Raw genomic sequence first — 72,089 nt, forward strand, 5'->3', positions numbered from 1 at the left:
TTAAGTGAATTTCATACTTTTGTTAGTGATTTTGTTTATGGGTCAGACACATGTTAAAGATGGGTTATATTGCATGTTGATTAAAGTTGGTTTCATAATTGTTTGAAGTTGGAGATCTTGATCTTATTCTTGTGTGTGTTGAAGCTAGGTTGAGTATGTTGATTGAAGTTGGTTTCATAATTGTTTGAAGTTGGAGATCTTGATCTGATTCTCGTGTGTGCTAAAGTTGGGTTGAGAATTTTTGTTAAAGTACTATTTTTTTAAGTTAATTGGAGTCTTTGAAGTGTGGAGGAACCTTAGAACTCATAAGTTAGTGTTTGCGACCTATTTGGAGGAAATATAACCAAGTTCTTGATTTGGAAGTGGGTGTCATTTTGTTCAAGCCAACCCAGTTCAGATCCAGAAAATTGGACTGATTGAAAAAATCATATCTCCCAAGATCCGTGGAGTTCGGGTATGAAACTTTTACTAAAGTTTCTCTTGCATATTAGTTTGATATCCTCTAAATTTCATATTTTTTTGATATATGTAGAAATGCAAAATCCCAGTTTGGGATTTGATTTATAAAATGGGGTTATAGAACCCAAATCAATATGGGTTCGTAGCAAGAAATCCAGAATTAACATTCACACCTACCACAAAAAAAAATCACGATTTTGACAAAAAATCCTACATGAAATATTCGTTGGACTGAACGCTTGAATAAGATACTATAACTAATAAGCAAGTGTCAATGAAACTAAGTAAAACTATAAAACTAATTAAACCAACTACGTAAAACATGTGATTTATATAAGAATCATGCTTAAATAAATAAAAATAAATAAATAAAAAAGGAGGTACAAGGTTTATTTGATGTTAGTCATTAGAAAGAAGGACCCGATCCATCTACCTGATGGGTCCCCTCCCTTAGACATCATTAACCATGAGGAATCGATGCTTGTAAACCCATGAAATAAGTTTTCCAACTTTGTGAATCTAGTTTTGAACTGGATTCATACTAGATTCAAGGATAAAACAAAGAGTTTTACCTTGGAATTCACATACGTTGGTTGCTGCCAATGGAGAGTTGGAAATGAAGAGGCGATTTGGAGAAAGAGGAGTTATTATCCTTGTTAATGGTGATTGCAGCTGCAATGGAGGGGATGAAGGTGGTGTTGAAGGAGGTGTTGAAGTTGTTTCCAAGTGGTTGCCGGCTGGAAGGAGCTGAAGATGGCTGGGCTAGGCGTCCAAGGAGGTGGCGGCTGCCTAGGCCTGAGTTGCTGTGAAGATCGGTTGTAGGTGATGGAGTTGGATTCTAGAGGCTGCAAGGGAGGCGTTGGAGTAGATGGTGGTGCGCCGGCTGGAAGTGGTAGGGCTAGAAGACCTCTTATGTGGTAGTTGCAGCTGCTACAAAGGGAGTAGTTGGAGGTGGCTGCTGCAGGCTGTAGGAGGGCAGCAATGAGAGGCTAGAATAGCTTAATGGAGAGAGAGAGAGAGAGAGACGTGAAGAAGAATGGGGGCAGACGTCCCTTTTTGTTTTTATAATAACTTAGGTTTTGATAAATTCAAAACCTAAGTTGCTAATAATAATTCATGAATGGCTATACGTGAATGGCTGCAGCCATATGACTTTGGAAGAGATGGAAAGGGGTAAGGAAAAAAGGGGAAAGAAGGAAGGGAAGGAAAAGGAAAGAAGAGGGGAAGAAAGGAGAGGGAAAGAAGAAGGAAGGGGCTAGAAGGGTTGTACGTGAGTGGAGGGAGAGGAAATAAAGGAGGAAGGAAAGAAGAAGAAAGGAAGAAAGAAAGAAAAGAAAAAGGAAGAAAAAAAAAGGAAAAAAAGAAAAAAAAGAAGGAAAAAAAGAAGAAAAAGGAAAATGGAAGAAGAAAGAAAGGAAATGGAGAGGAAGAGCGGGGCTAGGGTGGTCGACCCCCTTGTGGGTCCCACCTTAGGAAAAACAAAAAAAATAAAATAAAGAAAAAGGTATTTTTTTCTTTTTTTTATATATAAATTAAAATGGAAAATGCAAATGGATGGACCATCTCAGAGCGGGTCCAGATTCCACTTTTGAAAATCATTTTGATGATTAGAGGGGTAAAATAGTCTTTTCAAAAAATTTTCAAACGAAACGAGTTATTTTTGGCAGTTTTTGAAATGAGCTCGGATTTTGAAGTTCAATACCCCATTTTTATAAAACTGGAGTTCTGGACTTCGAAAGTGAAATGAAATGTTATGAAATGCTGAGAAATGATATGAAATGTTGAGAAATGGCAAGAGAAATACAGACCCTGAATGAAGAATTTTGGATGTTAGACCCCGATTGGCAGCTGTATCAGTTTAAAAAGCATTAAAACTGATAAAAATTTGCAAAATGGTTGAAGAAATGGTTTTCGGGCCCTACCGAGCTAGAGTGACACTGGAAAATAGAGTCTGAGCTGAATTGAGCTGGGTTTTAGAGTTTCAGAACTCAAATAAACTGACCAGACACTAACTCAACTCACCTTTTCGACTAAATTTTCAAGAAAAGTTGTCATTTTTAGATAAATGGTACGGAATGGTCACTGGAGTGAAGTGAATTACGAATATGAGCTGGGTTTGAGCTGGGTTAAAGGTCAGTAATACTGACATGAACTAAAATTGAAGTTCGAACACTAGCTCAATCGACTGGACTCAGCTCAATTTCAGCTGAAAGAGCTAAAATGGGCTAAAATGGGCTCTTAGACACTTGAAAATGGTTTTGAACTAAAACTGGAGCACTTGAACTCCTGGTAAGCTCAAGCTAGACTCTGGGGAATATGACTGACTGTGAATGACTGACTCAGAGACAATTAGCTTGAGTTTGAGTGAAAAATGAGCTCATTTCTGAAGAAATGATCCCATTTTGGCAAGAATGGTCAAAAATGAAAATGTCCTTCTCACTGTGAGTTCAAATGAGCTTAAAATTACTGATCTTCTAACTGTTATGAACTGACCAATGAGCCTGGTTGACTACGACTGACTGGGGTTTGGGATGTCCTAGAAACAAAATGGTAATTTTCTTAATAAAAATGGGTAAAGTGGTGATTTTTTGAAACTGGCTTGGGGTTTGACTCCTACACTGACCTAACACGGTTGGCACTGCACGAGGAGGGTGTTTGAAAATAGATGAGGAAAATTTGGGGTGTTTACAGAAAGCGATCTGGATTCGTTTTAAAATCAAATTTTAATTTATCTCAATTCTCATATAAGACCCATCTAGGTGGTGTCACTTCTGGATCCCTTCTTTCATCCAAACTTCTCAAATTTCAGAGTTTTAGTTGATTTAGGTTTTTATCTTTTTACCTTTTTAAACCTCTTTCAAAATTTCATTTTGGTTTTAAATCAGAGGTAGTCTTACCCCTCGTCCATTTCTTTTATTTTGGCCAAAATCTTAGAGTTTCAGTTGGACTAGAACTCTATCACAGAGTTTCAGTCGGATTAAGACTCTATCTCTCATTGCTATTTTTACCTATTTTTAAGAAAATTCTTTACAATATTTCAAAAAAAACAAAAACCCCAAAGTTTCAGTCGAACTAGGACTCCATCACAGAGTTTCAGTCGGACTAGGACTCTATCTTTCACTTTTATTTTTACTCATTTTCAAGAAAATCTTTCAAAATCTTTTGAAAGAAGTCAAAATTTTAGAGTTTCAGTCAGACTAGGACTCTGTTCCAAAGTTTCAGTTGGAGTAGGACTCTAATCCTGACTTCATTTCTGAGAGAATCTTTCAAAAACCTCTTCATATATCTTTCAAAAAACCAAATTTCAAAATTTCAAGACTTTATTTTAGAGTTTCAAAATTTTAGGACTCTGCCCCAGAGTTTTAGTCGGTTCAGAACTCTAATCTGATTTTATTTTTTTACTTTTATTTTACTTATTTTTCGAAAGCAGACCCAATTCTCGGAGTTCTGGTTGATTTAGGACTCTATTCTAGAGTTTCAGTTGATCAGGACTCTAACCCTGGTTTCGTTTTTTTTGTTTATTTCCACTAATCTCTAAGAAAATCTTTCAAAACCTCTTCATTTGTCTTTCAAAAACCCAAAATTTTAGAGTTTCAAAATTTTAGGACTCTAGTCAAGAGTTTTAGTTGGTTCAGAACTCTAATTTTCCTGAATTTATTCTTTGCTTTTATTTTCATCTGTTTTAAAAACTCTTGTTAACCTTTATTCTAACCTTTTCAAAAACTCAGACGTGGGGCCCACACAATTGGTGCCACATCTGGAAGAGTTTCAACTCATTTAGGACTCTAGTTGATATAAAACTTTTAATTTCAAACCCATCTGTCATTTTTTAACTTTTGTTAAAAAACCTTTATTTTCAAAATCATTTTCTGAAAAACAAGTGAGGCCCACACTAGGTGGCGCCACATTTGAAAGTGTTTAGGCTAGTTTAGATTTAGTCAGTGTTTTGCTCAGGTTAGAATTTTGAAAGAGTCATAATTGAGTTTTAAAAGTATATTTTCACCTTAGTATTTTAAGCCTTTTTTTTAACTTGTAATTAAAGCTTTAAAAACCAAATGTGGACCCGCATAGGTGGTGCCACATTCGAGATTTTTTTTAAACCATTAGAAGTCTTAGTTAGGCTTAATTAAGGTTAATTAGGTAAAGTCTTTTAGGGTTAGAATTCTACCAAAAATCCCCCCCCCCCCCTCCCCATTAGATCTATCGTGATTAATTAAGAAGTATTTTAAAGGAATCCAACTCTTTAATTAAGAGTTGAAAATTTCTATAAAGGGGCCATAGGGGATCGACCCCCTCATGGTTTCCTCTCCTCATTCTTGCTCCCTGTCTCTCCTCCAACAATCTCTCTCCCTCTTAACAACACCTCCATTGAAGCAGCCCTCAAGGTAAAATTTCTTCCATTATTTTATTAATTTTTATTAGTTCATTTGATATTTTAGCCATTGCCGCCCCTCTTGATGTGAGATTTTAGCTTTATTTTCATTTAAGAACCATAAAACGAATTCAAGAACATGATTTAAGGTTGTGTTAAAGTGATTTCTACATTTTTAATCTATTGAAATAGTTTAGATTATCGTTTTCTATGTTTATGCCAAAGAAAAGATGAGATTCGATCCCTCTATGGTTTGAATCCCTCTTTCAAAGGCCAAATCAAACTTCTAACCATATTTTTCCTAATTTTTTTCATTATTTCATCATATCCATGTTGGTTTTACTTATTCAAGCATCAAATCAAAATCCTTTATGTTATTTACAAGTTTTTTTTTATGGTTTTACGTCTAAATTAGGGTTATTCGTGCATTTTATCGGTAATATACGTATCTTGATTCTGGCCACGTGGAAATGACGCTATTTCATGTACATTTTTTTGTCAATAAAATCTGATTTTTTTAGGGTTGAATCATGCGTGTGTCAGTGACTTTCCATAAAGAATTTGGATTATTTTGAGTTCTGTAACCCTGCTAAAAAATCAAAAACCGAACTCTAATTCTTATACCGTGAAAACACTATATGAAATCAAGCATGGCTTATTGAGGTGATATCTCCCTCATCGAAGATTCGATCAACAATCCATAAAAAATAATGTGTTTATCGAGATATTTAATAGATTCTGTAAAATTTTCATATTTTGATACAGTCGTGTGCTATTTTTACTTTATCAAAAATCAGAATCTGTTTCTCAGAGACCGTTATGCATAGTTTAAGCCTTAGGTAAATTTGGGCGGATTGTATCTCCCTAACCGAAGATTGTTTTTCTGATCCGTAAGATGACATGGATTCAAAATCATGTCTAGTTTTACCAGTGTGATTTTGATAATTTTTGAACTCTGTCTGATATTTTTATTTGAACCAAAATCAGAATTGTCTTTTCTAGAGCCATTACGTGTTTGCCAAAATCAAGCGTATATTGTCAGAATGATATCAACCTAACCAAAAGTGATCTTTTAATCCATAAAAAGGACTATTTTTGTTAAAATGTATAGTTTCTCCATGTGAAATTTCACAGTTTTTCAATATTGTTTGGTATCTGATTTGGGTCTGACACTGTGATAGGTACATGCCTCCAGACAAAATTATATATTTTTGTGTTTTTATTTAATTTTCATATCAAAATAATGCCAAAAAATCTATTTTTTTATTTCATTTTAATTTTAAGGTTATTATAAGTGTTCATGTCAATTTTTACAGATTTTGGAATTCATTTGATGCATTATTTACTTATTTCATAAAAACAGGATGCCCTCGAAGTTCTGATTCAAGTAAAACACTGGCAAAACTTGTTTTTCTTATGATATTTCATATTTTTCATGAAGAGTTTTATATTTTTAGGGTTTGATCATGTTAATAATTATATTAGGGTGCCTTGCACCCGATTTTGCATTATTTTAATTTTGTTTGATCCCCAAATTAAGCTTTTTACAAAAATATTTTCTGAGAAACCCTATTTTAAACCCTCTTTTGCAATAAAGGCCAATTTTCAAGGGTATTTTGGACATTTTTCTTAAAATTCTTAATTTCAAAGTTATTTATTTTCATTATTTCTTCAATTCTACATCATCCTTTATTATGTTTATTTCAGAAAAACATGGAAAAGGGCTTATATCCGGATAAATCCCTCAATTTCATATATTGTTGGATAAATCCATAAAAGTCGACATATTTTTACTAACAAGTTTGCTAGTTTTGCAGAGATAATCAAGATTATATTTTGCTTTATTTCCCTTTTTCTTTATTTCAATTTATTATGATGTAAATTATAAATTTAGAATATGAATTTACTTTTCTGCTTAGATTAAAGCTACATTGCATATAGTTTATTTTTTTTAATAATGTCAATGTGTGATGAATGATGATTCATGCATATTCAAATCTATAATGGTCTACACGAATGGTACTTGCACTCGCTTATAAGAAGTTTATAAACTCGATTGAGTTCATATTTGTGACCATTGTCAGAATACGAATAATATCAGATTTATCTTCTTTTAAGTCACAAACAGCCTATACTCTTAGACTATCTTAAAAAATTATTACATTTTCTCAAAAATTTTCTAAGTATTTTCCTCTTTTAAAACCAAATGAGATATATTCAATGTATATTTGTGGCCATAGTCAGGGATATGTGTTGAGTTTATTTCATCTAAATTCTATAAGGCACAAAAATTCTTTTATCAATGGTTTCTCAAAAATTCTTTAAAAAATATTTTCTCAAATTGCATTCATACATCATCTAGGTTTAGACTGCATCATGAAAAGTTTTTCATAGGGTGACACGCCCATCCTTTTGATCAATTCAATAGTTCAAAACTCAGAATTTGATTTTCTCAAAAAGATCTCTTTTTCTTCAGAAATCGATTTTCCTTTTCTTCTCAGACATGGTTCACGATTTTCAAAGTGTCTTCTTTTTCAAGTATTTTCCAAATCCTCGAAGCACACATCATGTTTTCCAATCTGCATTTTTTAAAAATTCATAGCACATGCCTGATTTTTCGTGCATTTAGGAATAGAACATCGGTTTAGACAAGTTGAGTAAAGCAAAGCACATGATTGATCCTTGGTTCAATTACCCCTGGTTATGGCGCCAGGAATGGTTGAACCTTGTACCGACAGGCGAGTCTCATTCCTCAAAAAAATTTCGTATTTTAAAACGGAGGCGAGTTATTTTTAAAATCTTTTTCAAAGGTCAGTTTGACTTGCAAAAGTAAAATTTTGCAATGATAACACCAGTCACTAGACAATTTAGCATAGTTGTACATCTGTGAGATAGTTCGATTGCATGGTATTCCCATATCGATCATATCTAACCGAGACCCTCATTTCATTTTTCATTTTTGAAGACAATTACAGAAGGCTCTAGGTACAAAGCTAAAGTTCAATATAATTTTTCATCCCTAGACAAAAGGAAAGTGAAAGCATACGATACAAACCCTCGAGGATATATTTAGAACTTGCACTCTCGATTGGAAGGGTGATTGGGACACACATCTAGCACTAGCTGAGTTTGCATATAACAATATTTACCATGCTAGTATTGAGATGGCTCCATACGAGGCTCTTTATGGGTGACCCTATCGTTCCCCAGTCTACTGGAATGAGATTGGTGAGTATGCAGTGGAGTCACTCATCATATCGCAGCATTACACCCTGCAGGTTCAGATGATTCACGACAGACTGCGTGCGGCCTAGAGTCGTCAGAAGAGATATGTGAATAAGCAACATAGGGAGTTCACTTTTGCGATGGGAGATGTCATTTTCATCAGGGTGTCTCCATCCAAAAGTGTGTTATGGTTTAGTAAAAAAGAAAAGTTGAGTCCTTAATATGTCAAGCCATTTGAGATTCTAGAGCGAATAGGCGACGCTGCATACCGAGTAGCACTACCTCCTCAGTACTAGCAGATACATGATGTCCTTTATGTGTCTATATTGAGAAAGTATATTTTGAATCCCTCACATGTGATCTAATACGAGAATATCAACATCAGGAAAGATTTGACCATTGAAGAGAGTCCAGTAGTGATCATGGATCAAAAAGAGCACGTTTTGAGGACGATGACCATTCATCTAGTTAAAATATGGTGGCAACATTATGGTATCGAGGACTGAAATTGGGAGCCTAAAGCTAGTATGTGGGAGAAATATCCTCATTTATTTTGAGCCATGCTTATATTAAATTTCGGGGATGAAATTCTTTTTAAGAGAGGTAGGATGTAAAACCCGAGATTTTTTCTTTGACAATTGAATTAAATAAATGATAAATTTTATGTGTATCTATGACTTGAGTGCAAATTCTTGATTTTATTGAAATTCCTGATTTCCTTGATTTTGACTAATTATAAAATCCAATCTCAAGTTATAAAGAACATTGCAAGAATAATTATAAAATTTTAAAAAAAAATATGTGGACTAAACAAAAAAAGTAAATGATTTTAGATTATGGATATTGGATTTGGATCTAAATCCTAATATTTAGATTCAATATGGATTTGAAGTAATAATTTAGATTGGATCTAATTTAAAATATTAATTGGATCTAATACCAATGGATTAGACTTTCATATGGGATGACTTATGTAGACCCCATTTTGATCCAAGAGTCCTTGTAGTTTAAATCTCATTTGGTTTTGATTGAAAAATTAATTAGGATTTTGTTTGAGAAATTAGATTTTTCTAAATTAATTAAGTTATTAATTAGGAGATCAAAGAGGGTGGGACATCCCAAACCTTTTAGAATAATTAGATAACTTTGGTCATTGTTAGTGGTTAGTATGGTGGAAAACTCAAATAAGAGGAATCCTAATTAACTAAGAGTTTTAAAGAATATAATACACATATAAGGAAAGGAAGTTTAAAAGAGTTAGAAGTTTGTTCTAGCTGGGACTCTTACCCTTCCACATATTTTTGAAGGGGAGAGTTCTAACCTAGTTAGAACACTAGCTAGGTGAGAGAGGGTTATATAAACCCCCTCCCACACACCCCTCTCATCCTCAATTGCTAAAAAAAAAACTCTCTTTTCTTTCTTTTTTCTTTTTTCTCTTTTCTTTTTTCTTGCTTTGTCTTCTTCCTCCTTTCCTATTCATGCATAGGAGGTCTGAAGTGTGTGGGTTCAGCAACCAATAAACTAGCATATTTCAAGGTGTTGGTGTTGGTGGGACTATCGGATCACTCAATTTCTTTTGGTTTATTGACCTATTGATTCTTTCAGGTAAGATTTATGTAGTTTATGCTTTATATATACACCAAACATGCATATGTGTATAATATATTATCTTAGAGCTTTATTTGCATTATTAGATGAGTCATACATATTTTCTTTTGCAAAGATATTGTTTATTTGGATTTGCAAAACATGAATCATATGTTTTTCATAAAAACATTTTTGAAAGATATATCTAAATATGGTTTAATTGTTAAATCAAATAAGATTTAGCCATAACGTTTTTCTTTTTGGTGATGTTCATAAACTAGTCCTTTTATAATCTAGTTGAAACCAAAATATTGAAGTTTCAAAGATTTTATGGACTCAGAATAGTTTTTAGCAAAAATGTTTTCTAAGAAACTCTTGTTTGACATTATTGTTATATTTTTCTGACCAATTTTAGAAATGTTTTTTATCTCTTCAAATTTTAGTTCAAGAAATTTAAATATGAATACTGAGATAATCTACACATCCAGAGATTAATGTTAGCATCATGTTTTGCCTAGTTTAGATCAATTTTGAGGAAGAAACATTCATCCAAATAGAGTTCCAATTTAGGTTATGGTTACAGAACTGTTTTGACTTATCTTTTTGAAAGGCATAGAAGCCTAAACAAAACCACTCTGAATAAATTATGAAAGATTTCAGTGAAGTTTAATATATAATACAAGACTGTGTAAAAAAGATATTATCAAAAACATTTTTTATAAATCTCAACAAAAAAATTAATCTGAAAAAATTTATGCAATTTACAGAATCTAGTTTATAATTCTGTCAGAATAGGATTCAGTAGCAGAATTCTTATTGTTTTTATAATCATGATTTTAAAGATCGGCGTTTGGGTTGTGTTTCTTACAGTTAAAGGCAACCTCACTAAAAATATGAGGGTTATATATGCGATTTATAATTTTTGGTAGATTTTGTAAAAAATAGGTAATTAGGGATCCAAATTTCCCTGATGACTTATACATGTGATTAGGAAGTAACATGCATGGATTTTATTGTTTTACTATTTTTCTATCATGTCCCGTATATTATCATCATTGTTAATACATCTTACTAAATCATGAATATAGACCCAAACATTAGAGAAGATCTGAATCTGAATTTATGCAGGTTATGTTTGGAAAATACTGTAAAAGTTTGGTTGTTACACAACTTAACTATTTTGGATGATTCCAAAGAATTTAATTTTCATATATATGATTATGCTCATCATGTGTGGCTTGTTAAATAGCTAAAATCATGCTTGATTGGATGAAAATCGAATGGTTTGTATTGAGAGAATTAAAACCCAAATTTTTCATAAATCGATTTAGGGTTTGGGGCTCTTTTCTTGGAATTGGATTCCTATATGTTGTTGGGGTTTGATCTTTTTAGGTCATTTGCAGCATAAACTAAATTAAATTATGTGGATTTACCTTGGGTAATTTTGCTTACAATTGTACATAATTAAAAACATGGGAGTCTTTCGATTGGGGCTTATGGGAGCCTTGACCGAAAAACCAGCTTGTGTGTTTTTTGTTATGGGTTAGTTGTAATAAACTTATTGATTCAACTTGTCGTCATTAATGTTTTAATTAGGTCTGATATAATTTGATGGATTGAAAATTAATACATTACTTGGAGTCATGTAGATTTATTCGATAAGGATTTATGGGAACTCTTATCGAGAAAGTTGTGTTGTGACTCTAATTATGCTTTGATATTTTCTTCAAAGTTTTCATAAATTCAATTTTGAATTATATCATATCTAATGTAAATATTTATGATTAAGATAAAAATGTATTAAATCATGATTGGTAAGTTATGGTTTTGGTGCATGGATGTCATGTTTAGGAGAAATAGGCTCCTACACAGATTGTGATTGAAGTTAATGATTAAATCCACTTATGACAGCTTGGCTGAATTCATTTTCATGATAAATTTTGTATGATTATATTCTTAATTGCAATGAATGTGAATATGAATCTGGGCATGTTTGAATGCAATATGGTTGGTAAAGCACGATTCGGTTGTTGCAATTTTGGGTTACTCTAGCCACGAAACCTAAACAACTTAAAAGTGATTTAAATTGCAATTCATAGAATGATATATATTTATGATGATAAGGCATGCTGATTTCTATTCATTGAAATTATATGATACTACATAAATAATTGTTAAATAGCATGTTTACATGATTCATTTGTTATGTGAACGTATGTTATGCTATGTGATGTAGTATTTGTGAAATGCATGTAGGGTGACAGAAATCCCACAAGGTTATATGGACATATGGGTGCTTAATAAAATATTGAATTAAGGTTCCAGAATGAGTACCATGTGATGACAATACACTAACCTAAATGGTAATTGCATTTACCCATGGCCTACTTAATAAGATAACCCTGAACAGGATTTCGGGTATGCCTTTTCTAAGGTTTACTTAACCAGATTGGTCTTTGGTCTAACTTAGAGAGGATAGGCGCTATGAAACTCTCTAATCCCTTATTTCTATGTTTCGAGGGACAATGCCTCGGTAGCCCCCGGACTAGAGAATTTAGGGGGCTAGGACTGCCAAATTTTATCCTAAGTCGATATGTCCTTAGGTCTTCTCCAAAAGTGAGTGATCAATCTGATATTGCTAGAAGCCATACCCTAGACAGTGTCTATCGATATAACACTGCTCCTAAGGAATGACTCAGTCTGCTACTCAAAAAATTAAAATACATACCATAATAAACACTCGGGTAGTCTAATCTGTTTTGTAGAGGGCCCACGCATACCTAATAAGCTTTTTGGTAATCAAGTGAAAATTTAAAATAACTGGTCACTTTAGTTTTTTGCACTTTTATATATGTTCATATGATTATGTGAATGTATGCATTGATTAAATATTTTTAATTTGAAATATTGTGCTGTTATGTATTCTTGAAATGAGATATTATGATTGTGAATATCCTAAAAATATGAATTTCTGAAGTTTACTATTTAGTGATTTAGTTGCATAGTTAATGTTGAATTTTGTATAATGTGGATGATATACATTTATACAAACTCAGTGTATTGTATATTTTCATTATCTGTGTGAATCTTACTAAGACTCTTCAAAGTCTCATATTTTCAAAATAAAATATTTTCAGGTAACAGGTTGTTGTAGGGGTGTTGTATGAGACCGATAATTTCGAGATCCTAAGGATATCTATCAAACTTTAATGAAACATTATTTGATTATTTTAAATATCGATATTTAGACATATGCATAGATTGTTTGATAATTAGATAGATTGTTTAATATTTTAATTAATTTCTTTAATGAATGGTCAAATGTATGTGCTTCAAAATGTAATGGTTCTGAAAGGTTTAACCAAAATTCTTGAATGTTTGACTGATTTCAAATCAATTTTTTCTGTTGTGTTTTTCAACATTAGTAAAGAAAATGGGTTTTTGTTATTTAGATATCTTTTTCTTGAACTTTGCTCTAAGGCGCTATTAAATGCTAGTGCATGAGTAGGCTGACTCTTTAGAGCTTAATTCAGTTAAGGCAATGCCAATGATGAATCATTTAAATTAATGATTATTTTATGTAATGTGTTTAATCAGATTATTAATAGCAGTTCTATATTGAATCTAGCACTAGGAGGCTAAGACACGCTCACGCTTGCAATAAGGCAGGTTGTCTAGTGCTTGGAATGGTTGAAATATATTCGTTGGTGAAACCATTGCATCATTACATATTTAAAAAAAAATATTACCTTTATTTTTAGATAAAAATCTATCAAACCATTACATGAAAGGTTGCTCCTCCCCAGCCACGAAGATAGGAGAATACCTCTATATTAACTACAGGGTAGTTGGTCACGAAACTCATGAGTGAATGTCTGATTTATCAAGATAGAGGTACTAGGAGCTTTCTTTCGACTAGGTCATCCCTTACCTAGGACTGGTGAAAAGTGCTCAGCAGGGCAAAGCCATAAATTGTTTAAATATACCTCCTGAGCTATGGTTTTGATCTAAGTATTGTCTGTGTAGTACCCACAGAGCTAGGAAGTAAGAACCTTAATTGTTTGTGCATTTAGTTAAATATGGAATGTATAACGTAAAAAGAAAACTTAAATAAAGACAACTAAAGTCACTCATGCATAAAAGATCTCTTGTCTTGCAATGATAAGTGCATGCATGTATATCTGCTCATGCATAAGGTTCTAACTTTTTATGAATGATATTCTTGTGATGCACTGTGATGATATGTATATTTAAATAGATAATTGTTTGCATCATTGCGTGAGTTTATTGGAATATGATCATGTATATTAGTTTCGGTTTACCTTTATCGATATTTTCTACTAGGTTTTCACGAGTCTAACCTGTTTTATAGGTTTTCTAGTAAAATATGATGTATAGTTATGGAGCGGATGTGGAATGTTGGGGCACCGTTGAGAGCCAATATTTTTTTTTTCGAAGATAGTTTTAGAAAAAAAATTATTGTTATTTTGGATTGAAAATATTCTTATATGAATTTTAAATTATTGGGACTGAATTAAATTTTAATAGTAAATATTATTTTAATTTAATTATGATGATTGATCATACCAGAATGTTTAACCCAAAAAAAAATATATTGTTTTCATTGTTTTTAAAAGAAAAAGAAAATTTCAAAAAAAATTGAATTCAAATTTTGGGGCGTTAGAGGTTGAACCTAGGTCTGGTAACCACACCCAACTCCATGTACTAATTCGGACCTATAGGTCCGACCTGAATTCTTAATCTCTCTTCCTTCTTTATTACGAAACTTGGATCCTATCTGATCTAGAATTTGGTCAGATTGGGTCATACACCCTCCATTGATGCACCTACTTATGACAGGATATTGTTTAAGCTTTCTCTTAGTAGTTGGAATTGACTTTTCATGCACCTAATCGAGTCTAGGACAAGTTCTGTCTCCCTATAACTTTTCACAGATGTTGATATATATTTTGTGCAGTTACAAGTCATGAACATGAGATTGATATGGGGATTTCTTGCAATAGCCTTAATGCTGATGAATCCATCATTACTAGCTAGCCAGTTGAGTTGTGGGACAATATCTTGCATAAAATGTCAACAATTTGTTAAAAGTTAAGACCTTTTGGTAGGGTTTGACTTAGTGTTTGAAACTTTGAATAGCTGTAAAGTTGATATTTTAACCAAGGGGGATCCTGGTTTGAACCCCAACGTTTGCAATTCAAAAATAGGATTCCAATCCTGTTTCATTAGAATGATGGAATTACTGTAGTTCAACAAAACTACAGCAATTTGATGATGTAATTATTTTCTGAAATCCTTCTCTCGCCCTTGACATGAATATGTGCTTCAAGCCTTGTGAGTTGGATCCAATTTATTGACACATGAAGGCACTTGTGATGTCAATGGTCTTGTCACTGGAAGTGAAGTCACAGGCATTTTGAGCTTCAAACCAGTTGTGCTGGCTAAAAGCAGTCGACTGTAGTGATGCCGTGTGCATACAGGGATGCATATATCCTGAATAAACACCCTGATTTTGAAAAGCAACTGACCTCCGAGTGTTTTAATGATAAGGTTATTGGACTCTGTACTGTCCATGAATTTCATGTAAACTGATCTTCTGAGTGGTCGTAATAACAAGGTTGCTACAAATCTTATATGAAAACCAAGATGTACTGCTAGTCTCATTTCTGGATGTAACAATGCCTATTTATTTTTTCAGAAATCATTCTTCAGGTTCTTCTCTGAACCTTTGGGTGCTGCTGTTATGCCAGTTCTTGGCGTCTTTAGGTCGATCTAGTCTATTGGTTGAAGCCTGTGCACATCTACCTTGGCTATGATTTGACCAGCAGATATGTGCCTATAGTGCCTTCTCTGGATCAATTTCACAAATCTTGCTACCAAGAAAATCTCAAGAAAATAAAAGAAACAATTTAAATAAGAATATAAACTATAAAAAAGTATTTGTAGCAATATTCAAGAATGTATTTTCTTTTGAAAATACTGCAGGCCCATGATGTATCACTACAAGGATGAGGCTCAATAGCGACGACTTTTCTCGCCGCTATTAACCTATTTATCGCCGCTATAGGTCTATAACGGCGACAAAATATGGCCATCAACTTTTGGCCTTTGTTGAGTAATAACGGTGACATTTATAGGTCACCGTTGATGTGACCCAACACCAGTAAAGAAAAGTTGCAACCCACCCTATAATGGCAACATTTACTTCACCATTATAACCTGTAACGGATAGAATTAATTCACCGTTATAGGCGATAATGGCGAGAAGTAAGTCATTGATATAAGCTATGACGGCAATAATTAAGTCACCATTATAGGTTGTAACAACAACATAGGGTTAAGGTCGATAACAGTAGGAATATCATCGTTATAGGTTTTAAACCTACAAAAATAAATTTTTTTATATTAGTTTTAAACCTACAAAATATAAATATCATAGATTTATCACATTGATCAAACTAACTTTCATGAGTGAAAAGTAAATCATTCTTTTTAGAGCAATTTTTCCACAACATTACAATAATTTTAGCAATCAAATTATAGAAATCAACGACAAAAATCAAACTTTGAACATAAAAATGATGATAATAAAGTGATGGAAATTACATTGACAAATAACGGACGTAATATTTACAACAAGAATGAGAGGAGCAATTTTATTTTAAGAATGATTCTATATTACACAACCCAGAAACTAAGAACATAGCAAAAGCAAAATGTTATGAATCCAAGGCAAATATTTATAATAAAATTAACAATCATTGTCACCTACATAGGCAATCATTCACCATCATCATCATCTGCAACAAACATAGCTTCAGCACCAATTATGAGCAGACCTAGCATCCATGAGACAATGATAATGATAATCTGCACCAAAAATAATAATAAAAAAAATATTAACTAAATTTGCTACACTAGAATAGCAAATAATGGTGAGCAAATGCAATAGTAGCACTACACTTTTCATTAAATGTCATTAGTAAAGTCAAGGGCAAAAAGAACTATCAAGAACATCTATAACTTTTTGGTGAAGTATGGCATAAACATTAAAAACAAAAAACTTTTAGTATACTTACAAAGATGGAATTTTTATGGGGCCCCATTTTTGTTTTGCTGTTCAAAACTGTTCTGCTTATGTTGTCAACTTGGGTGTTTGATACAATTTCATTTTATTAAACCTAATTACTTGATCTACCGTCAATTCATGTATGCCTTAAATACACACACAGACATATGTGTTTATATGTATGTATGTACATGCACATATAAATGAGCATTTGTGTGTGTAACAATTAATCTAACAACTTACTGACTCGTGTAGCAACATATTCTTCATTGTGCAAAAGAGTAAGATTTTAAATGAAGCCTGTCATTCCCCAGTCCGCATCTTTAACTGTGACATGGGCAGGTTTAAGGTGTTGGTTGATATAAAATACAGGAATTTGGAGGCATTCAATATTGAGAAATATTCTAATAATATTTGGATACTAGTATCTTTGCCATTTGCTTTTCTGTTTTTTGGACAATTATATGATAGAGCTCTGCCTATTGGCTAAGATCAGGTGTAACTGGTGTTAGATTTGATCTACAAAGTTTTCTAGTTTCTAATCATGTTAAGTGAAATCAGATTTAGATGTGAGTAGTTGTGATTATAATCCCTCCTCGAGAAAGAATGGACGCCAAATTTTTTATTGGCTTAAAGGTTTACTTTATTATTTTAAAAATTAACTTGTTTTATTATCTTATTTGCAAATTATGCTTTATCCCATTCATATCACACTACAACAAACCAGTGGATTAGCGATGACCTAAATCCGTCGCTAATCTACCATTAATCCGTCGCTAACCAGATTAGCGACGGCTTAGTGTCGGAGTAGCGAGCGGGGTGTGACGGGCGGCGGACCGGAGAGTGCATCGGTTGGCGAGGCGACGGGCCGGGCGAAACGAGAGGGGCAACTGAGCGATTGGCTGAAGAGTGTGTCGGGCGGTGGAGGAAGGCGTCAGGTCGGGCGGAACGAGGGGCGACGGGCCGAGGAGTGCGTCGGGTGGCGGAGGAAGGTATCGGGCGGCGGAGGAAGGCGTCGAGCGGCGGAGGGCGGGAGAGAGGAAACAAGAAAAAAGGGAAAAGGGCTTTAGTTAGAGATTTGTGCAAAAATTAGCGATGGCTTTGGCGACGAAATTATTCTGTCGCCAAGCCATCGTAAATTTACAGGAGCTGTTAGCGATGAAATATTTTCATCGCTGACGTTATCGCTAAGTAGCGACAGAAAACCTTTTGTCGCCCAATCCGTCGCTAATTGTCGTGTGTGTTGCGACAAAAACGTGTCGTCGCTAATCTGTTGCTACGTAGCGACGGAAGGTTTTCGGTCGCTACATCCGTCAATATTACAAATCTTAGCGACGGATTAGATTCTCTTGCTAATCCGACGCAAAGTTGCGACGAAAAAAATCCATCGCTAATACCCTTGCTACGTCGTATTTTTCTTGTAGTGTCATGTTGGCCATAGCTAAATCATTGAAACATCTTAAGGAAAAGCATCAAAAAGATTTAATTTCATGTTATATTACCTTTTTTATCATTTTATACAAAATGTTAGATTATTCAACCTAATTTCATGTAGACACCAATTGTTGTAGTTGATGTAAACCAAACAAGCATGATGGGGAGAAGGAGAAGCGGACTCTGCCTGTACCGTATAGGTCTGGAACACGAAGAGGGCAACAAGAATGATGACACAGAAGATCATGACATGCTTTGGCCATTAGGAAAAAACCCAAAAAAGTTAGCATTCTTAAGTGAAAATATATGAAGATAAAAAATGATATTTTTACACAGAGAAATTTTTTTTTATACCAAAACAAATAGAATAAAAGGTCTGAATCTTACGCTATGAAGAAATCTGAAGATGAGATTCTGCAAATAAGGCGAAGAGATTTAGAGGAATCCAGAGTTAGCGTTTCTAGGGGAAAATAGGGTTTATAGAAAAAAAGAGACAATTTAAAAAGGAAATGGGAGAGAGGGTGCATTGGATATGAACGATGGGTTGTGCCATGATACTTCTGTCACCGTTATAGAGAAAGACTATAACGGCAACCAAAATGTCGCCATTATAGAAAAAGGCTATAACAGCGAGATTTTTATCTCGCCATTATATATCAATAGCGGTGAAATTATATGCCGTTTAAATATTGCTGTAAAAGTTTTTTTAATGATAATAATTAGTGGTCATATAATGTTGCCGTTATAAACATACCTATAATGGCAATACGGAGAGTCCCCGTTATAGATATGTTTATAATCGCAACATATTTAACGGCTATATAATGTCGTCGCTATAAACATACCTATAATGGTGACATCTAAAGGCGTCGTTATAGACATGTCTTTAACGGCAACATTTGTGTGGTACCAAGGCATTCACGGGGATATCTAAACTCACCGTTATTACTAAGTCAATAGGGGCAACTTTTTTTGTCGCCGCTATTGACCCTCATCCTTGTAATGTATATTTTGAGAATATGGATGATATTTGTTGCACAGGTCTTGATCCAGTTTCTGACCTGGTTAATAGCCAAGTTATATTGGAATGGGACCTTGATCTACCAGCAAAGGTTTGATTCTTTTCTGGTAAACTTGCACAGTTCATATTGTAGCTTTGCAAGTATAGACTATACACGGTTGATGGAAATTATCTGAATGTTTTTGCCTAATGCCTCTTTTAGACTGAGAAATTACATATGAAATTTCCGCTTCAACCTCTTATGAAGAGATGGTTGGGAATCACATTAACTTGTCCAGTAAATATGATGAAAAATAGAAGAAAAAGCTGACGTAGATTCATGCAAACGAGTGACTCCTACGATGAGTTAGTCCCTTAATCATGCTTTCTTCATTCCTTTCATGTTGGAGGCCCTCCCAAGGATTTTCAAGAATTTCAGTAGTTTGGTACTCTAAGCCATGCTTAGATTTCCTTAGTATGGTCCTTAATCCTTTCAAAACGAACTTCCCGAATAGCTTATTCTCCTGCAAATCGTCGCCATGAGATTTGTCCAATCTTGAAACTTTGAGATTGTTTTCTTGTTGTTTTTCCCGTTCTTTGACTTCTCTCTTTAAACACAGGAGATCTTCTTCCAAGTCTTTGATTCTTAAGCGTGTGGCCTCCATTTCTGCTTTTAATTGCATGGCTTCTCTTAGAGTGGCATCTCTACGTAGAATTTCTCCAAAGGGCAAATCAACAGTATCTGTACAAGGCTTGAACACACGGTTGGTCCTCACTGCATTTGAAATTCTATTGAAGGTATCCCTTGCCTTTAATTGCTGAATAAACATTGCATGGATTGTCAACCTTAGTGGCACTTCTGGATTTCGGACAACTTTGATCAGAGTGTCTAGAGACACCTTGTTGCAGTCGAGGAAGCTATATATTTGGTTCTTCTCTGCTTCTGTTAACTCAGTATGCTCCTGCATTTAAGAATTCCATTAACATGTTAGAACAGTTTAGTTCCTTTTTAGGCCTCCTCATACTGAGGATTTCATGGTGTTCATACTTTTACTAAGGACGGGTCATCATCACTTTATTTAAGGGACTTGGTTGATAACATGGATTTAAGTTGATAAAAAGGCCATTTTGCAAGTTGTACTGTCACATCAATCAACCTTAGCATAATTCTGATTACCTTGATATATAACTTGATGACCTTGTAGAGGATATCATGATTGTGGGTTGAAGCCCTCATGGACTCCATCATCCTAAAGAATACATCAACTGGCAATGAGATGATGTCGTCCTTCCAATCCGAAATGCCATCGCAGTCATCCATCGCTGCTAAAGCTTCAATGCATGTTTTCACTAAATATTCAGAGTGAGGAAGCAAAGAAAGAGATGAATGGAGGATAGCTAATGTGTTCTCTCTACATGGAATTACAGCCTTAGAAAGAAATGCCTCTATCTTTTGGCAGAGGTTGGCCTTTGCACCATCATGCTCCTCCATCATATCCAAAAACTTCGCGGCAGATCCCAAAGTTGCCATGTTAGATGGTGTTATGGTGATTTCTGCCCCATAGCAGAAACTGGCAATCATGTCAAACGTTTCTGGTGTAATCAGCGAGTCTGGCTGCAGACTTATGTGAGTGGTGCCGCTAAGATGCTGCTTCATGTAGTCGCTTCTCCTTACCAGTAGGTTCTGTATGAAAGAAAGTCTCTTAAGAATCACAACTTTTCAATGTAGTCATGAGAATAATTTCAGAAAATATCATGATATATTTAGAAAATGATAAAGTCCTGATAGAAATGTAATATTTTCAAAAGATAAATCTATTTTCAGAATGTCATGATTTTATTGTGATAAGTTTTAGATTCACTGATATTTTCTCAAGAATTTGCTTTTTATTTCGAGCGAGAATTTTTTTCCCAGAAAAATCCAGGACACCAATACTTGTGACATTGTACCTGCACTTAGCAATACTTTTCTAGTGTCCAAGGATTCCATGTCTTTTTCGGAGTCTGTGCAAAAGGAATTGGAAATGGAAAATTTTCAAAAGAATCACAATTCCACTCAACCCAAACATTTTACTGGAGTGTGGTGGACCTGTGACGGAATTTCTCTCTCCAAGAACAAAAACACATCCTTAGAGGCTCACATACAGTTTTGTGCCTTGTATGGCACCTGACCCAGCCGAACCAGGTCTTTGATCCCAGATCTGGTTTCTTTATTTGATATTTACACGGAGAAACCACTTCCAGGATTAGAGACTTAGCCGTGCTGGCTCTGCCTGCCATACTTACTGTCGCTATCTTGGCATCCTAAAACTCGGGGGGCTTACCCCTTGCCTCCAGAGAATTTTCTTCGAATAATAAATCGAAAAAAAAAATAAAGATCTTGAGGCCAGTTCCAGTCATATCATCCCTGCTCGGATCAGTTGACAATTTTCACAAATGTACAAATAGACTGTTGAGGGATAAGCTGGAGGGAGGTGATGATGATGTCAAGTTATTATGCCCCTTATGCCTTGGTTGATGCCTGCTAAAATGGTTGTTCTAGCCAAAAGGTTGTTGCAGTCCTGTGGTCTTGCTGGCTTAGCCCACTTTCCTTGTCTGTACGTGTAAGCAAGGCTTAAATAATCTTTCTAATCATGTTATATATAGAGAGAGTAGTGCATAGGTGCATGATCACTTTCGAACTTGTGCTGCATGCAATGGAAGCTTTGCATCATTATTTCGCCGCTAAAACTCTCATCAGGGACTTTTAGCGGCGACAAAAGTCACCGCTAAAGATGTTATTTGATGCAAACTTGCGTTGAGCGTCCATCGTTCATTCTGGTCATGTTCAAAAGTGATCATGCACCTACCTACACACCTACACACACATTATATATATATATATATATATATATATATATATATATATATAGATAGATAGATAGATAGATAGATAGATAGATATATAGGTAGATAGATAGATAGATATATAGAGAGAGAGTAATGTGTTGGTTATGCCCACTTTCTAGTTCTACCCCCTCAAAATCACATTTTTTTGGTATTTTTTATCACATCTAACACCGTAGATGTGATCTATAGGTTTTGTTTAGTGGGAACCAGTTTTTGGATCACTTAAATCTGACCTGTATATAGGTTTTCTGGTGATCCAAAATCAATAACTATGAAGGTGCCAGTTTTTCCCGGCTCATGAAATTATGTTTTTCGTCAAAAAAACATGATCCACTAAATAGAGCATGCTAAACACATCCAGTGGTTCAGATCTATCATAAAGCACTTCAAAACTATGGAGCAGAATGAGCAATGGGACCTAATATGTCAGTTCTCATATATATATATATATATATATATATATATATATATATATATATATATATATATATATATATATATATATATATATTATGACAAAAATAATGTATTTTCAAAAATGTCCCACAATTTACCAAATTCGTCAAATGGATAATTTCGTATGTTTCTACTTTTTTTTTATGCTTTTACCCCTCGCAGTTGCGAATTTTTAATTTTCACAGGTCATAACATTGAAAGTAGATGGACCCACGAAACTCGTCAACAAAATTGCATATAAGGTTGTGATATTTTAAAAAAGAATGCAAAATTCTAAAACACTTGTGAAAATCATGACGAGCAACACAAGGCACATTGCGAAAATCTTTTAAGTGTTTCGAAAGTTCATAATTTATGAAATTCCAAACGATTTTTGTAGGGGTATTGTGAAATTCTTTTTTCTTGTGAAATTTTGTTCTAAATAAATGATGCTTCGTTTCTCAACTCCATATTTGCATGCAGATACCCTATTTTTGCAACCCTAGGTTTCTTTTGGTCCCCAACCAATTGTCTCCAATCCTTCCTGCGATTTTTCGATGACATTCAAGCTTTGCAAAAATTCTTTATCGGTGGTGGTTCATCAACAGTGGTTCACTAGCAGTGGTAAACCTCAAAAGCATAGACGTCACTTCATCGACTGTAAGTTTTTTCAGTAAAAGCATGGACGACACTTCATTGACGGTGACTTTTTCCAATTAAAGCATCAATGGTGAGAAGATCGGTGACACTTCATGAACAGTGAGTTTTTTCGATAAAAGCATCGACGGTGAAAAGATCAGTGACACTTCATGAACAGTGAGTTTTTTCGATAAAAGCATCGACGGTGAAAAGATCAGTGGCACTTCATCGACACTGAGTTTTTTTGGTAAAAGCATCGACGGTGAGATCTTATGGTATGAGTAGAATAGAAAATAAAAAGTCTGTGAGTTGTTTGTGAGTGATGTATTCTCATCATAAAGAATGTTAAGAATGATTATGCAGTCGGGATCTACTCTAACTAACTGTGATAGACAAAAATATATGTTGGATGATGATGATATAGAGTTGACGTATCTTATAGTCAACATTAGTATGATCACATGGTATGGGTGGAATAGAAAAAATTGAGAAAACAACACATAATGTAGAATCAATAATAGTATATTGTGTTTTCTCCCTATCAAAGATAAAGTGCAATTTGGTATTCTTGAGGCCAAAAAAATGAAGGTACATCTGCACATACTTTGTTTTCTCTCCATCAAAGAGGCAGTCTTATTAATGAATACAATATATGAGCGACTTTATTTTATGAAAGAATGAAATGAATGCAAAATATATGAGCAATTTCATTTTGTAAAAGACTGAAATGAATGCAATGTATAAGTGACTTTATTTTGTGAAAATAAAATAGATGCAAAATGTATGTGTGACTTCATTTTATGAAAGAATGAAATGAATGCAATGTATGAGTGACTTTATTTTGTAAAATAATGGAATAAATGCAAAATGTATGAGCAACTTTATTTTATGAAAGAATGAAATGAATGCAATGTATAAACGACTTTATTTTGTGAAAGAATGCAAAATGTACAAGTGACTTCATTTTTGTAAAAGATTGGAATGAATGCAATGTATGAGCAACTTTATTTTGTGAAAGAATGAAATGAATGCAAAATATATGAGCAACTTCATTTTGTGAAAGAATAGAATGAATGCAATGCATGAGCGACTTCATTTTGTGAAAGAATAGAGTAAATAAAAAATATATGAGAGATTTCTTTTTATGAAAGAATAGAATGAATGAAATATGTGAGCAACTTTATTTTGTGAATTAATGGAATGAATGCAAAATGTATAAGCAACTTCATTTTGTAAATGAATGAAATGAATACAATGTATAAGCAACTTCATTTTGTGAAATAAGAGGTGCCATATATACATGTTGATTTTCTATACAAATTCGCACGCATATATGTGTATTTCTTTCAAAATGTATCAATTTTTTACTTATGTGACATTTTTGCTTTAAATTTCACTGTTACAAAACATAATTGTTTGTATAACAATTTAACAATACATACAAAATATAACTGAAATTTATAACTAAAATTTATCTACAAATATAACAAAACAACTACAAATTTTGTCAACCTTACATGCAAAATTGCAACAGATTTTTTAAATATAATCATGAATGAAATTTACATCAAAATGACATTCAAGTTTTTATTCATTCTTTCAAAGTTACATCCACATAGGGCATTTGGATGCAAATAAGAGGTTGAGGACCATAATAACTCTAGGGTTGCGAAAATTGGGCATTCATATGCAAATAAGGGGTTGAGAAATGAAATAGAACATAATTTTGCAAGAAAAATGAATTTCTCAATACTTGTGCGACACTCATTGCAATTTTACAATACTTGTGCGATACTCATTGCAATTTTACAATTTTGCAACATCGAACTTTCTTAAGTTTCTTGTAATTTCAAAATACCCTTATAAAAATCGTTTGGAATTTTGCAATGTATGGACTTCTGCGACACTTAAAGGATTTTTGTAACATGCCTTGCAATACTTGTCATGAGTTTCGCAAGTGTTTTAGAATTTTGCAATCCTTTTTAAAATATCGCAACCTTATATGTGTTTTGTTGATGAGTTTTGTGGGTCCAATCATGTTTAGCGTCATGACCCATGAAAATCAAAAACTCGTAGCTACGAGGGGTAAAAGCATCCAAAAAATGTGAGAACCTATAGAATTATGCATTTGGCAGATTTGGTAAATTGTGAGGCATTTTTTAAAACACATTATTTTTTTGTACAATGCGGTCATTTTCTGTATATTGTTTATTACACAAGTAAACCAGCATTAGATTGGGAGACTTGTCATGTTGGAAAGACCTGCCAAGTTATAATCGCCACACTGGATGGCATAAACCCCAAGGCTGCCCTCTTTGCCAACATAGAGCCGGTTGCTTTGGTTTAGTGGCAAGGGATGCACACTTCATGTATTAAGCTCTTGACCTTTTTTAGGTTGCATGTCTTAAGTCGACCCAACTAACCAAGTGCGCAGATCCATCCTAGCCATGATCGACTTAATGGTCACCATAAAAAGCAATTGGCCGGTCTTAAAGGACTTTAGGTTATTATAAAATCAGAAAATGACTGTACTATACGACAAAAATGATGCATTTTCCTAAAAACCCCAAACTTTGCTAAAATTTGCCTGATGTCCAACTTTGTAGTTTCTCTACTTTTTTAGGACCTTTTTACCCTTAGCATTCATGGATCTCTCAATTTTTGCGCATTATGTCATAACATTTTCTTGATCTCACTAAATCTCACTAAAAATGAAATTTACATGATAATTCTACAGAAATCATGAATTTCACATAATATATGATGTGAAAAATGGCTACTTTACATCTCAATATATGATGTGAATTTTGTCAAAAATTTCTCGTTAGTAGTTGCAAAAGTCTGCCTTTCGATACAAAATTCATAAAAAGTTTGCAAAATTCATAAACTTTTGTATACAAAATATTGTTTTTGTATGCAAATTTACTTATATATATGGGAAATTAGAGTGCAAACTTTGTCAAGTTTCGCATTGGTGGTTGCAAAAGTTTACTTTTGATGTGAAATTCATGAAAAAGTTTATAAAATTCATAAACTTTCACATGTTGTTGACTTTAAGCGATGGGAGATTCTATTTTAGAGTGTGAATTTACCTATTTATATAGGTGTTTAGAGTATAAATTTTGTCAAGAGTTTTGCATTGATGTTTACGAAATTCCTGAAATGTTTATGGAATTCTTGAAAGGTTTACGAAAATCATGAAGTTCTACATGAGGTATAGATTTTCGTACGCACATAGTATAAAAGCAAAACTAGGGTTTTTGTGGTCTTCAACCAGTGAAAAATTATGGTCTTCTCAGAGCCAACCATCGATGGTGACAAGATCGGTGGCACTTTATCGATGAAAAATCATCAACAGTGAGTTTTTTTGGTAAGCACATCTTATGGTATGGGTGGGATAGAAAACCAAAAGTTTGCAAGTTGTTCGTGAGTGCTGCAGTTGATCATTTAAAAACATGTTCTTATTATAGAGAACATGAATGATGATGATGCAGAATCGATGAGGGGGGCTCCGCTTTAACGAATTGTGATAGATGGATAGATGTGTTAGACAATGATGATGTAGAATTGATGGCATATTGTATTTTTTATCCATCAACACAAAGTTGATGTATCTCACGGTCAATGTTCGATCACATGGTATGTGTGAGATCGAAAAAATCAGAAAAACAACAGAGTGCAGAATCAACGATGGTATACTGTGTTTTCTCTCTATCAAAGATGACCAAGAGATAAAGATACCTCGACACATACTTTGTTTTCTCCCCATCAAAGAAACAGTGAGAAACAACATTTTGTATAAGAATGAAATGAATGCAATGTATGAGCGACTTTATTTTGTGAAAAAATAGAATAAATGCAATATATTACCATTTATTCATTTGTGAAAGAATGTCATGATTGCAATATATGAAAAACTTCATTTTATAAAAGAATGAAATGAATGCAATGTACGAGCAACGTCATTTTGTAAAAAAATAAAATGAATGCAATGTATGAGCATCTTCATTTTGTGAAAAAATAAAATGAATGCAATGTATGAGCGATTTCATTTTGTGAAAGAATAAAATGAATGCAATGTACGAAAAACTTTATTTTGTGAAAGAACGAAATGAATGCAATACATGAGCAACTTTATTTTGTGAAAGAATAGAATGAATGAAATGTATAAACAATTTCATTTTCGTAAAAGAATGAAAAATTTATACGTATAAATGCGATGATGGAAAATGCATGAACACAAACGCCTATATACAAGTAAATTTGCATGCTCAAACAGAATATTGCATCTTTAAAAGTCGAAAATATGCAAAAGTCCATGAATTTCATAAAAATTTTATGAATTTTGCATCGAAAGGTAGACTTTCGCAACCACTAACGCAAAACTCTTGATGAAATTCACACTTTAATCATCAATATATATAGGTAAATTCTCATGCTAAAACGGAATCTCGCATGTGAAACTCTTGACGAAATTCATATAGTATATTGGGATGTAAAGTAGTCATTTTTACATTGTATATTGTGTGAAATTCATGATTTCTGTGAAAATATCATGCAAATTTTTTTTTAGTGAGATTTAGTAAGATCAGGAGAACGTTGTGACCTAACACCCAAAAATTGGGAGATCCACGAATGCTACAAGTAAAAAGGTCTTAAAATTTTTGAGAACCTGCGAAATTGGACATCGGGCGAATATCAAAATTTGTCATACACTACGATCATTCTCTGTTATAAAATCAGCAGTCTTGGACAGTTTGGATAGCCCAAATCTGGGCTAGACCACGAGGACTGAATTCTTATGTTGCCTCCCAATTATTGCCCTTAATGCCAATTGGATTGATGACTTGTTTGTCAATGCAGTAGTTAGAAAACTATTCAAAAGCAAATGGAAAGTGGCTCTTCTGTAATAGTCTCTAATAAATGTTTTGGTGACCAAAACCCGAATTACCCAGAGAAAATGAGCGTCACTGCAGCCTGTGGGGTCAACAAGAGCTCATCGATATTTTAACCAAATGCCAACAATGCCATGTAGGATACTGGTTCTAATCTGATTACGTAGGTCCCATGTTAGTTAATATCATAGCATCCGAATCCGTTGTTAACTATGATAGTTACATCCTGAATTAGTCACTTCAAGAATTCTATGACCTCCTAGGTTTGAGCAAAGAAACATTTTAAGATTGAAACATGTTACTTTCAATTTTTTTAGAAATATAACTTTCAAGTGTTAATAATTTATAATAATTTTGCTTTGGTTTCTCATAATATCACAAGTTTTAAAACCATCACTCACATGCTTTACTAATCATGATATTATCAAATGCTACATTCCATAATAAGTTGCCATGTCAAGCGGTGGTTTTCAGGACAATTTATTTTCCTTTTTTCTATATTTATTTCAGTTTTCTGAAATATTTATTTAAACAGATAAACAGAAAAGGTTCGGGAGATTGTTAACATACCTTATGGAGGTCGAAGGATCGAGTCTCCACTCGAATGACTACGTCTGTTGGAAGTCCAGTTGCTTGATACCTAAAGAAATGAAGCACAACAATTCCATGAGACACAGAATGTGGAGAGAGAGAGAGAGAGAGAGAGAGAGAGAGAGAGAGATGTGACCATGCATGCACACGTCTAATGAGAGAAGGGGAAGGGAAAGAAGGATGGTGGTCATCGACGGCAGAGCCAACAGCTGTGGCCTTTGATCTGGCACTTGCACTAGAGGAGTTGGTAGGAGAGAGAGAGGGAGGAGAGTTGTTGTTGGAAGCCTCCTCATCTTCATAGATGGTCTCCACCACTCCTAGGTTCAGAGGAGCCCTCATCTTGGCAACTCTCTCTCTCTTCTCAAAAGGTTTTGATATATGTCTCTGGTCTTGAAAAAATGGAAGGGCAAGAGGAAGAAGATGAAGAGTAGGGGCATTTATGAGTGCATGTGGGGGGTCATTAATATGGGGGGTCTCTGCATTCCTGCAACACTCCTTTTTAGCTCCTCAATATTCGAAGGCCTGTCCGCTCCCACAATTTATTTAAGACTCTGCAACAGTTATTTAAGGAAATCATCTTTATGGTGGCCTTCTGTTCTTTTCTCTCCAAATTTTAGCTTAAATTCGCCTTAAGTTTGTTCACCCACCTTGAGCTAGGTTGATTTCCTCTTCCATAATTTCAGTAGGGTGTGAGCAAATTCTGAATCTAAAGCATGCCTTACCATTACTTATTTATGCAGGCTATATAGTTAACATAGTTTAAATTATACTTAACATATTGGATATCAAGTTGACAAATATGTTAGGCAGTACTTTCTATGATAATCATTTGCAATAAAACAGCTCTCAAGTTATATATGCTTTTATAGTAATTGCTGACCAGGATGTAAAAGGTTGGCGGGTTCGGGATATCCGACAGAATCCGAGTCTGTTTAGTCCAATTCAGTAGGAAAGACCAGATCCCATAATGGTTGTAGCATTCTCACATCTGAGTCTGAATCCCAACCAAACTTGGACTTAAAAATCCAATGAGATCCAACCCAATTATATGTATATGTGGATCTATTAGGGTCCATACTATAATAGCAGCTGGCTGCGGTTGTTTTTTTTTTAAAGCCCAGCTGATTCCATATGAAATAGATTTTTATCCATTTTTTTAGCCCAGTCCAGTCCTAGCCCAGCCCTGACTGCATCAAATAGTTTGATTTGTCCATATGAAATAGATTTTTATTAATAATTGTAGCCATTTTTTATTTTGTCTCAAAAAAAATTCGGCCCCCGAACCCCCGACTATCACACCAATTTTTATTTTTTTTTGCTACACCCCTGTTTGCCCCCCCCTCCCCCCTCACATGAATCCTAGCTAGCGCCACTGCTGCCAAGTATGGTTAACACACCCTCCCGATGACGCAAAACCCTAAAGCCATCCTCCTTGCCCACTAGACAACCCGCTGCTTTGGCCTTGCGGCAAGCGACCCACACTGTTAGAATAGAACTCTCGACATCATTCAGCATGAATGCCTTTGGCCGACCCGACTAGCCAGGTGTAAAGAGCCATTGTGTGCCTGAAGAACATTTAGTTACGCAACAAGATTATGAGATAAAACAATACATTACCGATTTTTAGTATTACATTGAGGTTTCTTCAGAGCTCTTAATTATGATATAACAACCTCAATGAGCTCTTAATTATGCAACAGGCTACTAGCCTATCACACAAGGTCTCACCTTCCCATTACTATCTATACGTGGGGTGTGTGTTTATGTCGGGCGGGGGATCACAATGAGAGAGAGGTTATTATCTCACAGCCATGACATGAACTGTCTTTTCTCTCTCCATGATTATCACCATCATCATTGAATGCCAACTTAAATCCAATGGACCCGTATGAGTAGTTTATCAAGGTCCAAACAGTATTCTCCAATGACGTTAGTACAACTTGGATGACTCTTTGGTGTGGACGTGCATACTGTTTTAATGAACGCAGTCTCACTTACAGTGCATTTTCAAGTAGATTGGATTGTAAGAATGAGTCCATCATGGCTCATTTAGTGCAAATCGATCAGGTTTTTCATTTAATAATCTATGTCACAGGGATACTCCAATTGACTGTCGTCGTGTCTCCAAATATTACTTCTAGTGGAAAACTACACGAAAATGCTGTGTGAGTGTCCTTTTGAGCATGTCCATGTGACACTTTTTTATTTTTTTTCTTGTTTATGTCACATGGCCATGCCATTTTGGCACTGTGTAGGGAAACAACACTGCATGTAGATGGGACGTGTGAAAACCATGAGAAGTGCAGAAAATATTTTTTTAGTTTTGACTAAAATTTATTGGTTTTTTAATAATATTTTCAGCAATAAATATATTTTTATATATTAAAGTATCAACAATTAGTGAAAAATCGGCATCTTATGTCATATCTTTTCAAAATTTTGTTAACACGTGTCCAGTCACAGTTCATGATGGTTGACACGCGAGACTTAGCGAGAATGCACATTGAATTGAATGAGCATTCAATAACGGATCTTGAATCTAATCGATATTGATATACCGATTATCTGTGGATAAAAATATTATTTCGGTGATCCCCATGATTAGAGTCGAAGCTGTTGGAATATCATGGACGTAGGTTTACATGGTGCAGTTTAAACTTATTTTATGCTTTAATGTTTAAATTTATCTACTAGGCTAAATATGTTTTAAAGTAAATAAACTATGACAAATCCATATGTTGAGCTGCATAGTAGTTACCGAGTTGCTAGAAACTTTTTGCTATATGAGGAAGCTAGCTCCAGAAGCAAAAGACTTTTCACTTCTTAGAAAGGCGGAAAAACTTTGAGAAACCTTTCGAAATATATGAAATTTGATTTCCATTAATGGGAAGCCTACTTCCTTTTGGTTTATCAAATTGATTCTCATTAGTTTTCTTAACGTTTCCCTTTTGATTCTTGTCCCATCTTCCTCACTACTTGTATTTTTATATAAAAAATTATAATTGTTTTATAAAAAAACTTGCATTTTGCTTTTATGTCATTTTAGATTTTTATTCACATCATTTCTTGATTGCTTTCACAGATGATATTGCTTTTCATATGTTTTTTTTTTATGCACTTGCATAATCTCTTCATCATCATATCTAGGGCTGGTAAACGAACTGGTATAAGGGAGTTGGGGCTGTTCAGGCTCGACTCATTAAGGGCATACCCTTGCTTAGACTCAGCTCATGAGCTCAAGCCGAGGCCAAGCTCATTACAGGCCTATCACGAGCTTGCTTGCTTTCTAAAAAAATAATTTTACGTGTTTTTAGAGTTTGATAATATATAAAATATATAATATATATAATACGTGTATAAAACATATATAATATGCATATCTTATATGTATAATCTAAAATATATAATTTATAAATATAATATGTAAAACAAGCCTATATGAGCCAAGCTGAACTTGCCATGTTCATGCTCGACTCAAACGAGCTGGCTCATCGAGCTCAATTCACGAGCAGAGCAGAGCTTCTCATGATCCGATCCGAGCCTAACGGCATGCTGATCGTCTCGCTTCCTGGCCCTAATTGCATTCCCGCTTCATACCATTTTTTAACACTTGCTTCCCCGCTATTTAGTTTCTTGGTAACTATAGGTAGCTGCCTACCACTCACCTCACTAACTGCCAGTGGGCATTCTTGTCATTGAAAAAAACGACCTTCTTGTGTGCAAAAACTGCCGCTAAAGGCCCAAGTTCTTTAGCTATGCTTCTAAGTGGCTGTTCACTGTTCATCGAACAATCACTTTTTTTTTTTACTCGAAAAAACCGCTCCCAATACAGAGACTTAGCCATGCTGGCTCAGCTGGACGTACTTACGGTCTCTGTCCATGTCACCGTAAAACTCCGAGGGCTTACCCCTTGATTCCAAGGAGTCGCCGAGCTTCGCCAATGAGATTTGAACCTAGATTGGCCATCAAACGGTCTAGGCTCCAATCCCACTGAGCCAAACCCCTCTGTTAACTTTTTCGTAGGTATGTGATAGAGACATCTGCACGGGTGACTAACCGATGAACCGTGCTCCGTGTCCTTGTGTCATATTTTTCAAACTCGTATTGAATTATACGGTTCATTTGTGACATAAGCTGAACTTAATTTAAATTATTTTTGAAACTTATTTTAATATTTAAATGTGCTGGTTCAGATATGTTCTAAAATAAACCAAGGTGAATCCACATATTTGGTCAGAGATACCAAATTTGTGATGGACATATCTTTACCGGGGACTTAACCGGTCCAGCCCAAATCCTTTTGCCACGTGGGGGGGCTTTAGTTCTGGTAGGGGTTCGCCTAATCCCAGCCTGCCTTTCAAGAAAACAACTACCAAAGGTGAAAGGACAGACTATGGCTGTAAAAAAGGTCAGATCCCAATCGGACCCAGGTGGGCCCATGTCTGGCCTTGGGGACCTGGCTGGATCCTACTTGTCAAGAGATGAACCCAGATCAGATCCTGCAAGGCTAGGTCCGACTGCTTGGTCTACAATGATTGGGTTTACATGAAAATATACACATACCTATGGATTAGGGGTGGATGGGCTTCGCTGGATCTGGACTTTAGTCTTGGTATACCTGACCAAGACCTGATTGGCTCTGACAGGTAGGTTTAATTCAGCGTGGTTAGGTTCACATGCAATCTACGAACGGCCCTAGCTAGGGATAGGGGTGTCAACGTACGGGTCAGGTTTGGTTCGGATCCAATAGGAATCAGACTTGGACTCAATTTTTGGGTATGGTATCAGGTTCGGGCAAAGGTCTAATCAGTTTTGCTATAAGAAAAACTATACCTGGACCCAATAAGAACTACATGAACCAGAGCCGGACCATACTCGGTAAAACTATTTGCGGGTCTTAATAGGAACTCAGGCTGGGTCCGGTATAACATTTACAAACTATACCCGCATCCATGTATTAATCGGACCTTCGAGTCCAGAACCAGGTCTTAATTGGGTCATCTTATTTATCATCATACCCGAACCCTATAGGTTTTGGTTCGGGTCAGATCCGGGTAAACCGGACACGTTGACACCCCTACCTAGGGCCCCTTGGCCCATGACAAATATCCCATTTTGATAAGTAAAACAAGGATAATCTGCAAGGCATTACTGGTTTGGTTGTACATTGGAACTATAGGATCCTTTGTAGTTAGTAATTGGCATTCTGTCCATTGAGGCAGAGAGGGTAATTCTTTGATGGACAGTTAAATTTAAACATAAATGGCTAACCTTCTGCCCCTAATTCCAAACATGAGGCACACAATTCTGAAATTACAAATACGGGCCAAATTTTATTTTATTTTTTAAACTATCAAAGAAGGGCCTGTATTTCAGAAATGTGTGGCCCATATTTAGAATTAGAGGCAAAAGGTTGGCCCCAAAGTAGAATTTTCCTCATCCAGCACGGCATACGTTGGAGCCTTCCAAGAAGGGCTGCAAACAGAGCTGGAGAATTAAGACCCCCTCACTCCTTTTACATGGGTTTCACAACACCTACAAACTAGTGGGTATCCAACTTGCAACGTCCCATCACATGGGGACATGCACTAACTGCTCTTGCCAAACAAGCAGAGCCGTTGGTTATATCTGCTCCAAGTTTGACATGCTATTTTTGGATTTGGATTGTTCAAAGTAAAATCTGTATGTATCTGTTCAATCCAATTACTTTTGGATTCAGGTCAGATTTTAAGTCAGATTTGGAATTGATCCGAATCAAAATGTGACCCGATTATTTTTTTACATGTATACAACTTGTTTTTGTTCTATTTTTTCTATATCCAGTATTACCATATGTATTTTGGACTCGGATTCAACCTTACCTCATCTAATCTGATTCAGATTCAGATCCACGGTTTACATTTCCAATTCAGATCAAGACCAGCTCGAATCAAACCTGCTTGAACCCATACATCCATGCTGGACTCGAACTTCACCACCCCAAGGGGAAGTTAATAAAGGGAAGGAAACCAGCAGAGTTCATCAAAAGAGGTTAGGGAGGATCAGAATGGTAGCTACTTAGTCTCATCTAAGAGTCTAAATGCTTTGTACTGCAATTTTTTTACTTTGAACAAGAAAATAAAAAAAACAAAGGAGAGAATCAGGCTAGGTTCCCTTCCACTTCTCAACGCGGGTGAACTGTGTTTAGACGCTTCATCAAACTGCACCACGTTCATAAGCGGGGTTGATAGTGGCCTCCCTTTTTAATTAGCAGAATCCCCTTGTTCTCTTGTTGTGCCGTGGACAACCAATGGACGCTTTGTTCCATCTGTTCCAAATAAGCAGGAAGAAGTCATCCTTCCCAAGCCATCATATGCATTAACCGTTTAAAGACTTCTGTCCTATGATGAAAGACACATTTTATATTTTCTCCATCGCAATCCTGTATATTGAGAATAGGCTAAATCTAAGTCCAGCAATGGTTGGTCCAGGCAAATTCGGGTTTGGTCAAGTCTAGCCTAACAATACCTCAGTTTAAGAATAATTAGATTTTAAAACTTAAACCCTTACCTGGACCAACTGGACTCTAGCAAGCTTCAATTGTGATGTGTTATGGTGGGCTTGGGTTAGGTATGCTATGTTAGGTCGGTAAACTGACAGGTTTTAGTAAAAAAAATGGTAGGCTCAAAAGGTGTATAAAAAATATCATAAATTTGGACAGACACCTTAATTAAGGTACAGACCAAGTTTCAGGGTCAGGAGACACTTAAGAACAGGATGAACGAACATGACAACATACAACAGGGATTAGGGTTTTGGACTGGGTCAGGACTGTGTTTAGGCTCAGACAAGTTCAAGTATAAAATCTAGATCTCATAACTCGGTTAGAGTAAAAACAAAGGAGAGGATGGAGCTTAGCTAAAGGGTTTGGACGAATTACTAGGGTCAAGTAGGCAGGGTTGGCCAAGGTTCAATATACAAAGTTGGGTTAAGTCGAGTCTACCAAGAGATTGATGTAGTCCACACAAACCAAGAGTAGATACAAACTCTACTTTGCACTTAGGTAAATTCAGACTTAAGGTCTGAACTACCTTTAGTTGACATGGATGAACCCTTAGAAAGGGTGAATAAGTCAGGGGGTAGGACTCGACGGGTAAAGAGAGTGAGAAACGTCTAAGAGAGAGAAGGAGACGAGTTTGAAAGAGAGAGATCAAATCTCATTTCATTCTTCATATATTCTCTCATATAATATAATGAGCCTCTATATAAGAGAGTCTCGTTAGGCTTCACAAATTACAAAGTAGATAAATTAGAAACACCTAAACCTAGATAAGCTTACTAAGATGAGATCTCCATTAACTCATCAATAGAGAGCCCAATTCACAAGATTCATTTAAGCTTTTAAAGTTAATTAAGGATGAAACCCAAAGGGCTGCACGGTTCCATGGGCAAGGTTTCAAATCAGGTCATTCATAGAATGGCCCTATGAACCATTGATTTAATTCATGGATAACTGCCACATGTTATACTTTTGGGCGTCTCTCTCTCTCTCTTGGAGCCTTCCCCTTCCATCACTCGTCGGATCTCTATCTCTGGTTTGCTCCTAGAGTTGCCCCCTTCACCTCTCTCTCTCTCTCTCTCTCTCTCTCTCTCTCTCTCTCTCTACATGTTGGTCGTGGCATGCGTGTAGCCGCTAGGCTTGCCCGGCCTGCAGGCAGCATAACATGCACAACGTTGGGCGCACAAGGCACCCATGTGTGTTGTGCACAACGTTCGGAGATCTGTTTTATATGAAAAGGTCAGAAATCCAATTTTTTATATTTTGGATGCATTGCAAAAAATCACAGGAAAAAATTTATTAGGGTGTTTTATCTTTTAGGCATGCTTTTGACGAATATTTTGAAATGAAAATGTAAAATTTTTGAGTGGTTTATTTTGATTTCTTTTCGCAGGAAACAAACTTTGGAATTTTTCTTATTTCTGATGTAGACACTGTTTTATTTGAGGCATGTTTGCAACGCCTTGTGACTTTAGATTTTTTCTTGATATCCTTTGATTGTAAATTAAAATAAAAACACTTTCTTAAGGTTAGTAAAACATGAGAAAGTACAAATTGTAATTGTGATTCCCCAATGTAACAATGTCTGACTTAAATCTTGTAAAAGAATCTTATGACCAAAAATTACTATTTGAACTTTCGCCGTCAGCAAAGCAAACCTCTCAAGGTAACATATGAAATGAAAGTAACTAATGTGACATTATTAATCAAAATTGTGTTGAGCTCTCCTTAAGGTCTAGTTGGATCGGTTTAGAGTTTGAACTCGAAGAGAGTTTCAGGCTAGCAATAGACTGATACTTGTTATCATGCAAAATTTTACTTTTGCAAGTCAACTAACCTTTTTGAAAAAAAATTTAAAAACTCGCCTTCGTTCTGAAAATATGAGAAAAACTTGAAAAATGAAATTCGCATGTCGGTACGAGGTTCAACCATTTCTAGCACCTTTATCAGGAATAATCAAATCAAGAATTGAACAATATGTCTTGTTTTGTTTAAATGTATAAGAAACTATTCTAAGTCCTATAATGCAGAAAAAATTGTTGATTGAAAACTTGAAAAACATTTTTGAAGAAATATTTTGAAAGAAAATCAAATAATTGATCAGATGGGTGGGCGTGTGGCTTGGTGGCATCATGCAAGATGCAACCTAGTTCTAAATGATGCATGGATGCAGTTTTGAAAATACCCTTTTGAAAGATTTAAGAAAAAATCAATTATAAATCCACTTGTTTCAGAAAAATCTTTTGATAAAAGAGGTTTTTATGCCTTATAGAATTCAGATAAAATAAATTCGCCATATATCAATGACTATGGCTACAAATATATTTTGAATATACTTCATTTGATTCCTAAAAGAAGGGTTTTGAAAAATACTTGAAAATCTTTGGAAAATATGCAATGATTTTAAAAAATAGCCTAAGAGTGTAGGCCTTTTGTAACTTAAAAAAAAATAATAAATGTGAATTTCATTTGTATTCTGACTATGGCCACAAATATGAATTCCACTAAGTTTATCAACTTCTTAGAAGAAGGTGCACATGTCATTCGTGTTTCACCATTGTGAAATTTGAAAATGAGCATATGCATGACAAACCATAGCAATTAATATTGAAAATAAATTATATGCGTATGCAGCTCTAAGCTATGCAGAAAAGTAAATTTCTACTATTTTTTGTATTTGATTATAATTTATATTGAATAATTAAATAATAAAATAAAAAAGAAATAAAGAAAATAAAATCTTGAGCTTTCTTGTAAAATTAGCAAACACGTTAGTAGAAAAATGTATGCTTTTCGGGATTTATCCAACAATATCTAGAAATTGAGGGATATTTGTCTTGAAAGAAGCTTTTTCCTATGCATTCATAAAATAAAATAAAAGGATGATGCATGATTTAATAAAATATGAAACTAAAGTGATTATAAAATAAGAAATTCGAAATTGATGGCAAAAAGACTAAAATACCCCTGAAGATTGATATTAATTACAAAACAATGTTGAAAATTAGAGTTTTCAGAAAAAACGATTTTGAAATACGCCTAACCTAAGGACCAAACGAATTTAAAACGATGTCAAATCGGTTGGAGAGCACCTTGAAATGATCAAGAAAATAATCAAAATTTAAAAATATGAAAACTATTTATGAAAACAAGAAATAAACAAGAAAAAGATTGATTTTGCATGTATTCCTGCAGAACAGGGCTCCTACGGAAACCGGTTTTTGCAAAACAGTAAGATAAAATATCAAACGACCTTCAAAAATCATGAAAATCAACATGAACAATCCTAACAACCCTAAAAACAACATACAATCAAAAAATAATTTAATGAATATACTGAAAGCAAATATTAAATTAAAAAGTGAAAATAGGCCGTTGAATATGCTATTTTGTACCTGTCACGTTACCAGATTAGAATAAAATATCAAACAGAAATAAAAAATTATAAAATTTTGCAGAGATAAACTAGACATGATAATAAAGATATCCCTTTTTACGGATCGAAAAATTCATCTCTGGTTAGAGAAATATGATTCCGACAAGATGCACTTGATTCTGACCAATGCCTGACGATTCAAAAAAAATAAAGTATGGTTTCGGGTTAAAATAAAATAGCAGACAGTCATAAAAAATAACACGACAAAAACTAAACATGAAAACAAATCGATCACTTTTTATGGATCGGAGAGATCATCTCCGGTTAAGGAAATATCACTCTGGCAAGATGATCCTGGATCTGAACCATGCTTGACGATTCAAGAAAAGTGAGCTTTGATTTCGGGTTAAAATAAAATAGTAAACAACCGTAAAAAAACACCAAATTTATATGAGAAAAACTAGATACGCAGACGAAGATGTTATTTTTCACGGATCTGAAAAACAATCTTCGATTAGGGAGATATAACTCTGGCAAGATGATCTAGGATCTGAGCAATGCCTGATGGTTCAAGAAAACCAGTTTCTGATTTTAGGTTAAAATAAAATACTAAACGACTGTCAAAAATCACCAAAATCCCACAGAATAAACTAGATATGCAGAAGAAGACGTCACTTTTTACGGATCTGAAAAACAATCTCCGGTTAGGGAGATATGACTCTGACAAGTTGACCCAGGATCTGCACAGCGTTTTGACAGTGCAGAAAACAAGTTTTGATTCTTGATTTTAAAAATGTGTCATCAAATCCCCAAAAATTATAAAATTTTGCCAGATTCATGCAAATATATGGATATAACCCTCATAAAAATTTCAGATCGAAACGACAAAAATACGTACATAAAATAATGTTGTTAATGCATGGCCAGAATCAAGATTTATGCATGAATGTTAAAGAAGATGAAAGAACTTAATCTAATGTACATAAAACGATAAAGAAACTACAGATGCAATATTTTTTTATTTTGTATGGATGAAAATAATGTAAATCTAAATCTAATATGCTCATAAATAAAATAAAGAAAATGAAAACTGCATGGGATTGATTTGCTATAGCCGATTGAAAGAGAGGTTCGGCCTATGAAAGGTCAATCCCTTTTTCATGGTGGTTGTACAAGAAAATAAAACGCACAAGCTATGTTAATAATCAGTAAGGAAAATGAAAGAGAGGGAAGAGTATACCTGAGATTCTCCTTGGCTGCAGCTGCAAAAGGAAGAAAGAAAACGAAGAAGAAAAGAGAAGAAGGAAGAGAGGCAACTAGGGGAAGAAGAAAAAGAAAGGGAAAAGAGAAAGAAGAGGAAGAGAGGCTTGAGAGCACATGATGGTTGGACGTCCCCTTGTAGGCCCTATTTATAATATTTTTTTTAGGCTAAAGATAGGGATCCAAATTAACCTAATTAGCATTTAATTAAGAAATTAGGGAGGGGCGATTTTCTCTAGAAGAGCTCTAATTCAAATCTTGGTTTTGACTTTTCTTAATTGACTCTAACCTAATTGGGATTCTAAACAAATAAACTCAAATGTGGCGCAACCTAGGTGGGCCCCACATTTGAATTTAAATACAATTAAAAGGTTTAAAAAGGTTTTAAAAACAAAGTTAAAATCAAAAGATAAAAATCAAAATCCTAAATCAAACAGATTTCTAAAATAACAAGGATAAAATGAAAAGAGGAATCCATAGGTGACGCCACCTAGGGTGGGTCTTTTGGATTTGGATTGAATCTAAGATCCATTTTGAAGTTTGAGTTTGATAAAGATCCCAATCAAAATCCGATCTGGATCTGACATATTGAAAAAGCTATTTTTCTGAAAAGGGCATTTCAAAATATCAAATGTAAAGCACTGGGTTTTAGATTTAAAAGATCAGTTTTAAACCCAGGTTTGAAATCAGAAGAAGGTTTGAATTCGGATCTAAATCTGAAATTTTAAAATGACAAATGGATTTGGATCTCAAATAATGAGTCTGGATCCATGTTTTAAAAATGATGAAAGATCCTGGATCAAAGATAAAACACTTAAAATGGATCATGTATGATGAAAAGAATGAGTTGGATCCTGGATCAAAGATAGAATTAGAAAGTGGATTTGGATCAAGATAATGTGATGGAAATGGATCTTGGGTAACAAATGATTGAATTTTGGATATCTGATGAGATAATCCAAGTTTAGAAAACAAATTAGACCCTAGATATAGACAACAAAGCAGGTTGGATAAAAGGTTCAAGTCTGAGATAGAGAATGGATATTGGATCCAGTATTGGATCTGATCGAGTATTCAATGCCCAAATTGCAGTATGAGTTGGATCTCGGATATAAATATAATCTCAGAAAATAAATTGATTTGAGTCTGAATTGGAAATTGACTGGCTAAGAAATTAACAGAAATGATTTTTGCCCTGTAGGGTGAAGAGCGACACTTGGAAAGTAAGGTTTGAACTGACTTGAGTTGGATTGAACTGGGTTCTAGGGTTTCTAAACTTAGATGAACAAAAAAGGACATTGACTCAATTAAATTCCTAGACCAGGTGATAAAAAACAAACATAATTACAAGGAAAATGGTGAGAAAAGCACTATGGAGTGAAGTGAGTAACGGGAGTGTACTGGGTGTGAGCTAAAGTGAAGGTCACCTGAATTAAGATGAACTAAATCTAGAGCTAAATCCTTGCTGAGCTGACTAGGGTTAGCTTAATTTTAGCTGAAATGGATTCCAACAATGTGGGAAATAGGTTTGAACTAAAACTAGACAACTTGAACTCCTGATGAGCTCAAGTTAGACATAGAAAAATAGGGTCAACTAGAAATGACTGACTTTGGGACAATTGGCTAGAATTCGAGCTAAAAATGAGCTCATTTCTCAAGAAATGAACTAATTTTAGCTAAAATAAACTAACACTACTCGTCGTGAACTCAAGGGAGCTAAGAATGACTAACATTCTAACTCTTCTGAACTTAAAATGAGCTTGGTTGGGTCTGACCGATAAGGGTCTAAGGCGACCTAAGGGTAAAATGGTAATCTTGACACCTAAATTGGATTGAACTTAGAGGTTAGACTCCCACATTGTACTACAGAATTGGCATATGTGAAAGGAGGTGTCTGAAAATGAACGTGGAAAATTTGGGGTGTTTACAGTACTCTAGTCTGAGTCCAACAGAAGCGAGAGAATCAAACCTGAGGTTATTTGTCCTATGAAACTGAGATGGACATATTGAGGATACCGACCCCTGTTGGACATGATGGGGTAGAGACCTAAGGGTGACTGTGGTGTAGGGTTTAGGTGGTTCTGAAAAAAGACCTAAGGAAACAAGAAAAATCGGTCTTGAACAGGTTTCAAACTTGCGAAAACTCAATTATGTCTGACTGTTACAGAGCTCATAGAAAATTTTACAGTCATCGAATAGAACTGAAATTTTCAAAGTTATCAGAGAATTTTGTTAGCTTTTCAATGTCATAAACCGTTTGTAAAAATTCTTTCGAATGAGGGAGATACTAATAATTTAATGCATGCATGTACTTTTCTATTTCAACTAGCACAATTTAGTGCTCAGTCTATGAACATAGCTTAAAATTTCACAAAAGCTATGAAATTTTGTTAGCTTTTCAACGCAACAAACCATTTATAAAAACTTTTCCGAATAAGGGTGATACAAACGATTTATCGGTAGGGTGTCAGGCCAAAAATACATGTTAATGGAAAATATACATTCGGGTGGGTCGAAACAGGCCACCCGAATTCATGTTTCTGAATTTTCTCGCATGAACATATTAAATAAATTTTTAAAAACATCATTACATTAATTTAAATTAATCTACCATAAACAAATCTCATTTTTGCAGCCGTTAAGTAGGAAAATCGACCCATCTCTCCAAACCCTATTTTCTCATAAATAGTTTCATTATTTTTACACTAACAATCATAAAAATGCATATTTTTTCATAACAAAAATAATGAAAAAGCATACTAAACACCACAATACATATACATGAATATTAACTATAACTTCTAAGATTTTGCTAAAAACAAATAAGCATTACATGTATTTTTTAAAATTTGTAATTTTTATTTTTGACAAAGTCCATAACATGTGATACCTTTTTTCTTTCGTTTTTAAATTTCAGTAATTCGACCATTAGGGGATGAATCGATTCTTCTAAGAAAATCAAAGGCAACCCCTCTTTTATTAGATCTAATCGAATTTTTACAAAAATCCTCTTTTTAACAATAGTTTGAATCAGGTTTAAAGACTCAATTTTACTAAAAATGATTTTAAGAGGGCTTTTCTTTCGAAAACCCTCTCCATTAAATTTTGCAACAAACCCCATGCCAATCCCACGTATGGAGGGCGTGGTATAGGGTTTGTTCCTATGAAAAATCAGAAGAACTCGTGCTTACGAGTTATGATTTACGTGTAGAGAATAGAACCCCATACCTCTTTCACGAAAACGCTTCCTTAGCTTGCAAAAACAAACTTTATACCCAAACCAGTCACCCACTATGCATGGTGATCACGCCAACGTACTCCTCACGCTCCAAACATGCATGTGGATGCCCACTTAGTTGAGTCAAGAAAGAAAGCATAAGAGAATGTAGGGAAAAGAAAGGAGAAAGGATGAAAATCAAGGGAGCAAGAGGCACAAATCTCAAAAGAGGCAAATAGGGGGGGTGAACCCTCCTATGCTTTTATAGGCCTTGGGTGTTAGGTCAAGGATTGGGTTAATCTTAGCCTTTGATCTCTCTCATAGTGTTCTTTCATTTTCGCTATTTTTTAATAACTTCCTTTTCTCTCTTTTAATTCTTCTTTTTTTTCAGTAATGTTCTACTTAGCTTAGGTTATATATATACTATGCATATGTGTCATCTAATATATAGTATATCATATTTTATAAAGGGGGATATGGGTTGGTTGACCCCCATGGGGTTCAACCTTTCCATAATCCAAATTTCAAAGACTTATAAACTTGCTTGCTTGACAATCAAGTGTGACTATTCAAACAAGTTCATTTTGTTTTGTTTTTTCTTTCTTTCTTTCATTTTCCCATTGCTACCTTCCAGACTTTGTGTTTCAGCCTTCCCATCCTAGAAAGCTCTAGGATGGGATGCCCCCCCCCCCCCCCCCGCCCCACCCCTCTTGGGAGGCTTCCCATGGAAATTAGAATGTTTTGACTTTGTTCTTCTATCTTGATTTTTTGGTAAGTTTTAAAAATTCTATGATTTTAAAGTTTGATTTTCATTTTCACTTTTTAAACTTGAAAAGGAGTGCCAAATAGGATGGGATGGCTCACCTATGGACTCCTACCATTTTATTAAATATAGTTTTTTCACAATTTCTATTCTACTTAAATATTTTCTAATTAATTAAATTAGGTATTCTGGATTTCAATTCTTTTAAAACTAAAATACAATTTTAAGTGCATTGACTCTAAATGCAACTTAAATTAGGTTCAAATGTAGGTGAATGTCTCTACTAAAAATTTGGCTAATTCAATTATTTATTTATATTTTTTTTCTAACCCAATTTGGATTCTTCAGAAATTTTTTTTTTTAAGAAAATTTCCACTAAGGTCGATAGAAATCCTTGTACGTATAAGTGCATTTCATACATTCATTTTTTTTAAGTCTTGCATAACCTATGGTATGACACTTAGTACAAATTATCATTTTTTATTTATCACATATGAAGAAAATTGCGAAAATTTATAAAAAAACTTCGAAAAATCGCAGGTATTACATTAGTATTCCTTGGATGATAAAAAATCGTAAACTCATAATCTTTTAGCAACTCTAACTACTATCTTTGTAACGCCTTGGATTTTCTAAAACAAAACTTGGTCAAAAATTCATGGATTTTTTTTTCTTTGCAGCAGAATTTAGAAAAGGTTTTTTAGCAGTGAAAATAGACGATAGTTAATCGTCGATTTTAGAAGATGTCAGGCAAATCACAGGTATGTGGCCATACACTCATTGACCACCAAAGTATTTTATTTAAGAAAACAAATATGAGTTACTTATTACTAATAGTACTGCTTGGTAAAGCGGTATTAAATAAAAATAGATTTGTAAACAAAATATCCAACACAGTCTAGAGAAACCCTGGATCTCGATGTTGCCCTAACCCACATATCACACTGCAAGTTCAGTACCTACATCTCCCATAAAATAGGGTTAGAACCATTGCTGGTCTAGTAGAAAAGTATTTCAATTATAACAAGTATAATACTTGAAAACATGAGAAGTCACATTAGGCCACAGTTGAAAACAACGTAGCTTGAGTCTCTATGACTTAGTGTATCGATATCCCACGGATGAAAGCAAGAGCGCCTCGAGCTTAGCTTAGTTATGCAAATACATTTGGGTTCTTTGTCCGATGGGTCCAATAGTATACTGATATCAATACCTTTTACAAGGTGATGCATAAGTAAAACTAATGCACATTCATTCATTCATTCATTCATTCATTCATTCATTCATTCATTCATTCATTCATTCATTCATTCATCCATTCATTCATTCATTTATTCATCTTTGTACCTATAGTTAATGCATTGTTTCGATATTAATCGTTTACCCCTTGTACGTGGGAGAAGCTTGTCTTCGGCATCAACGCAACAATTTGAGAGTTTATTATGCTATATATTTTTGTATACCCCAGAAGCCTAATAACCATGTTCATAGTGGGACGACAGTTTTCATGTCAAGAGGCCCCCACCAGACCGGTTTCAATGCATCCTTCTACTATAGTAGCAGGGTTCAATCCCTAGATCTTAAGGATAACTTGACCTCCTAACCTCTCAGTGACAAGAGGTCACATGAACTCTTTAGCCCATAATAATATACATATCACTCGAAGTGGTACTATTATTGTTATTCAACGATGAGTGTAAGTCCTGAAGGGGTTCAACAACATAATTTTTCTTATTAGGACATCGAGTGTCACATAGGCAATCTAGTACATTATGCATGAAGAAAATATGTATCCAAACCCCACTCAGTTTTTTGAAGCACATGTTAGTTCTCGTGTGGTCAGGGACTACCTTTCTGTTTTATTCATATGCATACAGAACCTCGCTCTTGGCATGTACGACCTTCACGAGTACTTTATCGCTTGCGGGTGGACAACCAACTTCGGCACAACGACCCGTACGAGTGTTGTTGTAGTACAGTGTTTTACAAGGGCAAGCATAGACAATGAACACTTTGGATCGATTGTTCAGGCTATTTAGTTGTATCGAGCACCGGCCTAACAAGGTGCAATGGCTACTATGGCGCATCGGCCCATACGAGTACAGTGCCCTTAAAGCCGAAAGTGAAATGAGCCATCCAAGCAGGGTTCCAACAATGGGTGCATCATCGTGTCATTCATGCTAACTCAAGTGGGTAATTTGCCAAAAAATTTGGCAGCACATCTTTTGTTTGACGGAGAAAGCGCGACATTCCTTTTTACTTAGAGGGCATCTTGTCAGGAATTTGGGCAACATCTCTCCCGTTTAACGGGAAAATCGCTACGCTCCTTTAAGCTCAGAGAGCATCTTGTCAGAAATTTCAATAACATCTTCCTTTTTTTAACAGGAAAATCGCTATCTTCATTTTTGGATAGATGTGCACTATTATACATACTTTGCATCTTCTATGATTTTATTGAAAACTCAAGCCTTAGTTAGGCTATATGCTGGTGACTTAGATGTTTGCATAAAAGCAATTTTGCGCAAACCCAAAGCCCTTTCAATATAAGTTGTTGGTTAAACAACATTTTAAATGAGGCGAAGCATTTGGAATCGCTTTCGGGATAAGGATAAGCGACCAATTATACACTTATTATAGCACAACTATATTTAGTAAAAGCGGGAGTCTGTGCACATAACTGTATGACGACAATGTAAAATGCGTAAGCAAGGCCTGGTGGGTGAAATCATACATCGGGCTAACTAAATTATGTAAAGCATAAGCTTATACACAGAACAACGCAATGATAATGTAAAGTGCATAAGCAAGGCCTAGTGAGTGAAACCATGCATCGGGTTAAGTAAACTACATAAAGCAGGAACCTATGCACATAACTTGATGTAAAGTGTGTAAGCACGACCCAATGAGTGAAACCACACATTGGGCTAAGTAAATTACGTAAAGCAGGAGCCTGGGCACATAGAACATGACAACAATACAAAATGTGTAGGCAAAAAATAATTCTATAAGGTAATAGGGAAAAGGTTTCGGTTCAGATCTGATATGGACTGAACCAAGAGCTTGTTGGACACCTAGGAACATGTGTCAGGGTTAGGATAGGCTGCTGGAGGTTAGGGATCACTAAAATAGGTCATTAGGTGGCTAAAATGCTCCAACAATAAAAATTGCATATTCTGTCGAATCAACAGAGCATGATTTTGGTGTTTCGGGTTTCAAACATGTGTAGGGTTTTAGCTAAGGCTGGGATCAATTTTAGGGGTTGTGTAATAGGTATAGGAAGGTCTTAAAGGAGTCTACACATTCAAGTATGGTCAGGGTATTTGCAGGAGATCGAACAAGATAAAATAGCCCGTAAAACAGGATTGCAGTACTCCTTTTGATGCAGTCTTTGCCTAAATGACTTAAGTGGCTTTAGGAAAGGTTAAAGACTGGTCCTAAGGTATAATAGAGGTCCAAAAAATGTTATAAATATCTGAGACACGTTCGTAAGAAAGACTGATTAGCAAAACAACGATCGACATGGCTCGTCCATCGATTTCTAAGGTAGAGAACACTCCACAACAAAAATATAGGTACAATAAGGGCTTGAGCTCTTGGAATGGATGAAGGACTAGCCTAGGTGGGCCTGGTCTCACGTGTATAACATAGAGAGAGGGAGAAATGTGAGGAAGAGAGAGAAGAAGAAAAAAGAGACGTCTAGAGAGAAAAGGACATCTAAAGAGAGAGATTAAGAAACTTTAATTTCTTATTTTATAATCTATAAAAGAGAACATCATACCTCTATATATAGATGGAAAGCCTGAGATAAGGTCCTTATCCAATCAACCTATCCTAAAGCATAAAGACTCCTACTGAAAAATAAATATTGATTAAGGACTATAGAGTCCTTCCTCTAACATGACTCCTTATCTAAAAGAAACTCTTCAAAAGAATAAATCAACTAAGAACTCTTCTACAATTAATTAACTACCTAATTAATTCTAATCAGCTTCTAGACTAGGAGATGTCTCTCAAAACTCTCCAGCATGGTACGCCCCCTAGGTGGACCTCGTTCCTTAATCCTCCTCTGCTTGACATGTATCTTGTCTCTCTTTCTTCAGCCTTGGACTCTGGATCTCTGACTTGTCACCCATTAGAGAAGTCATGTCATCATAATAGACCCCATACACAAGCTAGAATTGCCACATATGAGCATGAAGTGGCGTCTAGGATTTGGAGTGTGGATCTCGAGGCATCTCCTATAAAATCAAGTTGTAACACATTGTGTAGGGTCATTACTACTGGAAAAAGTATTTAATCCATTTTACTATTAAAAAAAAGTAGCTAATCCCTAATTTTCTTGACCCCTTTTAAGTTGTTCTTGTACATGTTAGGATCTTTGTTGTTCTTATCTCCTTCATGTATAGGGTTGCATTCATTTTGACCTTTGAAGTTGTTCTTGTCCATGTTAGGATCTTTGCATTCATTTTGATTTTAGTAATTTCTTTTTCCTTTTGTTAATTCAACATTTGATGCAATATGAAATATTTGTGTGGTCTTTCAGTTTTTTTGGAATCTTTATGGTTGCTTTTGTTTTTGTATTCCTTTTTTTCCTTTTCACATTATTTCACCCATGTTTAAGGGTTGTGGTTCACATAATCGGAGCCGAGTTTTTTGTTTTCTTTAAATTAATGTTGTGATGCTTAATTTATGGTTTTATGCTTATCAATGTGTTAAGTTTCCTTTTAAGACCTCACTACATGAGAAATACTGTGATTTGGTATGATCTCTTGCAATGAACCTGTTCTTATATTCTTATTTAGTTTTCTCAGCATTGAATTTGATTTACTGTTTCTTCTTTTATTTGTGACAATCTGCAACAGTGCCATCGCTATGTCTATGACATATACTCCATGTGCTTACTGGGGCACTGGTGGTTCTCCCGTTGACCATTGCCACTCTTGTGACGGTGAAGAGAAGTGGAGAACCCAAAGAAAGAACTTCAAATTAGGATATTTCCTCTCTGCAGATTCATTCAAGTCTGTTAGCCTCTCCATGGCTTCAACTGTGTGTAATTATGGATCCCCACTTTCACCATCTCAGTGTGCAAGTGTGAAGTCAGTTCCACTACAATCCCGTCTCCATATCAAATCAGCAAATATCTTTGCCTTCGAGTAATTTTTACAGCACAAGTTCCAAGCATCATAAGCCGCAAACGCTATCTCCAGTCACCATTCAATAACAGTAGGAATGAGCTTTCTCAGTTCAGGTGGAATGCAGATGAGTCATCTCAGAAGGTCCCACGTACTACACCAAGCAGGCTGGAGGATTACTATCATGTTCTAGACGCTCTGGAAGGCATGACACTTAATGTTGACATGAATTACTTAACTGTTACTATCGATACAACTGTACAGCGATTTTGTCAATGATAGTAGATAATTGAGTTTGGGTCACCAAAATGTACATGATTTCTTTGCCAAGAAAACAGATGGTTTTGGAAAGGATTTTGGTTTCCTTGTCCACTTGATTATTGTACTGTATATGGGATCAGGGTGTTTGTTTGCAGGGATATTACAGGTTTAACTGGTGTACTGGCAAACTCAATTTTGTTTTGCGCCAATAAATTGGTAAAGATACCTTGATATTACGGTAGATGTCCATGTTAGAGGCAATAGAATTGTCCCTGGTTTTGATTTCCATGCTTCTGAAATCATTAAGTTAGCATTCTCTCTGATGGTTATTGATAAGTGTCAGACCTAGTAGAAATGAAGGCTAAATACTTAATTAAACTGTTCTTAAACTTTTGCATAAAGCAGTCACATAATTGCATATAAGAATCCATTAAGCTATCTGCTAAGCGGCTAAAAGTGTTTGAAGTTCTAGAAACAGGTCTGCTGTAGTGGTAGTAATGGTTGTTGCTATTGTTATGCACTTCATCTTGTCTCCTTTGATTCAGTGCAGTATCAAGAAACGAGTTGAGCGTTCATTTAGTTGTCAAGTCATAAAGCCAAATGAATGTCAGAAAGAGCCTATTGCAACTTCAAAAGGTCTTCTGAACCTATACAACCATTAGAAAGAGAATTATGTCAAGGTGAGGATCGGCTGGTAAACAAGCTGAATGAGCCTCCACCTATTCAAGCTTGGCTTGTTTTGGGTGAATCTTAGCTCAAGCTTGGGTATGACCTCATGGCCAACTGAGCTTTACAGCAATCCATATGAGCTGAGCTTGTGTGCATGTGTGCACTTGCTGATAACAGCTAGATTCAAGATGACCACTTCTTTTCGAGTGAGATATCAATTGTTTCACATTATCCCTATGCAAATATAAATGATATCCAATATGCATTTCTTTCTAACTTGTAGGCGATACAGCAAACAGATAACCTATGCATGTTTCTTCTGAAAGGTCCTATACAAGTCAAAGCCCCGTTTTTGCTTGGGTCCTGTAGTAGTTTGCCAGCTGCAGCTGCCCTAATTCTGCTTGGCTCCTGTAGTCGTTTGCGAGCAGCAGCAGTTGGTTGCTCAACTCTTGAGCCTATTTGACAAGCCCAAACAAGCTGTCAATGAGATGGGCTGATCTAAGTTACAATGCTTGTCTCGTTTACCAACCCAAGCCACATGTAATTTGAATTAGAAAATTCAGAAGTCATACAGCCACTCTATAGAAATAGCCTATATATTATAAGAATCAATATAGCAACTTTCTAATGGAGAAAAAAAGATGGTGTACTTAATGTACAACTAATAAGTTCACAAACAACCTTGGGACCCAATTTTCTAGAAACAGAATAAATTTTGACATCCTAACATCTGTCAACCATTATTTTCCTTGTTTTTGGCTTTCTTAGGAATTTTTGAATAGTAAATTTACTGAGAAATGAGCAGAAAAGATACGAGAAACGGAAAGCTGTTCTCCCTTCTTCATTTTAGATGAGCCATCTGGGCCAACAGATTCAAGATAAAATCTTGGATATCAAACTCTGGGAAAGAAGCCTACCCTTATTTCTATCCTACTAACGATTTAAGCTCCAACAATTGGCATGGTGGAGCTTGCTTTACTGTATATTGCCCATGTTTAGTCACCACTCCATAACATTCATATAACTTGTCAACAAATTTTAGCAACTACACACCCACATACATACCATGATTAGTTCATGATGTTTTAATGCATCATTAGCATGTTATTCTAAAAAATGTTCCAATAATAGTGTTTAAACTTTAACAGAAAATGGCACAGACAGAAAGAGAGAGGTAGGTTTCTTCTAAAAAATCAATACCAATTTAGAGACTGTCAACTAAACGGATTGTCATGTTAAACCCCCGCAAACAACAACACTACTGCATGAGTAAAAGAACAAGGGAAACCAAGATGCCGAAAAGAGGGAAGAACTTCAAAAAAATCAAGAGCCTCTCTCATCCCCCTCATGTCTCAGGACCAAGTATCCCATTCACAAGGGAGGTTAGCAACCACCACCCCCACCATCTCTGCCGCAGCAACAGTGTCGACATGAAGCACGTCGGCAGCTTTCCCACCTCCCTTCATTCCCATCTGCAGGTCCTCTTCCATCATCTGATAAAGCAAATATGGCCATTATAGGGGCAGGCCTAGCTGCTACTAACGCGCCACGGCCAGAATGGAGAGAGAGAGAGAGAGGTGAAATTCTGTGGGAGAGGGAAGGAGGCGGCTCCAGGAGCAAACCAAACGCAAGATTCGGCGGAAGAGGGAAGGGGGCAACTCCAGGAGGGAACCAAAGGGGAGAGAGAGAGACAAACAAAGCCTCATCTTTCGAAGTCTGGTTTGTTTTATTATTATTGTTTTTTTTAACATTCAAAAGTGTTAACGATGTTATGCCATTAACGCCCAAAAGTAATAATACATGGCAATCATCCACGAATTAAATCAACGGTTCATATCATGGAAGGGTCATTCCACAAATGACCTGATGAATCTCATGGGGAGGGCTTTCCATAGCGCTGTTGTAACGCCCCAAATAATTAACTTGAAAATTTTGGAATAATTTTTTTTTCTAAACAACAACGGAAATGTTTTATTAAATCCTTAGTCCAATTTTTGGGCGGGTTACAAGTAATAGCACAAAAGCAATAACGGTAGTTGAATTAAACTCTTTCATTCACATATTACAGGTCATAAATTACATCTTAATGAATTATTACAAGTCAGAGTTCCTCAGGACATCCGAAGAAAATATGGTCACATGGCACTGTCTGCAGCGATGACCGCATTTGTTCGTCATTCTGTTTCCTAAAAAATATTAATTCAAAAGGGGTCAGACAACCCCGTCTGAGTAAGAAGCATAATATCCATATGAATGTGCACAGTATCATGTGTATAAGTATATGTGTAACATGTTTAGATAGAACTAATAACCTTTTAGACAAGTGATGAATGTACAGTTCACTAAGGTCAAGTATTTCATGATATATTCCATAAGCATCAAAGTACGATACATCATATGCATGAACCACATTTAGGTTATCCTGTATTCTGCATTTAAAGAAATCCATATCTGAGCTATGCATCACACGAGTGAACCACAAACATACTCTAACCATAGAAACCTCAAGTATTATGCGCACACTTGAAGACTTTTAGAAATGTACTAACTTTAAGTTTCTCTTGTTAATTACCCTGTGAGTACGCACAGGCATTCGACATCGTAGCAGACCGAAACCACACAGGGGTCTATTATTTTATAACCCGTGTGATTAGTCGTACGGATATCCAAAGGGGACGGTTCATGACCGAGAGAGTATTCCCCAATGGCTAGAACTAGAATTATGATGCACCTTGTAACTTCTGCAGAAGACTTAGATCTACCACCTAGAACGCATTGGTAGTCTTGTCCCCCCTAACTCCGAGGATTGGGGACCGGGTGAGATGCCTCGCTCTCACAAAACTAAAATGTCCCACGGAGTTTGTACCATCTACCCTCTCCAAGGTAGACCTTGGGTCCAGTAACATACACCATCAGTGTACCCAGAGTCCTGAAAAACCAGTAACATATACTGTTTTCAGGTATACCCAGTATCCCGAAAAACCAGTAACATATACCGTCTTTCAGGTATACCCAGAATCCCTTACTTATTTTATATATGCATATTCTTCATTCTTATTTGTTTGGGTCCAGTAACATACACCATCTTTTAGGTGTACCCAGAGCCCTGGGAAACCAGTAACATATATCGTCTTTCAGGTATACCCAGAATCCCAAGAGAAACTGGTAACATATATCGTCTTTCAGGTATACCCAGAATCTAGAATTTTCATTTATGTGATGATGTATTAATTTAGCTTTTGCTTTTTGTGCTAGGAATGCCACATACTGTGTGCTGGACGAGGTTAGCATAAAACAAGCTAACATAAAATGAACTCAGTTTGTTTTCACATTGATCAGACTGTCATAACAGGAACATAGGTTCTTTATGTAGAAGCAAAATCAGGTGTAACATAGTTCTAATTGTGCAACTTCCTTGTAACCGGCCTATTTGATAATTTCCTATATAAATCAAACACTTTAAATACAGCCTAATGGGAGACCCATTAGACTCGTGGCAAAGAAGAAAGAAAAAAAAAACAGTAGGCTTCTGACTTCTTATATTGCATAAGTTGTGGATACCACAGCTACTGAGCTAGAACCATATTTAACACGTATGATGGGTATCATGGCAACTAACTGGTGACTCAGTAACCTAGACTTCTCACGAGTTCTTTTAAGTTCATTGATTTGTCTGCAAAAATAATTATCAAGACGTGCTAAAATCCAACATAAATTATTTTTTTATCATCGCATCATGAACTTGGAGGCAGGTTGATCCACATACATTACTTCCAGAAGATATGGAGGAGCAATACTTAAGAGGGCCATATTCACCAAAGGCCATAGGTCAACAAGTACTGAAAGTTATAGGTATACTAGATATAAACGTTTAAACAGAAAAGGATAACAATATGCTTCAAACTTGGGTTTTCGAAAGTGGAGAATGCATTAACTATGGCCAAGACTTTGTATTGGCTATACATTGCTGCCCCAAACTCTTCAAACGTCCTCCATATAAGGAAATACTAGGGGCCTTTGTTTGAGCCCCATTCGTTTTAAAGGTGTGGTATTTCCCGCCAGGGCTGCAACGAATGTCCAGCAGGAAAAAGGATGTGGCGTCCACATTAATGTGGGTTCTCCTTTTTAAAAGGAAAACGGTTTCCATCTAGGTGCCCCTTTTGACGGAAAGTGAAATCCCCAGCAGTGGTTTGCAACAAATTCAACCCCTCTCCCCAAAAAGAAAAATGTGGCAGAAATGTACTTGATTGCTTCTACAATGACTTTGAAGCCCCAGCAAATAGACGGCCCACTAGTTTCACACTCCATATGTGCCCAACAGTTTCAACGATCTGTAAGGGAGGTTTCAGCCTTCCAGTGGTTTGATGTTGACCAAACATTCCTGCAGAGACCATGTGGTCTTGAGAAGAACACATACTTTTAACACTAGTAGGTAGTAGGTGGAAGTTATGACTGGTTCAGGCACAGACAGAACTACTGCCAGGTTGGAAGCCCTGAGGTTAACTCATTTGATCTTGTTTTATCCCTTGTTCTCGTCTCTCTCATTCAAGAGGATTCTCTAAGTATTGCATTGAGGGTTATTCTACTCCAATTCATTAATAGAACACCAAATTTACCTTTTGTCCTTCACTATCCTGGTGAATTAGACTAAGTTCATAAGGTGCATCCAACTCCATGGTGCTCAACTGAGTCCTTACGTACAAAAAATGCTTGACATGGAGAAACAGTACTGTTAGTAGCAAAAGACATACAACGACAATGCCACGAGCCAACAATGTCAACATTTGTACGAAACTTTTGTATAGACATGAGGAAATTCAGAAAATATCCTGAAAAAGCAGGTTGCTGGTGTATCAATATGAAACTTCTCCACAATTTTTAGTTAACGGAAGCAACATATATTACAAAAAGTTAGTAAATCATCTCAATGCAGACACTAACATGGTACAAACAGATTGATCTAATACTGCTCCAGTACATCAACCGGAAAACAGTAAATTGCGCATAAAGAGGAAATAGAGGAAGCATGAAGTTACAAATGTACATGATCATAAAAATCCAAATTGATGCTCAGTTTCATTATAAAGCACATAAATTCCTTGATACGATTTGATGTTATATGTCTACTTTTTGTACAGATCTGAAGCGAACCACATACTACATTACAATGCACATGTTCAATCAAGATATGATTTGATCATGCATACTAAATTTAGATTTGCATAGATAGAAAATAAATCACATAATAAGAACGAGAATGCACGTATTTAACAGTTAAATCATGCAGACTTATTTTCAAATTGCATAACTCGAAGATAAATCGCATATGGATAGCAATGATTCATTAGATATCACATATGTATCGAGGTTTCAAGGCCACAGATGTGAATAGCTTCATAGATTCGGACTGCTGATGCACATGGGAATCACACGTCTCTAAGAAGCAATATAGGAAAGAAATGCTCCTACATCGACTATGACTAAAACCATAGTTGAACATATGTATTTTTCATACATCGATTCAGATGGTATGCTACATATGCATGCACCATGGCACCCTGCACACGCATAGAGACACCATGGCACCCTACACACGCATAGAGACACTATGCCCCCTTACCTCGTTGAAGATACGAAGTCCGGTGTAACCGCTTCTCTTCTTCTCACGTGTGGCGGGTAATCTCGTGCAAGCTCCTCGCCGGAAACAATGGTGGAAGGTGCAAATCGAGAATGAATCGCACGGTTGGGCTGAGATAGGTTAGGCGTGAAAGAGAAAGGAAGTTGGTGAGGGAGAAGAGAGCTTGAGAGGAAAGCTTGAGAGAGAAGGAGGGGCAAGTTTCCAAAAAGCTCAATTTTCTAACCCCCCCTAAGATTTTTGTTAGCCCCCTTCCTCTTCCCCATGTAAACCCTCATAATGGAGGTGTTGCAACCCCCCACCACCCCTCATGAATTCGTGAATCCCAAAGGGGGTGTACCGGCCCCAAGAAGAATCGTGGAATCGGGTAATCTTGTACATGATCTTTACATGGATCGGGTCGGATCCTTTGCACCTTTTTCAACCCGGACATGGGTGACCCGGGGTCGCTGCTGATTCGAGATGGAGGGAAGGTACTGGATGGGGAGAACTGCTGCAACTTGCATCCATGTGCAAGGTTTCCTCGACACCTTCTCATCGCGTAGTATGCTGGAGCGTCATCGGGGCTGGATCGATGACGGTAGTATCAACAGGGTTAATCGCGCGCGCGCCTAACCGATTCAATTGTGCTGCGTGTGCATCCACCTTGGATTCAAGGGCATCCATCCGTGCTTAGACCCCATCCATGCGCTTTGACAGACCAACTACCTCATTTTCTAGGCATAGCATATCTTCCTGCATCTCCGTCAACTTGTTGAGTAGCTGTTTCATGATCTCCTCTCGCACCTTTCCGCTCATAGGACCGTTTCTCGCTTCTTGTGTCATGTCGTTGATGAAGGAGAAGGGGTTAGGCTCTGATACCATTTTGATGCAGTGCGAGAACCGAAAACTCTCGCTAATGGATGTCGACGTCGACACTCGTTGACGCGGCGTGAGCTTTTGTGTTAATGGGTGCTGGCGTGTTGTTGGTCTGTCGCTGGCTGCACTCTTCCACCGCACGACTTTGATATACACGATAACCCAAACAATGGTGGAGGTGGTGCAAGCAACGACGTAAAGAAGACAAAGACTGACAGCTATTAAACAAACTGATTCAAAAGGAATAAAGACATAAACAAACAGTACTAACGTGTGGCTGAAATACCACAATAAACAAAGTGAAGGAAGGGAGGAAAGTAAGAGGCTGCTGCAATTTCGTTCTTTTTTTCTTCTTTTCAATGGGCTAATAAACCATTACAAGGTTAAAAAAAAAGGTAAACAGACTGACAAATAATGGCTGAATGTAAAGTAGTAAATGCAAAACAATGTGAAGGAAAAAAAAACCACGGCTGCAATGAGCCAACAGAAGGAAACCAAAACAGAAGAAATAAAGGGACAGTAAAGAAAAGGCGTGCGGCTGAAAAGAATAACAGAGCTTTTGCTTTTTCCAAGATCCTCTCATGCAACCCTAGGTTGGGTTATTTAAAGGGCTTTGGCTGGATCCGGGTTGCGGGTCCGAACCAGGATCCGCAACGAACTCTGCCTGCTGTTGGATCTAGGGCCTCCCGGCCTGTACTCTCAGTGCTTGTGGACGTCCCGAACCTGCCCTACATCAGTCTCCCTTAGTTGAACCTAGGAAACGGAAGTAAGCAGGCCTAGGCTCTAAAAAAACCCTAGGCAGTGCCAGCCTAGGTGGCGACTAGGTGGTAATATAGGGCCCCACCGCCCAAACCTGGTCACCCAGGCAGTGGGGCTGCGGCTAGGTCACCTAGGCGGCACCTAGGCCTTTGACAACTAAGCTCTTGGCTAACTTGGGTGAATTTAAGATGGTTCTTCATGTCTTAAATCTTCAACCAAAGAATACAAAAAAGGTATGCTGAAAGTAAATCCTAAACTTAGTCCTATCTTGGAGACAGTGTTAAAATGAGGCCTATCTGCATCAAGATATTAACATGATCACACTGGGGAGAACACACAGCATCTTACACATCAATCAGTCACAAATTTAGTTTAATCATTCAAGGCCCTTCTCTTTTGAAGTTAGATTTCCCAAAAAGATGCTTATGTTCTTGAAATAAAAGTGTGAGTGATGAGAAAATTAAAAACAGTACCTTCAGCAATGATCAGTAGGGAACTACTCTTTGTATGTTCCTCCAAGTGAAGACATGCTGATCAACTCGCAGCTTTAAACTTTCCACCCCATTTGGTCATAAGCTCTTCAATGTCAGCATCCATTCTGGTTCCTTTCCCTCCCCATACCAACATATGGGTCACATCCCCCAATGATGAACCAGTAACTTCATACACAGGCTTGAACCCCATTCTACCATAGAACCTAACAAGCTGACACCATACCAACATCATAGAAACAAGTAAAAACCACAAATTCGATCTAGGAATTGCAACAAAAACAAAAAGTGTGCCCAAATAAAAACGCACTCATTGCCCGCAATACCAAAAGCACGCAAATTACCACGAACCAATCAAATTGCAATCAAAACCAAAATGGGTGTCTCAAAAAGCAGAAGAAAACCTTTGAATGGTAAAGATCGGAATCATTGATCGCCAGCAACTCCGCTTTCCCACAACCACGATCGTATCCGTGCCTAATCGCGACGGCTCCGACGAACAAACCGAGCCCGAAAATCGATCTCTTCATGCCCAACGTCTCCCTCTTCATCCTGATGGAATCGAGGTGAAGGATTCTACCATCTACCCATGGCCTGATGAGGCCTTCGGCCCTCCCCACCTCTCTGCCCGTCTTCAAATCGGTGGCGGTGACTCTGAAGAAGGGCCCGAGCGTTTGGAGTGTCGTCTGAAGACTTTGTTGCTTGCATGAACTCAAGATTTCTTCCATGGTGGGGAACTCATTTCTGTCCGTGAGTTGGAAATTTGAACGGTGAAGATTCAAACGGCTAGTTTTGGAGTTCTTTTGGGGTGGAAGGAAGAAGGAAGCAGAGAAATGGAGGGAAGGAGAGCAAACACGAGCCATTCTCTTCCTCCCAGACTATCATATCCCATTTAAAAACCGTATGGATAAAAAGGGGTGGAATGGGACGGGTAAAACCCGACCGAACTTTAAAACGCAAGAGACAGAGAGAGAAATCTGTTCGTTCTGGCCGGATAAGCTCCTTAAAATTCACAGTTTTTGGTATTTTTTCTCACATCTAACCATATAATTGTAGGTTTTGTTCAGTGGAAACCGGCTTTTTCAATCATCTAAAATCAATGGCTACGAAGGCATCAATTTTTTTTAGCTCATAAAATACATTTTTCATCGGTTTCATCCTAACACATCTAACGGTTCAGATCTATCATAACACACTTCATTATGTTATCGGATTTTTAGTGTTTTTTTGAAATTCTGACCTTACACATGATCCATGAGCTTGTTTTTATGGGAATCGGTTGATTCCTATGTACAACAACAACAACAACTACGCCTTCATCCCAAAACAATTGGGGTCAGCGATATGAACCAAAAAAGAAATTCATTTTGGGTCTTCCACATGAATCCTTTTCCTCCAATCATTTCTATCCAACGCCATGTCCTCGGTGAGGTTCAAAGCATTCATATCCTTTCCTATCATCTCCATCCAAGTCTTCCTAGGCCTACCCCGACCTCTTTTAACTAATATATTTTCCTATTTCTCCAACCTTCTAACTGGAGCATCATTAGGCCTTCACCGAATATGTCCAAACCACCGTAAACGATTCTCTCGCATCTTATTTTCAATGGGTGCAACACCTACCTTCTTACGTATCTCTTCGTTCCGAATCTTATCTTTTATTGTATTTCCACACATCCATCTAAGCATCCGCATCTCAGCTACACTCATTTTTTGAATATGATGTCTCTTGGCAGCCCAACATTCCGTACCATATAGTAAAGCGGGTCTAATAGTCGTCCTATAAAACTTTCCCTTCAACCGCAATGGCATTCTACGATCGCACAACACTCCAGTAGCACTTTTCCATTTCATCCACCCAACCTTTATCCTATGATTTACATCTCCATCAATTTCTCCATACTTTTGAATGATGGATCCCAAATATTTGAAATAATCATTCACCGGTATATCTTGCTCACCAAGCTTCACTACACTCCCATCACTACTTCGTTGCTTACTAAACCGACATTCCATATATTCAGTCTTACTCTTACTCAACTTAAAACCTCTAGCTTCCAATGTCTGTCTCCATAATTCTAGCTTAGCATTAACCCCAGCTCTAGACTCATCAATCAAAACAATATCATCAGCAAACAACATACACCACGGTACATTTTCTTGAATTGATCTCGTAAGCTCATCCATCACTATCGCAAATAGGAAAGGGCTTAAAGCAGATCCTTGATGTAACCCAACCGTTATCGGAAAATTGGTTGACACCCCTCCACAAGTGCGGACATTGGTTACTACTCCTTCATACATATCTTTAATTATACTAATGTACTTGAGAGAAACACCTTTCTTCATCATTGTCCACCAGAGAACGTCCCTAGGTACTCTATCGTATGCCTTCTCTAAATCAATAAAAACCATATGCAAATCTTTGTTCCTCTCTCTATATCTTTCAATAAGTTGTCTAAGAAGATGTATAGCTTCCATAGTTGATCTTCCAGGCATAAAACCAAATTGATTCTCCGATATCATGACAACCTTCCTCAACCTAGACTCAATCACCCTCTCCCAAAGTTTCATAGTATGACTCATGAGTTTTATACCATGTAATCGGTTGATTCCTATGTAATTTTCAAAAATTTGTGTGGCTTCAAATACTAATTTTTTTCATCCAAAATTTATGATCCAAGTGTCAATTTCTAGTAAATCAATCATGAAAATCTGATAAAATATTTTTTAGTGGGTAAGTTTGTAGTGTAGGTTTTCATTCTCTCATATATATATATATATATATATATATATATATATATATATATATATATATATATATATATAGTGAGAGAGTAATGAGTCGGTGCCTCACCATTCCTGTGCCTGGCCAAACCTAACCTTTTTGGTCGTTGGATGTCAATGAGATCCAATGTCCAGGAAAATGGGCATTTAATGCACCCTTTTCATTCCATTCTCTCGATCCCTCCTCTCGTGCTCCCTCTTTTCGCTCTCCCTCTTCGCACCTCTCCTTCAGCACTGCCACCCACCGCCGCAGCTGCGGCCACATCGCCACTACTTGCGCACTCCCCCTCCTCTCCCTTTCCCTGCCCTCTCCCTCTTATCGCATCTCCATCGCCCCCCATCGTTGAACCCTCATGATGCCACCTCACCGCTGCCCACGATGCCACCACCTACGTTGCTGCCTGCCTTTGAACCTTCACGGTGCCCCGCCAGAGAACCTTCATGCTACCCCGCCGGAGAGCCCATGCCGAGCATCGTCGGACGTCTTCCCTGAGCCGAGTCTCTTTAGAGAAAAGGAGGAGGAGGAACGAGGAAAAAACATTCAGAAATAGAGAACCTTCCGTCAGATTTCAGCATCTCCGGCATTTTCCCAATCTTGGTTTCCGTTTATTTTTTCCTATTTCTCTCTCCTTTTACGGGAAAAAACCATCTCCTATCATCTTTTGTCATTCTCTGTTTTTTTCCTTGTTCTTCTCTTATTTTCTATCTTCTTTTTATTTTATTCTGTCTTTTAAGTTAAGTAAGAAAAGATCATATTCTGTTAGTGGCGTTCCTTTTCATGATTGCAGTTGTCTAATACAAATTGCATCATTTTCATTTTAGTCCTCCACAACAGATCTGAGTGCCTATTTTTCATACATTCAGTCAACTGGTATATGATGATTAATTCTAATAGATTCATGTTTGCATATGCAACTACATTAATCTAATGCACCTTTTTGTGCTCTTTATACTCGGTTTCTTCTATACTTTTATTAGCAATTCAGTAATAGCATCTATCTGTGTTCAGATGAACCTCCCATTGTAATTTCTCCAATGGAGAAGAAAGAGAAAGAACTTTTACTTTGCCCTTATGGTCATCATTTAGATATCCTGTACTTTTCTTCAGTATCCTGCTAATCATGGTTGTGTCGGCGTCAATGATTTCTCTGTTGAAAGAAATTTATGTATTAAGCAGTTTGAGAAAAAATTTAACTTGTTCCTTTGATAATGTTCCACCTTTGATGATAATGATTTAGTTTTACTTAAATTGCTGATGGAGATGGGAACTCCACTTTATTGAATGCATAAGATTCAATCTGGGATGGAACCATGAAGCTGGATTTTGCTTTTATCACTTTTATCATCTTATTTTTTGTTGATTGACATCTATCCTGATAGGTTGTTTGGCGTGTTCCATGGAATCAAGGATCCTTTGCTATTTTATTATCGTTTTGGTGGTTATGCTGAAGGCCCTTGTTGAAGTTGAGACTGGTGTTCTAGTAGGGCCAGAAGCTCCTAGATTTGTTTTGGTATTATTTTCAGTTTGTGGTGACACATGTTTTTATTTGGACTTGGTAAATGCAGAGATCCAAAGTTATGATTCATGAAAGTTTTCAGTTCTCTATCTAGATCAACTAGAAAGATGCAATTTTAATTGTTTTCCAATTTAACATTAAATTCATAGCAAATGGACCATGTTGAACACATCTACAGGTGCAAATAAGGTTCTTTTTGTAAAGCCCGTTAAAAAAAATCCGTGTCGGACACGTGCTGGGCACGTGTCGGACATGTGTCGAGGTTGGTCCACCGTGTCGGACCCGAATCCGAGTTCGGACTCGGGCTCTCGAATGTTTGAGAGCATGTGTCTAGACGAGGGGTAAAACCCTTGCCCCTTCTCTCTCCTCTGCTCCGCCCCTTGTCTATGGCCCCTTCCTTGCAGATGTCGATGATCGGAGCCATCGTCAACTTCCAAGCTCGGGTGAGCCACCCTTCCCTGACACCGTCTCTCTCCGACCATGTTCGTTGGCATCCTCGTTGTCGCCGACCTACGAGCGCCGACGACCTCCAAGCATCGACGACCCCCTGTCCTCGGCATCGTCTTCTTCTCTATGTCCGATCGACGCCACCACCACTGCTCTCATTCCTCTTTGTGGTGCATCCCTGTGTAAACACCCCAAATTTTTCTCGTTCAGACACCCCCCTATCATAGATGTCAAACTTGTAGGTCAGCGTAGGAGTCTAACCCTAGGTATGTTCCCTTTTAGGTATCATTTTACCCTCATTCTGTTAGTAAAATTCTCATTTTACCCCTAGGTCACCTTAGATCCTCGTCAGTCAAAGTCAACCAATCTCATTTTTAAGCTCAAAATAGTTAAAATGTCAGTCATTTCTAGCTCACTTGAGCTCACGACGAGCAGATCATGTTCATTTCTTACCATTCTTCCCAAAATGGATTCATTTCTTGAGAAATGAACTCATTTTTAACTTGAATTCCAATCAATTGTTTCCGGGTTAGTCAAATTCAGTCGACCCTATTCTCTTGGGTCTAACCTGATCTCACCGAGAGTTTAATCAGCATAGTTTCAGTTCAAATCCATTTCTCACAGTCTAGGAGTTCGTTTTATCCCATTTTAGCTCATTTCAGCCGAAATTGAGCTAAGTCCAGTCAGTTGAGCTAGTGTTTGAGCTTCAATTTTAGTTCATCTCAGTATTATTAATCTTTGTTCCAGCTTAAACCCAGTTTTTGTTCGTAACTCACTTCACTCCAGTGATCATTTCTCACTATTTCTCTAAGAAATGATGTCATTTCTCGATCGTTCACTCTAGGAGTTTAGTTGAGTCAGTATCTTGTCAGTTCATTTGAGTTTTGAAACCCTGGAACTCAGTTCAAACCAGTTAAAATTCCAGTTTTCAGTGTCACTCTTGACCCTGCAGGGACAAAAACCATTTCTTGAATCATTTTGTTCATTTTTATCAATTTTATCACTTTTTAAACTGGTACAATTGTCGATCGGGGTCCAATACCTGAAATCTTTTATCCAAGGTTTGCATTTCACATGACATTCCATGTTATATCTCATCATTTTTTATCATTTCTCATCATTTCATATCATTTCATTGCATTTCATTTCATTTTTGAGATACAGCACTCTGGTTTTTCTAAACATCTAATCCAGATTCGATTTTAAAACCTTTCTTTTGAAAGCAATCTCAAAAAAGTGGGTTTTTAAATTGACATTTGTTATTTGGCCAACCTCAGGGCTTTGCATTTCTTATTTCAAAAACATTTTTTTTCTTCAGAAAAATAATCTAGTTTGTTTTAAAACCAATTTTTAACTAATTTCATTCCTTAGATGAGACCCAGTTAGGTGGTGTCACTTCTAGATTTCTTCATTTATCAAATTTCTCAAAATTTCAGAGTTCTAGTTGGATCAGGACTCTGCTTTTTCATCTTTTTAAACATTTTCAAAACTTCATTTTGATTCTAAACCAAATGCAGTCATATCTCTTGCCTATTCTTTTCATTTTGGCCAAAATCTTAGAGTCCTAGTCGAATTAGGACTCTTTCCCAAAGTCCTAATTGAATCAGGACTCTATCCTAATTTCATCATTTATTCATGTTTTCACTTATTTTCAAAACCTTGTCATCTGACATTCAAAAGAGTCAAAATCTTAAAGTTTCAGTCAAACTAGGACTTTATCACAAAGCTTCAGTCGGACTAGGGCTCTGCTTTTCATCTCTATTTTCACTCATTTTCAACAAAATTTGTTGAAATCTTTCATTTTCGTCAAAATTTTAGAGTTTTAGTCGGACTAGGACTCTGCTTTAGAGTTTCAGTCACATCAGGACTATATCTTTTACCTCTATTTTTACTTGTTTTTGAAGAAATCTTTTAAAATCTTTCATTTGGGCCCAAATTTCAGAGTTTTAGTTGGATTATGACTCTTCTTCAGAGTTTCAGTCGGATTAGGACTCTATCTTTCGTTGTTTTCACCTATTTTTTAGGAAACCTTCTAAGATCTTTCGAAAGAAGTCAAAATGCAGAGTTTTAGTTGAACTAGGACTCTATTCAAGAGTCCTAGTTGGATCAAGACTCTGACCCTGACTTCAATTTTGAGAGAATCTTTCAAAAATCTCTTCATTTATCTTTTCAGAAAATCAAATTTCAAAATTATTACAATTTTATCACAGAGTTTCAAAATTTTAGGACTGTCCCAGAGTACTAATCGAATCAGGACTCTATTCTGATTTCATTTTCTTATTTCATTTCACTTGTTTTCAAAAGTCCATTTTAAAATCTCATCATTTGCTTCTCAGAAAGCCAAAGATTCTTAGAGTCCTAGTCAGATCAGGACTCTGAACCTGACTTCAATTTGTATCTTATTTTCACTTATTTTCTAAAATCCTCTCATTTGTTTTTTTAGAAAACTCAAAACTTTAAGAGTTTTAGTCAAATTAAGACTTTGTCCCTAGAGTCCCAGTTGAATCAGAACTCTGTTCTGATTTCACTGTTTGTTGTTATTTTCACTGGTTTTCGAAAAATCTTTCATATGTCTTTTAGAAAATACCAAAAATCTAGAGTTTTAGTCCGATCAGGACTCTGTCTCAGAGACCTAATCCGATCAGGACTCCATCCTGATTATTGTTTCTACCTCTTTTTTTATTTTCTCTACTTGTTTTTCAAAATTTAATTTATTTTGCAGAGTTTCAATTGATTCAGAACTCTATTTCAGAGTTTCGGTTGAATCAGGACTCTAACCCTGACTGCATCTTTCGATTTATTTTCACCAGTTTTGATAAAATCCTTCAAAAACTTCTTCGTTTGGCTTTCAAAAAACTAAATTTTAGAGTTTCAGTTGGTTTAGGACTCTGGTCTAGAGTTTCAGTTGGTTTAGGACTCTGGTCTAGAGTTTCAGTTTGTTTATGACCCTGTTTTCAGAACTTCTGATTGTCATCCGATGATTTTAACCCCATTTTAAAATTTCATAATTTCCTTTGTGTATCTGTTGTTCACTACTAAAATTTCATAATTTTTTAATATAATTTGTTATATTTTCCTGTACACAAAACCGGAAGTACCTGTTTTAATATGTTTTATATTCGTTAAAATCAAGCGTATTTTGTCGGAATGATATCTACCTAACCGAAAATGATTTTTCTGATTTGTAAAAAGGGAAATCTTTGATTTACTGTCTAGTATCTCTATAAAAATTTATGAATTTCTATGTTGATTTGATCTCTGATTCGGGTCTGACACTATGACAGGTACGTGTCCGCGGGCAAAATCGCATATTTTTCGGTTTTATCTGATTTTTGTATTAAAATAATGTCAAAAATGTATCTTTTTTATTCTATTTTAATTTTAGGGTTATCAGAGCTATCCATATTGGTTTTGGTTAATTTTTGTATTCATTTGATATATTATTTGTTTAAATTGCAAAAACATGGTGCCCGCGGAGTCCCGGTTTGAGCGAAACACTGGCAAAAATCATGATTTTGTGATATTTCTAATTTTTTCATAAAAGTTTGTTATTAGGGTTGTTTATGTTTATAATCATGTTAGCATACTACACATCCGATTTGGGCTTGATTTGAATCTTTTTGAGCCCTAAATCCAAAATTTTACCAAAATATTTTATGAAAACCCTGATTTTAAGGTCATAGTCTTGCTTTCAGGGGTATTTTTGTCAATTTTTTCCAAATTCTGAATTTTAAAGTTGTTTATATTCATTATTTTTTCAATTTTACATCATATTTTATTATATTTATTTTAAAGAAACATGGAAAATGGCTTATATCTGGATAAATCCAGTGATTTCCAGATATTACTGGATAAACCCAGAAAAGCCAACATATCTTTACTAAAAAGCTTTCTAGTTTTGCAGGGATATTCAAGACTGTATTTTTTCTTTTATTCCTTTTTATTTCAATTCAATTAGTGATGTAAATTAAATGTAAATTTGGAATAAAAGTTTATTTTTCCTGCTTAGAATAGGGTTGCATTATATATATTTTATTTCTTCATATAAATGTCAATGTGTGATGAATGATGATTCATGCATGTTCAAACTCACAATGGTCTACATGAATGGCACGTGCACTAGCTTATAAGAAGTTAATAAACTCAATTGAATTTGTATTTATGGTCATAGTCAGAATACGAACAAATCCAGATTTATCATCTTCTCTTAAGACACAATCAACCTACACTCTTAGGCTATCTTAAAAAACCATTGCATATTTCAATCTTTTATAAATGTTTTTCTTCTTTTAGAATCAAATGAGGTATATTCAATCCATATCTGTGGTCATAGTCAAGGATATGAGGCAAATTTACTTCATTAAAGTTCTATAAGGCACATAAACTCTCTTTTCCAAACAATTTTCTCAAAAATCTTCAGAAATCTTTTCTCAAAATCATATTCATACATCATTCAGGTTTAGATTGCATCATGAAAATAAAAGTTTCACAGGGCTACACGCCCCTTCTTTTGACTTATTTTCCAATTTCATTTCAAAGAAACATATTTTCCTCAAAATTGCTAGATTTTCCTCAGAAATTGACTTTCTCAAAACCTTGGGTTCTTTCAAGGATTTTCAAGTACTTTCTCAAACTCAATCCATGATTTTGTAAGTTAGATTCTTTACTTCAAAGTTCGAATTCAGAGAAATCAAGTTTTTCTCAAGTTATTTGAAATTCCTCAAAATCGATTTTCTTGAAACACTTGGATTTTTTCTCAGAAATTGGCATTTCTTTTCTTTAGAAATATTCTCTTAACGAGGCTCATGATTTTCAAAATGTATTATTTTCCAAGGATTTTCCCAGTATTTTAAATCTCTGAAGCGTACATCATGATTTTTAGTCAAAATTTTCCAAAGTCATAGCACATGCCTGATTATTTGTATATTTAGGAATAAAACATTGATTTAGATAAGTTGAACAAAGCAAAGCACTAGATTGATCCTTGGTTCGATTACCTCTGGTTATGGTGCCAGGAACGGTTGAACCTCGTACCGATAGGCGATTCTCATTCTTCGGAATTATCCTTATTTTAAAATAGAGGCGGGTTATTTTCAAAATCTTTTTTAAAAGTCAGTTTGACTTGCAAAAGTAAAATTTTGCAATGATAACACCTTGTCTTCGCTGCCCCTGCTCGACTTTCACCAGCAACCACCCCCAGTCTGGTGGCCTCAGCAGATACTCCATTCTTCGATCGTCTGATGTTGGCGTGGTTGCGAGTCCTAGCGACGAGTCCTCCCATCCAACCTCATGCGTTGATGGTCTTCGCCAAACCCCCATCTCGGTCACCCGCTGCTTGTCGGAGGCCTTCTGATGACCCCCAACAGCCTTGTTACTCTCTTCCTTGTGCCTCTTCGGTTCTGCAGAGGAGCCCCTGACGTCGGAGCTCCCTTTGCTTGTCGGAATCGCATGTTGGCTGCTTCCTCTCCTTCCTTCGTCCCTTTTCACCTGTCGAACAAGGTCTCGTTGCCGCCACCATCTCCTGAGTCGTCCCTCGACTCTCTCATCCTTGTCGTCTTCTGAGGTATCTCCCTATCTCCTCTCGCATTGTTTTCTCGTTGGAAACATCAGCAGGAGGTCGGTCGGTGACCTCCTGCCTCCCTTTTTCCCCCTTTTTCCCTGTTTGTTGTCGGTGGACCAGAGCCACCATCATGGGTGGCTTTGGGTCTACCAAGAGGGTGGTGTCGAGCACCCCTCCTCCTTGTCTCATCTCTTCTTCATCTCCCTCGACCCTCCTGTTCTCGGGTCGGTGGACCAGAGCCACCATCATGGTGGCTCTGGGTCTGCCAGGGAGGGAGGTGTTGAGCACCTCCCCTAGGTCGTCTACCCTTTTCCCTTCTGGCAGGCGGCAGGGTTGTCGCATGCGTCGCCTCCTCTGTTTGGCAGAGGGCTCCCGGGTGGCCCTTGTGCCTTGGTCGGCATGGTGGCAGGGCCCCCTCTGCTTGCCTCTTGTTCAGGTTGGTCAGCAGGGGCCGAGCCCCTGCCACCTCCCTTCTGGTTCTCGGTAGGTTGGCAAGGGTAGAGCCTCTGCCACTTTCCTGAGTCTAGAAACGACGGCAGGGGGTCGAGCCTTGTCATCGTCTCCCTCTCTTTTTCTCGCTGGGTGGGCAGGGGTCGAGCCCCTGCCACCTCTCTGTGTTCGGATGGGTCGGCAGGGGCCAGCCCCTGTCGTCTCCCTATGTTTTGGTTGGAAGGGAGTGGTCGATCCCTCCCTGTTCCCCTCTTCTCTCTTTGCTTTTGTTCGGCAAACAGGGGCCTGACCTTTGCCTCTGCCTCTGCCTCTGCCTCTGCCTCTGCCTCTGCCTCTGCTTGCTGTCGGTGGGTAGCAAGGCCCTGTCAGGGGGCCTTTGTTGTTCGAGCAAGCAGGGAACCCAAGACACCCTGCCTTTGTTGTCCTTCTACACGGAGTTGTGCTCTCTAATCGGGGTTCGGTACTGCTGCAGGTCTTATCGGACCCACTTTTCGTTTGTATTTTTGCATGCTAACGCTTTTACGCTCGCAGGTTGAAAGGCGAAGTCGGCTCGCTCTTCGTAGCTTGAGTCCATGCTTACCTACACTCGCAAGTGTATGCTGGACTGCAACCCCTCAAGGTAGGGGATTCTTGCATAAAAGGACAATGAACGCATAAATGCTAAAATAGGGAAAGATAATTAAAAGTGAAAGAGGACGATGATATATGTATACATATAAAATATATATGTATGTCTTTTAACTCAAGGACACGGTTTCGCGATCCTTGTCCTTTTTACTTTTCTTGCATTTTTTTTCTGTTGCTGTCGCGCTATATGTGCCCAGACTTTTAATTTTTGTCTTTACATTTCATGTTTTTTAATTCAAGGACGTGGTTTCGTGATCCTTGTCCTCTTTACTTTTCTGTGCTTTACTTTCCTGTTGCCCCGCGCTTTATGTGTCATGGATTTTTACTTGTCTTTACTTTGATGTTGCGCTTTATGTGCTTAGGCTTCTGTTTCGCATTTACTTTTTGCACTTTCCTTTCTGTTGTCCCGCTCTTTATATGTCAAGGCTTTCCTTTTAGTATGCTTTTCTACCTTGCATATTACTTGCTTGCATGCTTGTTTATCCGATGTACGTTTTGTATCTCATGCACTGCTTTGTGTACTCATTTGCTTGCATGTTTGATTTGGCTGAGGTACGGTTTCGTATCTTGTGCATTCCTTTGAGTGTTCACGTATCTTGCTTGGTTCTTTAGCCGAGGTATGTTTTGTATCTTGTGCGCTGCCTTGTGTACTCATTTGCTTGCATGTTTGATTTGGTTGAGGTGTGGTTTCGTATCTCGTGCATTCCTTTGAGTGTTCACGTATCTTGCTTAGTTGTTTAGCCGAAGTATGTTTCGTATCTCGTGTGTTGCCTTGTGTACTCATTTGCTTGCATGTTTGATTTAGCTGAGGTACGGTTTTCTACCTCGTGCATTGCTTTGAGTATTCATGCACTTGCCTAGTCGATTAGTTGCGGTACGGTTTTGTACTTTGTGCGCTGCTTACAAGGTTTTTGCGCTCGATATGCAGTTTTGCACTTTGCGGATCGATCGTACTCTATCACCGCACTATAACGTGCACAGGCTTGCTCTTTGTTGGCTTGCACTCACTGACTGCAGCTTCGAGCGCATTTCAACTTGTTCATTTGTCTTAAAAGACACGATGCACACTTATGCACTTGGTTATCCAAAAAGTATGACTTTTAAGCACCAACCTATTTTCGAAACGTATAGTTTTGTAAAGCATATTTCAAAAGCCTTTTGTGAGATAGCGACTGGATCTCCCAAATCGATATATTTGGGGGAAGTGTTTACAACTTCAATTCGCGTATCTGGTACAATTCAGATAACCTTGTTTAAGGGCGTGTGCATGAGATGGGCAATGATTTTATTGAGGAACCTGCATTATTGCTAGATCGGTGTTGCATCACCCATGATGCGAGACCTAGTTATTGGGTTTTTTGGCAAAACTAAGATAATTGGTGATCTTCCTTCTTTTGCGAGTTTATTGCTGATGGATTTCTTTTGAGAAATCTATGTCCCTCTCCTCGTAATAGTACTCTTAGTCATCTACGATATATCGGACTATGAGGAGCAGGAGTTGAGGTCTGTAGTAGCCTCGAGACGTGTTTTGACGCTTTCTGTTAAGCATATAATATCGATGCTTGCCTAACAGGCAAGAGGCTCGTGACGGTCTAAAGGACTTGAGCATGACAAGTTTGAACTTGAATGGTTACACCATATTTTATCGACAAAGCATTGTTGTGGGGATTTCCTTTTGAGAAATTCATGTCCCTCTCATCGTAGTTGTACTTTTGAACAGGTACATTGTGTACTACGATGAATAGGATGGGAGATCTATGTCTACCTCGAACGTGCAATGGCATGTGTCTGAGATCACAATATGGTGATGTTGTTACCCTCGCTATAAGTTGATCCCTCTCATCGCGGTTGTACTTTTGAACAGGTATGTTACGTACTGCGGTGAGTAGGATGAGAGGTGTGTGGTTGCCTCGAATGTGCATTGGCTTGTATAATTCACATAATGGTGATTATGCGCCTTCACAGGCAAGATGCTCGAGCGAGCATGATGGCTCCGAGCATATAGAATAAGACGACGGTTAATAAACCTTTGTCGTGCTCGTTCAACATGGTTCTTCAAGAGAGATGATGGATGGTACAAAACTCTGATGGACAAGTCATTAATGGTTGTTTCGGGCAAGTGACTCTGCTTCCCCAGTCATCAGAGTTAAGGGAGAATGCTACAAAGATAACCTTCAGGCCACTTCTGCAGAAGTTTGGATGCATCCATGGGCCACGAATGCCTCTGGAGATTTACTCTCTTGGTCATTGACCATACCCTTAGGAGTGGACTCAGTCAGTCATTCGGGGTATCATAAAATACATGACATAATACACCCTCGGATCAATCTCAATTGTTTCTATGTTTTTCCTGTGCGTACCCACAGTAGCCCGCTAATAATGAGAACAAAATATAATTTGCTCACCTTATTATGAGATGTGTGTGTTGTGACATGACTTTCTTACTTGGTTGCTTTGTAGTTCAATGTATATCACTCGTTGAACTATGCACGCCTGTTGTAGTGATGTTCTTGTTTGTTGAACTGCTTACGCAATTTCTTGCTAGTAATAACTAGTTGCTTGTACTAGTTAAATGCTTATGATAATAAGCATTACGCTAGTTGCAATATATTAGCATGTGACTTACTACTTGGTTGAATTGTTCATGCTTGTTGTAATATAGCACTTGTTGACTTGCATCTCTTACAACGAATGTAACTGCTCATGGTTCGTAATTTATGAACTGTCTACAACTAGAACTAATGTAGTTGTTTGTCTTACAAGTTGCCTACACCTTGTGGTTATATATATTATTGTTGTTGTGTGATTGCTTATCACATATAGCTTATAAACTATTTGTTGTGCAATGGCTTGCACTTTATGATTAATGTAGTTACTTGCCAGTGAACTAAAGAATTCAAAGGTTATTGCATGCATGGTAAACTTAATTATGATTGTTAATCTTATTCAGTTATCGTGCTTACAATGCTTGACTGTTTGGTGAAGTTAGTTACTCCCTACCTTTAGAGTTAGTAAGACTGCTACAGTTGTTTACTTTGCTTATTTAGCACTTTCTCTGTTACTACTTTGTTTTACTGGAGTTTGATTTGTCATACTCAACAACATCTATGGATCGCTTTGATAGTT

General features: G+C 36.5%; 2 protein-coding genes across 5 annotated transcripts; both read right to left on the minus strand.

Annotated features, from left to right (window-relative positions):
• Positions 1 to 16,444: 16,444 nt before the first annotated feature.
• LOC149837324 (Phototropic-responsive NPH3 family protein) lies at positions 16,445 to 28,973 on the minus strand. The gene is made up of 5 exons (XM_090008016.1): positions 28,753 to 28,973; positions 28,596 to 28,665; positions 20,345 to 20,851; positions 19,668 to 20,129; positions 16,445 to 16,534 (listed from the first exon to the last, which is right to left on the minus strand). Exons 1-5 carry the CDS (start codon positions 28,953 to 28,955, stop codon positions 16,445 to 16,447), a joined length of 1,332 nt encoding a protein of 443 aa, XP_089864142.1. The 5' UTR covers positions 28,956 to 28,973.
• A 5,457-nt stretch (positions 28,974 to 34,430) lies between these two features.
• Positions 34,431 to 58,471, minus strand: LOC149837325 (uncharacterized). 4 transcript variants are annotated; one of them, XR_016432098.1, is made up of 3 exons: positions 57,980 to 58,471; positions 57,558 to 57,789; positions 34,431 to 34,923 (listed from the first exon to the last, which is right to left on the minus strand). XR_016432098.1 is itself a non-coding variant. In XM_090007337.1 (2 exons), exons 1-2 carry the CDS (start codon positions 58,436 to 58,438, stop codon positions 57,619 to 57,621), a joined length of 630 nt encoding a protein of 209 aa, XP_089863463.1. In that variant the 5' UTR covers positions 58,439 to 58,471; the 3' UTR covers positions 57,442 to 57,618. The 4 variants fall into 4 exon arrangements, 1 of the variants encoding a protein (XP_089863463.1); XR_016432097.1 differs by lacking the exon at positions 34,431 to 34,923 and adding an exon at positions 51,866 to 52,018; XR_016432099.1 differs by lacking the exon at positions 34,431 to 34,923 and adding an exon at positions 52,094 to 52,261.
• Positions 58,472 to 72,089: the final 13,618 nt, after the last annotated feature.

The sequence above is a fragment of the Nuphar pumila genome, chromosome 5 (assembly GCF_984573655.1).
Source record: "Nuphar pumila chromosome 5, dmNupPumi1.hap1.1, whole genome shotgun sequence".
Taxonomy (NCBI): domain Eukaryota; kingdom Viridiplantae; phylum Streptophyta; class Magnoliopsida; order Nymphaeales; family Nymphaeaceae; genus Nuphar; species Nuphar pumila.

What these genes read in the sequence shown, in the direction of transcription:
- LOC149837324 (XM_090008016.1), bottom strand. Translation starts at nt 28,955, where the DNA reads ATGAGGGCTCCTCTGAACCTAGGAGTGGTGGAGACCATCTATGAAGAT. An exon ending in TCATCAAGTTATATATCAAG is followed by an intron (nt 20,130 to 20,344) that starts GTAATCAGAATT and finishes TCTTAAATGCAG; the next exon opens with GAGCATACTGAGTTAACAGA. An exon ending in ATAAGCTATTCGGGAAGTTC is followed by an intron (nt 16,535 to 19,667) that starts GTTTTGAAAGGA and finishes TTTTTGGTGCAG; the next exon opens with ATTATCATTATCATTGTCTC.
- LOC149837325 (XM_090007337.1), bottom strand. Translation starts at nt 58,438, where the DNA reads ATGGCTCGTGTTTGCTCTCCTTCCCTCCATTTCTCTGCTTCCTTCTTC. An exon ending in CCGATCTTTACCATTCAAAG is followed by an intron (nt 57,790 to 57,979) that starts GTTTTCTTCTGC and finishes GTATGGTGTCAG; the next exon opens with CTTGTTAGGTTCTATGGTAG.